This window comes from Lampris incognitus, chromosome 7, assembly GCF_029633865.1.
Source record: "Lampris incognitus isolate fLamInc1 chromosome 7, fLamInc1.hap2, whole genome shotgun sequence".
Lineage (NCBI taxonomy): Eukaryota > Metazoa > Chordata > Actinopteri > Lampriformes > Lampridae > Lampris > Lampris incognitus.
In genome coordinates, this window is record NC_079217.1 from 63,158,783 (window position 1) to 63,222,394 (window position 63,612).

Consider the following 63,612-nt stretch of genomic DNA (forward strand, 5'->3'; position numbering starts at 1 on the left):
TAGCGTGTAAGCCTTCCCTTGCCAGTACATAGCCTCTCCTTCACCAAGACTCCTGCCAGGCCTCCCCGTGGCCACACATGGTAACTGGGGTCTTGCGGCCCCAGGCTAACTTGGCAGGGGATCTCGGAGCAGCAGTGGGCCCCAGAGATATGGTGTGCAGGCCCACCCTGGTGGACACGCCCTGGCACCTATCAACCACTGCCCCGCTGCCTTGTGGGTGAGTCTGGAAGACATAAGGCTAAGGGAGCTTACCCCAACAGAAAAGCAAGCTGTGGTGGCACGCTTCGAGGCGGTTTCCGAAAAACTGGATTTCCGGCAGCTCCCTGCAGTTGTGTGGAGGTGCCGGTCGTCTAGGGATCCCCCTTGCCATCGGAACCATCTCCTCTACAATCAAGTCATGTGGCGTTGGGAGAAGCGAACCCCCCATGCCACTTTAAAAACCATCTCTGCGCAGGTATCTTCTGCTATCTGAGTCCTCAAAGGACCCACAAATAGAAGAAGATGGTCATCATCGGGCATGATGGACAACCAGCAAGCAAGTGTGTGTGTGAGTGTGTGTGTGTGTGTGGAGCAAATGCTACTTCTCCAGCCTGATGCGGCCCCTAAAGTATCGCCCCAGTGCCTCAGTCCGGCGGCCCCTAGCTCATATTCTCCGTGTCCTAGGCTGACGTCCACTCCCCTCGTGCCCGGGTGGCCTTCTTCCCCTCACTCCTTGCTTGTTCTCCTTTTGGAGCTTCCATGTTTCCGTGTGTCTTTGCCCGGTCCTTTTTGCTCCATGCATTTTGTGATCCCCAGCTTTCTCCAGTATTTTAGTCCCTCTGGTTCCTCTGTGCTTCTTTCTGTTCCTTGTTCCGCAATGCTGCAATCTTCCTGTGTGTGTAAGTCTGGTTTGTCTTATTGACAAGTCTTTGTTTGTTTCCTTTTGTTTGTTGGTTGTCCATTTGTCCTCTCCCCTAGTTCAGTATTCCCCATTGTGTTAGTTTGCTCCTTCATTGGTGTTCGGTATATTCTATTTCCTCCCCCCTGGACACTAGAAGCCTTTTGGCTCATTGTTTTGTTCTTTGTATTCTCCCCACGCCATCTAGTGTATGGTTGTTCAGTTGAGTTAGTTTCTTATGTTCAGCTGTTCCCCTTGTCTCTGTGTGTGTCTTTGTGACTCCTTGTTACAAACCCGAGTTTCATGACTGGGTGAAGTGTGCTTTAGATATTGAATTGTCAAATATCAGGTTCTTCAGACACATCTGGGGATACATTTTGACATTCTGCACAGCAAGTACAGAACTCTGTACAGGGAAGGCCAACAGAGAGGCACTGGCACTTTCCAGTCTGTCCACAATTTGCATCAGTGCAATATAAGTGTGTAATGTCTCTAACCTCTGTCGGTGCCGGGGGTTTCTTAAAGAGGGCTCCATCACTGACAGTCCATCCTCTGCCGATTGGACTCCATAGGATAGGTTTGGGGAGGTGACTGTGGCACCATATTGTGGTCTGGAACATCGCTCTCTGTACATGTTGTTGGAATGCATCCTCTGTTGGTGGGAGATTTCCAGAGGCTGCATCTGTTGTCGATGCAACGATGTAGCAAAGTTCATCCAGGTTAGTGCACATTCTTGCATTTTCTTTTTTCTTTTTCCCATACAGGAGAAGCACATACTCTCGCTTCTGGCAAAGACTCCTCCAAGCATCCAGAGAGTCCAAAATGAGCCATGTCTTTGAGCTCACTGAGATGTGTCTTGAGTTTGTAGAATGCTGTTGTCTTGCCTATTCTATACAAACTGCTTGTTGTGTCACAGCCAGACACAACAAGCTGAGGACAAGCTGGGGACATACCTCTCTCTCATTCCATGTCCTGCATGCATGTAGACTTGAGATGATCCAAACACGCCTTTGCTTGCATAATACACCAGCAGTACTTCTACATCTGTGTCATCACACCTCACAATGATGGAAGAATATGAATCGACAAGATGTATGGCATGTAAGACCATTCTCGTATCGGCCCCCTCCTGATCACTGTAAAGTGATGTGAGAGTGCTGACTCCTGCTCTGCTTATGCTCCTCACCTCCTCTCCTTTCTCAAATCCACCTGCCAGGATGATGGAGCCTTCTGACTGGATCCTCTGTGGGCCTGTAGAGATGATGTAACTGCTCACAAAGATACACAGTGCCGTCTTGTTTCCACTGCTCCTCAGGTAGCTTCTGTAGTTCGGAACATTTGCGTTACCTGTGATCACATGTGTGGGCCCATCAGTTGCTCCTCTCCTTTGTCTCTCCAGGATCTTTATTGACTGTGGGTTGTCATATCTGTCAAAGACTATGACGACACATTTTATCTCTTGATTCTTTAGAAGAGACAAGATCTTCTTGAGGATGCATTCAGCAAAGTCACTAAAAGTCATGAAAGCTGCATCAGGAAGACTTCGGAGCAGAGCCATGCCATCAATGATATAGGCCGATTTTGCTGTGATCTCAGGCAGCTCTTGCATCACCTCCACTACAGACTCCAGTTTCTTTGCTAGGTCAGCTTTTGTGGTTTTCCTCATCTCTCCATCATCATAGAAGAGAGAGAGGGTGGAACGGCAGCCAACTCGTGAGACATTACATTTTCCAATGACACGTCTCTTTGTTTTGATACGGCCAGGAGTCTCCTGAAGAGCACATCTGAATCCATTTGAAGCTTCGTAGATTTACTGGTTGCAATGCATGTTTTCATATCAGTGAATGTTGCCAATTTGTGTCTTTTCTCTGGGTTCCAGAAACTTGTTGGTTTTTCACTCTTTAGTCGTTGGTGGAGGCCCTGCAGAGAGACGCCGCCCTGAAGGGGGAGACCTCCTCCCCTGTTGAAGAAGAGACGGAGGCCAAGGAAGAACATAAGGTCAAGTCCAAGAAGGGCCGTGTCCGGCGCCTCTTTGGGAGGCTGAGGAGGAGGTTTTGATGCTGCTGGTCCCCCTTTGACAGACACCTTTGGTGAAACAGTCCTTGTCTCTTCACACCCGCTAACCAATGGCCAAGAACGGCTTAACAAAATAAAAGTACCAGTCTCTGTCATTGTGAGGCATCCTGAACAGGACTGCACACCTCCAGAGATCTCTCCAGGACAGATCTATTCATCAAAAGGAAACTCTCTGATAGAATGAGACCCTCCAGACCGAGTGTCTTCTCAAATCCGAAGAGGCACAGCCTCCTCATTCTGCCAAGGAGGCCATGGAGCGAGAAAAGGAGTCAATCCTTCCAGACAAAGACAAGCTCCTGCAGGAGGTGGAGGACCTGCAGAGATATGCTGTCCTGCAGAGAGACGCATACCTGAAGAGGGAAACATCCTCTCCTGAGGAGGAGACGGAGGCCAAGAGAGAACATCAGGTCAAGTCCAGGAAGGGCCGTGTCCGGTGCTTCTCTGGGAGGCTGAGGAGGAGGGTTTGATGCTGCTGGTCCCCCTTTGACAGACACCTTTGTTGAAAGAGTCCTCGTCTCTTCACACCCGCTAACCAATGGCCAACAACGATTTAACAAAATAAAAGTACCTGTCTCTGTCACGTGCTGGTTGTGTTGTCGTTACCAGTCATTTATGATCCTTCCAACTGAGGATACATTGACATTACAGGGAGATGAACATATCAAGTGTGTCTGTGTACTTGTGTGTAGCTTGTATGTAGTCTGTGTACCTTCCTATATACTTTGATTAAATATGTAGTACACATTTACAATGTTACCGATGGAAATACTCACAAAACAACTGCAGTGGGTGTGAGTATGTTCAGGAGTGTAGCTTGGATGTTGTGTTGTGGTGCTACTCAGCTGTTGTGTTGACTACTAAACGCCTCCGAGAGTATTGTAACACACTGACATCCACTACATGCTGAGCTGCTCTGGGCTTCGTGGTTGTGTATCACTGACGACTCACTTTATAAGCTGTGTCAGTACTGAATGACTGTGTGAGCTGAAACTATTTAATCATACAAGCTGCTACACAATCACACTCATGTTACACACCAAGAACAACATTAACACAGCTCATACCCCGACACACACACACACTAACAGACACAAATACAGAGTTTGAATGTTTGTGTGTGTGTGTGTGTGTGTGTGTGTGTGTGTGTGTGTGTGTGTGTGTGTAGAATCAGCTAGAAGAACCAACTGAAACTGCCGAATGTGTCCTAGCTAAATCTGTACAAAGACTTACTTTCTTGGAATCTGTTGAAAGGTGTGTTAATCCAGGTGTCTTGTGTGTAGTGTGAAATCACTGTGTAGCAGGACCCACAGAGGTGTCACTCAAGTGTTTGATCCAAACCACAGATACCAGAGAAGTGGTTTAACACTATAACGGCCGGTCTTTCACTCCTACTTAAAACCACCACAGCTGGTCACAATGACCGCCGGTTTTAAACTCTGTATTGTGTCAAGATAAATACCCACTTGAGATATCATGCACTGCATATGTTAGTATGTCTGCTAAGAAACCACCCACATAAAAATTAACATTTGAACAACGTTTAATACTATCTTTCAAACAATTTAAACCACAAAATTGAACCTGAATATTTACAATGAAAAACTGAGAATAAAACAATGAAAAAAGGCAAACCTGAAAAACAAAAACAGAAAACACATATTGCTAATCTAACAAAGGTAACAAGGCCTATAAAACGAGACATGCAAAAAACCTGAAAAGAAATATTGAAACCGTCCCAAACAACGACTGGAACTTACAAACTACTAGAACAACGGGGTTTTTAAACTGTCCAGAACATTGGTGCAGACTGGTGGATTGGTGCAGCATCAGCAGCACTGCGGACGCTGTACCGGATCGTCGTGGTGACAACTCGCTGAGGGGCTACATGTGCAATCTGGCCTGGGAACGTCTTGGGATCCCCAAGGAGGAGCTGGAGGGCATTGCTGGGGAGAGGGGCATCTGGAGTGCCCTACTTAGCGAGCCGATCCCGGGGAAGAAGCTGATGATGAGATTCTGTCAAGATAAACACCCAGTTGAGATATCAATGCATTGCATATGTTAGTGTGTCTGTTGAGAAACTACTGACACCACAATTAACACTTAAACAACTTAAATATTATTTTTCAAACAATTTACAATGGCCGCTGTCCAACGCCTGTAAATACTGCAACACATCGGCGGTAGTCATGGTGACTAGGATACCTCTTCCTAGGAAGGGAGAGGTGCGACATTCTGACTGTCGCACCTCTCCCTTCCCCATTGGACGTTGTGCATGTGATGTGCATGACGAGGCAGTAAATGGTATGTTCTTTCACAGCAGCTTTATTGACAGCTGATGATTGCTTATGGCATGAAACAGGCTTGTACTGACTCAAAGAATTTCCTTGACTCACTGGATTATGTCATGTGGCCTATAGGGAACTCTGTGTAGTCACTTTTCTAAAGACTATTCTATAAGGAATACAGTAAACATCTTCGGTCAAACGAAAAAATGAAATAGGCTGACTGTCCAGTTTGACTGTCCAGTATGGAACGTATTTCAGAATGTGGAAAATCTATATTTAAAAGCTCAGATTAACAGAACATGGCATGTCAGACTATACATAAGTAAATGATCCAATAACGTGATTGCGCTTTCTGCTTACTCACCATGGTTCCACCTCCTTAATACTGTGTGGATCATGACATGTTGAGATGTCATTTTGAGCAGAACCCATTTCCACAATCGCAGCTCCTGAATGCCTCTCCCCTTTATGAGTCCTTACATGCCTTACTAAATGTGACTGGTCGTTAAAAACTTTCCCACACGTGCTGCATCTGAACGGCTTCTCCCCTGTATGAGTCCTTATGTGCCTTAGTAAATGTGACTGGTCGTTAAAAACCTTCCCACATGTGGTGCATCCGAACGGCTTCTCCCCTGTATGAGTCCTTATGTGCCTTAGTAAATGTGACTTCTGGGTAAACATTTTCCCACATGTGGTGCATCTGAATGGCTTCTCCCCTGTATGAGTCCTTACGTGCCTTTGTAAATTTGACTTGTGGGTAAACATTTTCCCACATGTGGTGCACCTGAATGGCTTCTCCCCTGTATGAGTCCTTACGTGACTTTGTAAATGTGACTTTTTGGTAAACATTTTCCCACATGTGGTGCATCTGAATGGCTTCTTCCCTGTATGAGTCCTTGTATGCTTCTCCATGTTAAACCTCCTGGTAAAATCTCTCCCAGAAGTGGTGCATTTGGAAGGCTTTTCCCCCGTGTGAAACTTCATGTGAATTTTGAAAATTTCCAAATTATAAAACACTTTACCACACATCTTGCACTTGTTGTGGGGCTTTTTGTGAAGTATCAGCCTTGCTTTCTGAGTTGAACCTGCTTCCTCACAGTTTTGCCGACTGTAAGTACGGTCAGCTTCACTCTTAGTTACATGACAGCACTTAGAGAGGGTATGGTGGTCACTTGTTGGTTCTGATATTAAAAAGTTGTCTTCTTTGGCATTCAGTTGTATCAGTTCAACTGAGGTGACAGCTGTGTCTCCCTCTGTCTGGGTTTGGTAGAGTTGCGAGGGCAGAGGCTGATCTTTACCGTCATCATTTCCATCACAAAGAGGGGTAAATATGGACTCAGAGGTATCAGCTACCTCCTGCGATGGAAGTTGGTCTTCCTGTGGACTGATCCAGAATTCCTGTTGTTCCTCCTTGACCAGACTGGGGCTCCTCTCCTGCTCACGATGCTGCAGATCAGATAACTGTACAAAGTCTGGATCTAGTGAAAAACAAAACCAATGCTGTCATTTGCATCTACAGAGGTAGGTTAAATTTGATTCAGGATACCTATATAAGTTTGGCCATAGTGGCACATCCTGTTTACATACCTTAAGTAAACCTGGACTAGGTGTGGCTTCTTCCTATGGACAGAATTTTTACCACAGATTATACCCAGGGGAAGCTACACCTAGTCTGTGTGGTATACCTAAGATACATAAACAGGATGTACCATTGCGGCCTATTGTTAGTATGATTAACTCAGTGACCTATAACATCTCAAAGTTTCTGCCATCTGTTCTTAACCCGTTGGTAGGCAGTAATGAACGTCACATCCACAACACTATGGATTTTGCGGATAAGGTGAAGAACATCATTATGGAGGAGGGTGAAATAACGGTCTCTTATGATGTTAAGTCTCTCTTCATGTGCGTTCCTGTTGATTATACAGTGGAGGCAGTCCACATGAAATTACAAAACGACCCCACCAGGACCACCCTTAACACTGACCGAGTGTGTCTGCTCCTGAAGCTGTGTCTTCAGTCCCCGTACTTCACATACAGGGGGCAGTACTATAGGCAGAGGCATGGGTGTGCTATGGGTTCCCCAGTCTCACCTGTAGTGGCCAACTTGTACATGGAGTAAATGGAAAGGAGGGCTCTGATGTCCTATCCAGGGACACCACATTGTTGTAACCAATTCTTGGTAGTTACTCTTCTTAATGTATCTCATGTCCTATGTAAATCAGTGCCTTTCTGTATGTATAACCCGTATGTTGGTTTCCTTTCTAGAAGCACGAAGTAAAGAATGTTTAAGTAGCTTTTGCAGGATTAGCATGCAGCCTTGATACTGTGTTTCAGTGGGAGTCAGGTGCGGCGCTCTGAGTCCTGTCTAAAGGGCGCACAAAAGAAGGTTCACAGCTGTTCCATAAGAAATTAACAAACATTCCTTTACCCAAGGGAGGGGTGAACCACTGATAAAAGAGTAACCAGGGGTCTGTCTGTGGTCAGACTCTTGCTCCTCTCATGCATACTCTGTGTGTGCGGAAGTGATGAGGTCTGTCCTTTTCTAGCTGAAAAAAAAAATATCATAAATCAAACACAAAAGGACCATTTTTGTTGTCCTCACTGTTCATTAAAGTATTTTTCCTGCAACAGATACATGCAGTCAGTTTAGACTGAAGAGGTCACTTAGATGAGTGGTGAAACGTATCTGTCAATAAACATTGTGTCCACATGAACTGATTCAACCTTCTTTGATGGGGGCTAGTTGTTCCTCAGAGTGGACGAGCATTCAACTACCAACATTATCAGGGCAGGAACTTGTTCTGGTTCTACAATGTTTTAAAGTATTGATCTGAAGTGAACCCTTCCAGTGTCACTCTTCTTATTGTCCGTTAGCCCAAACATAGTCCCGATACCGTCAGGGCTACAGTGGGATGGGGGTGGGGGGGGGCATAAAATAGCCTCTCTCTCGCTTTTTCTTAATTAAACAGTGGTTTATTGAACAAACGAGGGTTTGGCTATGTCTGTCAATACTGCTACAACCAGCTGCAACCTACTAATAAAAAGTCAAACTTACTTAAATGTAAATCAACAAAAATATTGTCACAAATAAATAAAATAATAAAACAAACTAAACATATTAGGATGAAGCATTTAGGAAATTAACTGTACATGAACTTCACTATTGGCATTAGCAGCTTTCAGCTTCACATCAGTACTGTGCAACATAAATATTACCTCAAATAAATAAACCGGCACGAAACCGTCCCGACCCACGGCGTACGTGATGGAGCTTGTGAACGAAGTCTCCGCACAGTCTGAAACATTAGCTCAGAGGCGTTATTCTCGTTAGGCTTCTGAAGATATAAACTACAGTCGAAGACACCTGTGTTAGTTCCCGTAGCAAATAAACATCCATCCATTCCATTCATCATCCAAGCCACTTATCCAAATTCGGGTCACGGGAGGCTGGGGCCTACCCCAGCAGTCATTGGGCGGCAGGGGGGGTGGGGGTGGGGGGGGACACCCTGGACCTGGACAGGTCGCATCCCACATGTCTTGGTAAGCTAGCCTAGCAATCAGGCTATTCGGCTAATCGCCGTACGCTAGCAATAAGGCTGTTAATGTAGCATTGTGTTGTTAGCATGTGAATGTTATACATCCTGATGTGAAATGTTTGTAAATTGTTCATGTATATTAAATACATGCTGTAGAACTAAATAATTCCAGTATTTGGGATTAATTTAAAATGTTTTTAGACTCTATTATTTCACCAATGTAATACACTCAGTATTATTTTGAATGTCGATCGTTGAATGTTGTACAGCATAGATAAGATAAATTTAAGAAACTGAACCTGTGTTATATGTACAGGTCAGGTTTTTTGTTATGATCGGAATCCTGAGAAGTCATTTGAGAGCTGATAGATGGCGAGGCACCAGAGTAGCAGTAAGAAGCGGATCTGAACCTCTGCAGGACAACTCTACTTACCATCCAGTGTGGCAAGTTGTGCCAGTCACCCAGTCTGGTGTCCTTTGAACAAAACCCCAGAGTGCACTCTGACAATTAACTCTGACTAGTCCAAAGGAATTGAATCAAGTGCAACTGGACTTGGCATATATCCGTGAAGATGTTTTGCCTCTCATCCAAGAGGCTTCATCAGTTCGTACCTTTCTGACTAGACCAAGCTAGCCTGACTGGCTGAAAACGTAAAGAACAACAGTTTGCCCTTCTTGGGCTGTGACGTCCACACTGGGGAAGACAGGAGCCTCCACATTGGGGTTTACAGGAAACCTACACACACAGACCAATATCTACTTTTCGACACACACCACCCTCTGGAACACAAACTGAGCGTCATCAGAACTCTGCAACACAGAGCTGACAATGTGCCCAGCAGCACTCAGGCCCAACGGGAAGAACACAAACACCTGAGGGGAGCTATAAAATCCTGCGGCTACCCCAGTTGGACCTTTGTGAAAACTGCAACACGTTCCAAAAAGACCAACTACGTGAGCGACGAGGAGAAAATGAACTCAGGAGAATTTTTAACAAACACCGCATCCCGGTATACTTCAAACCCAGCAACACACTCTGGCAAAGACTGGTTCATTCCAAAGACCGTGTACCACACACCCGGAAAAGCAACCTGGTGTATGCTGTACAATGCAATGAGGATTGCACTGACCTATACATAAGAGAAACCAAACAACCACTACACAAACGGATGGCCCAACACAGAAGGCCAAACTCCTCAGGACAAGACTCAGCAGTCTATCTACACCTAAAGGAGAAGACACACTCCCTCGAGGACAGCAACGTACACATTTTGGACAGAGAAGATAGATGGTTTGAAAGAGGGGTGAAGGAAGCCATCTATGCGAAACTGGAAAACCATCCCTCAACAGAGGAGGAGGTCTGCGACACCACCTATCTCTCACTTACAATGCCGTCCTTTCATCTCTACCCAGGAGACTCAAGAAGCCTAGCCTCCAAGAACAACAGTCGCTCACTAACGGTTCCAACGACCCTCATGACCACTGAACAATGAAGTCGAAACTAATACCCCCAACGACCGTCGCTGCTTAACCTCGGATCACAAAGAGCCATGCACATCAATAGCTCTGATAACGACGGGCGTTGCTAAACATCGGAACACAAAGAGCCATGGACATCAATAGTTCTGACAACGACTCCAAAGAGGATAAATATCTGAGTCTCGTCACCAGCCAGTCAGACTAGCTTGGTCTAGTCAGAAAGGTACGAACTGAGGAAGCCTCTTGGATGAGAGGCGAAACGTCTTCACGGATATATACCAAGTCCAGTTGCACTTGATTCAACTACTTTGGATAACCCTGACCTGGATGAATGAGAACATTCACAGACAACTCTGACTAGTCATTGACTCATTGAAGTGTAGAAAATCACACTTCAGGACTATTTCTTTATTTTAAGGGCCCAGTTTATTATTTTCATTGTAGTTGTGAATTGTATTTGTATTTTCCAGCAAACTAAAGGTGCAGTTCAGATTAATTTGTGTGTGTGTGGTTATTACACTCTGCCCGTAGCTCCTCCCGAACCTAAAGCATTGCGCAACAGATGGCAGACACGAAAACTGGATTTTACCAACCTATTCTGTGCAAGGTGCTACTGTGCTTCAAGGCTAAGTCCAAAAGTCTCCTCTGCCGAGCGAGCTCCTCCTCTTGCGCCATTATCGTCCTCTCGAAAGCGTCTGCTATCTCCTGGGCTGCAGTAGTTAGTCGCTCGACGACAAAGGATCTAAAAACATTTATTTTGGACATCGCAACGTTGACACGAAACTATCCCAAGGCAGGAAGTAGCACGTGGCTTATGCTTGGTGTTTATTGGCGGTTGGCAAACAACGAATTGGTGCATTACCGCCACCTGCTGGTATGGAGTGTGGCTCAGACCGTTTATTATTTACGCTATTCCTCCTCAAAAAACAAAAACCAAAACAAACAAAAAAACCCTCAAATCTTCTTAATTAAATTAGTTACTCTAAGAAACTGAATCAAGATTTTATATCTCTCAGTTGAATTCTTCTGTGAAATACCTACTAAATCAAATTGCATTTTCATTTTTATGAGATTTTGAGTCAGACGCTTTCTTTCTGCCTCATATTTCTGACAATATATCTTAACATGCTCTATTGTTTCTTCTTGCCCACAGTAGTCTGTAATGTAGCGAAGAGGCTACCCTGTTAGAATTGTGCCCTCCTGTTTTACCTATCAGGCACTGCGTTCAGATTGTTAGTGATGTTATTAAATGTTGCAAGTGTTCTATGTGGTTTTATGTGTTTATGTGATTACTATTTGGTGTGGTGTAATTGTCGTTCTGTTGTGTAACTTTGGTATTGAAACCACAATCAACATTATTGTTCAGGTAGATGACCCCCATGTATTGTTTCGTATTTCTTTCAATTCTCGTCTCGCTGTGAGTTCAATATAGTAGACTGAAAAGTTACCTTTGTCATTACTTCTACGTTCGCCACACTGGTGTCAGAAGTGGGATCGCAGATAATACTCACAACTCGAAGATGGCAACGTCAAGAAGTACATTCGACGTGATGCTCCGCGAGATTGAGGAGTTCATTGGGCGTCTTGAAACAGAGCTTTCCTGGGGAAAGAGCATCGACGTTCGGAGGAGGATGTCCCGCCGAGAGAGGGCCGACGGAGCCAGCGCTCCCCATCCTGCAACGGCCGGGCGGCTCGGAGGCGGCGACCACCGCCCATCCACTGCCAACAGCCGCCATTACGTCACCGGTTACCGTCACCACTTCACTGACCAACGTCACGACAACCCCAGCACCCCCTGCTAATGCGATGCTGCCACCACCAGTGATCTTCAAGCTCCCACGGTATGCTGGCATCATGACCCTCGAGCCATACCTAGCTCAAGTAAAACTGGCAGCAAGGCACAACCAGTGGAGCACCCAAGACACTGCTGCTAATGTTGCCCTGGCGCTCGAAGGGAATGCGCTGCAGGTCCCACAGATGAGGGAGACGTCGAAAGAGGGGTCGTCTGCCAGGCTCGCCCCTCACCATGCCGAAAGCAACCAGGCTGATGCCAACCACCCTTCAGACCTTGGACGCCTCATGATCTATGCTACTGCTGTGGAGAAGCGGGGCACAGGGCCCGTGACTGCCCTGCCCCTGCACCGCGACACCATAGTGCTTCCCAGTCGGGAAACTAGAGTGGGGTGGCACCGCGGGGAGACTGTCACCCAGCCAACCGACCATATCCCCCATTGAGAACTCTTCCCAGATCGGCAGAGTGGGCCACGCACATGGTCTCTATCTTTGTTGCTCCATTGGTGGACACCGCTGCTGTGCCCTTGTGGACACAGGGTCCACCATCTCCATTGTGCGTCCAGGGGTGCTGCCAGAGACAGAGTGGAGGCCCACCACCTGTAAAATCAGAACTGTGACCGGGGAACTAACCGGCATGCTGGGGAAGAGAGCACTGCAGGTGCTGGCAGGGAAAGCCGCAGCCACCCACGAGTTTTGGTTGGCTGAAATACAAGACCCTTGCATCATCGGGCTGGATTTGCTGACTCGCTGGGGGGCTCTGGTCGATGTGTCCAGTAATGCCATTCACCTCGGCACAGAGACCCTGGCCCTCCGGCGCTGTCCGGAGAGCAAGGTGGGACGTATCCACATCCAGCCAACTCCACCTGTCACCACGCCGCCGCCCCCCACCCCCACTGTCACCACCATGCCACCCGAGGTGATGGTGACACTGCCTGGCCCACCAACAATGACGACGACCCTCATTGAGGCTACCATTCCTCAGACACCCTCACCGGACACTGTTGCCGCCATCCAGGGTCTGTATCAGCGGAGCAGTGAAGGGCATGACCCTCAGCAGAGCCAACAGCTGAAAGACCTGCCCCAACAGTTTACTGAGATTTTCGCTGCCCGTGAGGAGGAGTGCACCCAGACCAACCTGGTGCAGCAGACAATCGACACTGGCACAACCCCACCTATTAGACTGCGACCCTACCGGTTAGCGCTTGCCAAGCGTTAAGCTGCAGAGCGAATGATTCTAGAGATGGCTGCAGCCGGGGTGATAGAGCCATCCAACAGCCCTTGGGCAGCCCCTGCCACCCTGGTCAAAAAGAAGGATGACACCTGGAGGTTCTGTGTGGACTTTTGTCAGCTGAACAATGCAACTCGTAAGGACTCCTACCCCTTGCCCCGCATTGACGATGCTCTGGACCACATCTCAGGGTCACAGTGGTTCAGCTCACTTGACCTATGGAGCGGATATTGGCAGGTGGAGCTGGCACCAGAAGCCAGACCTAAGACGGCCTTCACCATTAGCCAGGGACTCTGGCAGTTTCGTATGATGCCCTTTGGTCTCTGCAATGCCCCCGCCACTTTCGAGAGACTAATGGAGAGAGTGTTGGCTAACATTCCCCGCAACCGGTGCGTGGTTTACCTTGATGACCTTCTGGTTCATGCCGCTGACTTCGAGCTGGCCTTAGAGAACCTCCGTCAGGTCTTCCAAGCCATTTGGGGGGCGGGCCTGCACCTGCACTCCAAGAAATGCAACCTCCTTCGACGTGAGACCACGTTTTTGGGCCATGTGGTGGGGGCAGAGGGCGTGGCCCCTGATCCTACTAAGGTGGAGGCGGTCGAGAAATGGCCAGTTCCACGAACTCTTTGCCCTGATGGTTTTGGAGATGAGGCCTCATCATCATCGTCATCATCATCAGGTGGAGTATCCTCGGATTAAGGATGAGGCCTACAGAACCATATGTAGGTTCAGACTGGAGATCATTAATTTACTAGCCTTGTTCTATGGCCAAGCCTGTTCTCTGGCTACAGGTTCAACAGGGAGCTTTGTTCTCATGCTACACAACTGATTATTCAATTACATTATAATTGTGTACTTTGTGTTTTGTCTTGACACCAGACACATTGCAGCCTTCATTGACCCGGGACCCTGGACTGAGAAAACAGGAAGAGACCTTCAAGTACGACTTAACTGATGGAACTGTGTAAAGCTATACAAGTAAATATGTGTACATGTTTAAACAAGCAAGCAGGTGTATTTCAAACTCATTTAATGGAGGATGCACGTTTCCTTTCCCAGTATTTTCCTCAACTACAGGAAACTGCTGCGGCGGCTTCATGCTGATGGTATGCATGTTTGAGTCCTCAAAGCTGTTGTATGCAAATGTCACCGTGTGTTACAGTTTTCCTAGTATTTCACAGTATGCCCCCTGCATCTGCACCACATCCCCATTAACATTCAGAGAGGGGGGCTGTTCTGTTCTGTAACTACACCATCACACTGCTGGAACATGTGCCAGTTTTTATTTTGCATGTGTGTGTGTGTGTGTGTGTGTGTGTGCGTGTGTGTGTGTGTGTGTTATAGTGGTAAATGCCATTAATTTGCCGGTGGTGGTGCATTCAGCTGATGGAGAGGTGTTACATAGAAGGGTGTGACTGATATGACAGATAAAGTGTCAGTATCTTGGCTGTATTGTCGCCATTGTCCAAGTGATACAATGGTGTTATTCAAAGGCATGGACACAGACTTGACTACTGGACAGAGGAAGCATCCCATCTCCTTCAGGGAACCCTTGAGCCTCTCTTCAGGGTGTCAAAAACCACCTTTGCCAAACTGTCGCCCAGCAGGAAAGTTGTGATTGACGAGGTTGAAGAGGAAAACGTTGAGGTAAATGTTGTTTAGTGGACACATATCCATCCATCCATCCATCCATTATAGCTGTATACTGTGTCCTCACAGTAGTTATGCTACAGATTACTGTGATTTAGCAGTATGCTGCTGTAGAAGTACTGTATTTAGCAACTCACCAACTGTTTTAACTGATTAATCATTTGGAGTCATGCTTTAAGAAATAGAGAATCCAAATTCTCTGGTACCAGCTTCTTAAATGTGAATATTTTCTGGTTGCTGAGGACTGTTGCTTGGGACCAAAGAAGACCTTTCAGGATGTTATCTTGGGCTTTCAGAAACACGGATCAACATTTTTCACCGTTTTCTAGACCAAACAATCGGTTATTTCATTCATTCGTTCCTTCATTATCCAACCCGCTTATCCATACTCAGGGTCGCGGGGATAATGGAGCCTATCCCAGCAGTCATTGGGTGGCAGGCAGGGAGACACCCTGGACAGGCCGCCAGGCCATCACAGGGCCGACACACAAATTCACACCTAGGGAACATTTAATACAGCCGATTCACCTGACCTACATGTCTTTGGACTGTGGGAGGAAACCGGAGCACCGGAGGAAACCCACGCAGACACGGAGAGAACTTGCAAACTCCACACAGAGGATGACCCAGGACGACCCCCAAGGTTGGACTACCCCGGGGCTCAAACCCAGGACATCCGTGCTGTGAGGCGACCGCACTAACCACTGTGCCACCGTGCTGCCATGTTCGGGACAAATCTGCCATAATAGTTTATTAATCCCAGAAAAGAGCAGGGCTGGCTCACATTCACTGGGCCAGTGCCCTCTGCAATAGCCCTGAGTTTTTCTGGGGATTTGTGGAGGCCTGTGGCATCGAGGATATGTCCCAGGTATTCCAGTGAGCTTTTGAAAAACAAATTTTTCACGCTGCACCTGAAGGTGAATTTCTCCAAGCAACTCAGCACTGCCTCCAAGTTTTCTAATCGATTAATCGAGAAAATAATTGACAGAATAGATGATGATTAAAATAATCGCCATGTACATGGCCGGATTAACCCACGAGGGGGCCCCGGGGCACGCACGTCCATTGGGCCCCCCGCCTCGTCAGATAGGCTACGCAAACAATACTAAACATTGTTAAATGTAAAACTAATGCAAATACCCAACGTGGTAGTCGACGCTATGTCAGTCTGCATGGGATTCGGATGGCGACTACAAAGTACAACACAATTTTGAATCAAAACAAACAGAGATGAGAATAGCAGCTCACAGCATCAATAGAGACTTTGTAGCTTGGGGCTCCCGCATCAATAGAGACTTGGTAGCTTGGGCCCTGCATCACAACACAGGGTTGGAACAAACTTCCCTTTTAGAGTATGATTGGGGATCCCTACTATATGTGAACACAATACCCCTGACGTTTTGGGGCCCTTCGTGGTCCAGGGCGCTGGTGCACTTGCCCAGCATGCCTGGACCGTAATCCAGCCTTGGTCACGTAGACTTTACCGTAAAGTAGGGGACACATTGTGTTCAGCAGTTAAACTTTTGAAATGAACGGAAAAATAGAGTCCGCACACTCGATAATGTTCCCATGAACATCTAATGGTATTATACCATTAATTCTATACCATTGAACATCTAATGGCATACGTGGATTTTTCAGTTGGTGAGAAGGAGTCGTGTGTTATTTTACAGTAATTGAACTTTTTGTGGAAAACAAATAAACAAATTAAGATAATAGATAAATACTTTATTAATCCCCGTGGGGAAATTCATCCTCTGCATTTAACCCATCCTAGCCATGTTTGCCTTATCGGTGTGTAAAGTGTTTCTACCATTATGAAGTGCTGAGCATTACTCATGAGTTTGTTGTCTTAAGCTGGCAGTGGAGGGAGGAACATTTCGATAACTCCGACAGACTCTGAGGGCTACGCAACCAAGGTCCTCCAAAATTACTCAAACAATGGCAAAAACTGCAAAGACATCGTGCCACATTAACAGGATCTCCGCACTGATCCTTTACCTCCTCGCGCCCCACAGTTTTCCAGAATGCCAAAGGCAAACTGCAGGAGATGTATCGTGTATTGGAGGAGGCATGTGGTAGTCTGCAGACCTCCCTGGATCGGCAGAGGGGGTGGAGCAGCGACCGGGACGGCTTGGAAGAGTGGGGTAATTGGCCGGGTACAATAGAGGAGAAAAAGGGGGAAATTAAAAAACAAAACAAAACAAAAAAGTATCACTAAAAAATGTGATGATCACTCAGTAAGACAGTAACTGTCATTTTTTGTTTTAGGATATAAATTGCTGTGAATACATTTGTACATCCCTTGATATTCTCTACTTTTGTGCTATAAAATGGTTTTAAAATGAAATTATTTGTATGAGACAATTGTGTTTACTTTTGAAATCAGAATATTCTTATGGATCAAATCGTGCATGGAAATCCAAACAATTTCTAAATGTGAATCTATTCTACAGTGTGAAAATCACAGTGGTGGACTCAAGGGCGTAGGGCAGAGTTCTATATTGGGGGGACAAACCCTTTAGGGGGGCCCGGGGGCATGCTCAAATTTTAAACTGCCATTTTACAACAGTTTTCAGCAAAGAAAAATGTGTTTCATGGCCATATGATAAGGCCTCCCCTGGAAGACTATTGATAATAAAGAGTACAGAACAGTGCAAGAAAGCAACATGCAACAAAGTGCAACACAATATGCATGTAACCTGCCTGTACTGCGTACTGTACATGCTGTACTGTATGCAACGTTTTCATTTCTCATATCAAGCTTAACTTAAAGTAAAAGAGAAACAATTGGTGTAGCATCTTTGTTTTATTTGTTGTGACTAGTTAATATCCAGTTGTTAACTCTAATTTCAAAACGCTGCAGACCTTTTGTTTAAGGTCACTTTGGCGTGTGTAAGAGCAAATACAGAATCTTATTTGTGTTTTCTTGGTTGCCTGTTGCTTCAACCAGCACCAACCCATCCAGACCCGCGCTCCAGCTGGAGCATTTAATAATACAGAAGCGTTTTAGTTAAATTATGATTACTCCGGGGAACTTCGAAAAGCATATGTAACGGGTGCAGATTAATGACCGAAGAGGTCATCTGATGCCACATATTTTAATTTCTAAACGTTCCAGTGTGTAACTGTAAATAACACAAAACATTTAGACGTGGCGTGATTGGTATCGGGATAATGGCAGCAGATACAAACAGGAAGTTGCTCACAACTCAAACAGAACAATAAACCCAAACTGTCTTCTAGCAGTGAATAAGGAAAAGAAGCAGAAAGGCCTTCAACAGTTCACATACCAGCCTGGCGAACAGATGAAGCTGCGATTCCCAGCTGTGATGCTGGCGTGTGTGCTGCCATCAGGGGCGAGGGGGTCAAAGAGGCCTAGCAGCGTGTCCGTCCTGACTACCTGTATTAACATAGGAACACACGCATTGGAACACTGTTTACTAAGCTGACCACAATAACATATTATCATGCTTCATCCACCATGCCGGCTTACCGCTAACCAACACAAGAAACACATTTAGACCAGTGGTGTAATCCTAAAAAAAGAAGTGGGGGGGGGTTCGGGGGCATGCCCCCCCCCGAGAAATTTTTGAAGACTATAGTATAAATCTAACATATTTTGAGATCAACAATAATCACTTATAACAACAATACATCACACTTATAAACAGGTCAAACTTGGTAGCCGAGGACAATTTTTGGTAGCCCAAAAATGGACACAAGACGAGTCAATTTTTATTTTATTTTCTTTACTAGTAATGTTATGAGAATCATTACATGACAGTGTAGAATTTTCTCTAAAAAACATAATACAATTAAATAATACATTTAGACATAGTCACTTTACTACATCAGCTCATTGTTAATTGTTTTGTTTATTAGTAACATTGAGTGTATTATTTTCTCCAAAAAACAAACAAATAACAATACAATTAAGTAATTTATACAGTCACATGCTAAATGAGCTCAGTAAATTTTGGTAACACTTTACCATGGGGAACATAAAAAAACTTAATTACTAGTGAATTAGTAATGATCAAGATGCCACTTTAGTATGGGGAACATATTCTAAGTAACAAAAACTTAATTTACAGTAATTTAACACTATGAACACTTGTAGTTTTGTGTTTTGTTATGGAAGAACAGACCATATTCATTAAGTGTTAGTAAGGGAGAATAACTCTTCTTGTGGTACTACCACCTTATAAAGTCCATATAAGCAAAGCATATTGAGATGGTACTACTAATAAGCAATACTTCTGAGTTTATAGAGGGAAAACTCATAGTTAATGGCTTACTGGTTGTATAATAAGGCCATGCAGAATAAGGCATTAATGAGTACGTAATAATGACCAATTAAGAGCCAATATGTTGCTAATTTGCATGCTAATAAGCACATAATTAATGGTGACTACGTTCCCCATACTAAAGTGTTACCTAAATTTTTTGTTTACATTTCCACAGTCATTTATGCTATATCAGCTCAGTCAAACAGCTAAAATATGAAGACATTTTGGCTCACCTGCCGATGGCGGGTAATCTGAAAAAAATTACCGGGCAAAAAACTGCATAAACCAAGGGAATTAAGCAGACAGTCCACTTTAGAGTTGGCTAGCAATGTTAGTTAGCCCTGCTCACCATCATTTAACACGGCAGCTAGCTAGCTAATATTAACTTAAGGTTAGAAAAATGGCAAACGGCAACCCGAGCTTTCGTATCTTCAGCGACGAACAGCGCGGATGGAGCCTCTTAGTTCTACCAGTATGGCAGTGATTAAGTAATTTTATCATGCTATAGCAAATATATCGATTATTTAGGTTCACTTGGGTGATATTCTTACCGTTATCTCCCGTCTGTGACGTGTGAATGCTTCCATGGCGGGGACAGATCTCAACGTCAGAGGCGGGTCCAACCAACTGATTGGCTCATTTGGCGGAAACCAGACTACTCAAAGGCTGCGATTGGCTCATAGTCACATCTGTTCCACGCGCTACTCAGTTTAACCCCTTGTGACCCGGGAGCGGCATGGAGAGCTAAAAAAGACAGTAGGTTACGGGCTTGTTAAGCACTTAGAAAGAGGGTATACCAAGGGTATACGCAAATATTGATCCTTAGACGTCAGTATACGGCGTATACGTGCGTATGGCCCCGACTACACCACTAATTTAGACGCCATGGGAGTCGTATCGGAATAATGGCGGACGACGAGACCAGGAAGTTGTTCGCACCCGAGGAAAACTCGCTCGCATTCTGCCGTTAGAGGGTCACTCTGCCATTTATGGGTCATTATCGCCATCTAGTGCCGGGGGGTGAAAATGAATTTACACCACGGGCTTGTCTTGGCTGTACAAATAAGCAACTATTGATAGACTAGCAGCAAGTCCTCCAAAAGGTCTTTAGTTTTGGAGATACCCCTACCCGAGTTAGAACAAAACACAACCATGTTTTTTCATATCCCATATGTGTCCCATGAATGAAATGGATGGTTGTGGAACTTTATGTTTGTGGGAAACAAGTTTTTTGGGCTATTCTTTAGACCAGTGTTTCTCAACCGGGGGTCCGCGGACCCCTAGTGGTCCGTGGTGTAATTGCAAGGGGTCCGTGAAAATAAAATATCTTTAAAAAAAGATCCTATGACATTTATAGAAATAGGATTATTTTACTCAAATGTGACTGAGACCTTTATCTACCTATACTACTATAAAGGGTAACAGGACTTTTTTCTCTAATTGCATCTGTTTCACAAGTGTAATTTATTGTATTTTAATAAGAGATCTCGCTCCCGTTTGCATTGTTAAAAGTTACTGCATAAAAATTCTGTTGTTACATATATCTGAAAGTTAGTGAATACATATTCTGTTGTGTTACATATATCTGAAAGTTACTGCATAAGAATTCTGTTTTGTTAACTATATCTAAGTTACAACTGAAAGCTCTTATTTTTGCCCCAAAGAGTGAATAAATGCTATAATGCAATTTAAAATGCAGTTTTTACTGTTTCTATCAAATTACAACCCCCCTCCCCCAAGATCAGGTGGAGGGGACCTCAGGGTAGATCAAAAATACGCAGGGGGTCCAGGACCCCAAAAAGGTTGAGAACCACTGCTTTAGACCTACCCTAATATCTGAAAAAGAGCCAAATTAGGGCAGTCCGGATAAGGGGCGAGGTGACAAAAAAGCCCATAATGTCATAATGCTCACTCAGAATTTCCTCAGATTTGCTGTGGTATGAAGTAGGTATCTGCCCAACATAACCAGAGAGTAATTTTTTTATTTATACATAAATAAATACTGATATAAGCTCATATAAACATAGCTTTAACTTAGGCGGAAATTGCATGTTTGTGGATAGGACAAGAGCACTCCTTAACCTTCCTCTTATTCACTGGGAAAACATAGATTCCCATGGGATATACTGGTACTGGTTGGCCTCGGGTGCTATTGAACTAAAACCAAATGGTTGTGTGGGTTTATATTTTGTTTTTTATTGCAAACAAGGTGAATTAAGACCTACTACTTCTCTGGAACCAAACAAATTAGATGATTACAAAATGCCCATATTTGGAGAGGGAAAGGCCGGGTGCTGTAGGCCGCACCAAACAGTCAGGATGTGAGCAACCCAATAAAGCTTAACTAAATTACAAACATAAAGATCTAAGGTGTAGGTAGAATAACTTTTATTGAAATAATCCATTTAAATCAGAACCAAGAACAAGAACATACCATACAAAAATAGAACAGATAAAATGAAGTGTGTGTGTGGTGTGTGTGTGTGTACATACACACAGGGTGTTGTGATGCGTCTAGTGCAGCAGTGTGTAGTTGGAGGGAAGGTGCATGTGTTCTTCCAACCCGCTTGTGTCCTTCCTGCCCTTAGCTTGCTGCCGCTGGCTAGCCTTTGTGGCGAATAGGGAAGCGTCCTAGCGTGTAAGCCTTCCCTTGCCAGTACATAGCCTCTCCTTCACCAAGACTCCTGCCAGGCCTCCCCGTGGCCACACATGGTAACTGGGGTCTTGCGGCCCCAGGCTAACTTGGCAGGGGATCTCGGAGCAGCAGTGGGCCCCAGAGATATGGTGTGCAGGCCCACCCTGGTGGACACGCCCTGGCACCTATCAACCACTGCCCCGCTGCCTTGTGGGTGAGTCTGGAAGACATAAGGCTAAGGGAGCTTACCCCAACAGAAAAGCAAGCTGTGGTGGCACGCTTCGAGGCGGTTTCCGAAAAACTGGATTTCCGGCAGCTCCCTGCAGTTGTGTGGAGGTGCCGGTCGTCTAGGGATCCCCCTTGCCATCGGAACCATCTCCTCTAAAATCAAGTCATGTGGCGTTGGGAGAAGCGAACCCCCCATGCCACTTTAAAAACCATCTCTGCGCAGGTATCTTCTGCTATCTGAGTCCTCAAAGGACCCACAAATAGAAGAAGATGGTCATCATCGGGCATGATGGACAACCAGCAAGCAAGTGTGTGTGTGAGTGTGTGTGTGTGTGTGGAGCAAATGCTACTTCTCCAGCCTGATGCGGCCCCTAAAGTATCGCCCCAGTGCCTCAGTCCGGCGGCCCCTAGCTCATATTCTCCGTGTCCTAGGCTGACGTCCACTCCCCTCGTGCCCGGGTGGCCTTCTTCCCCTCACTCCTTGCTTGTTCTCCTTTTGGAGCTTCCATGTTTCCGTGTGTCTTTGCCCGGTCCTTTTTGCTCCATGCATTTTGTGATCCCCAGCTTTCTCCAGTATTTTAGTCCCTCTGGTTCCTCTGTGCTTCTTTCTGTTCCTTGTTCCGCAATGCTGCAATCTTCCTGTGTGTGTAAGTCTGGTTTGTCTTATTGACAAGTCTTTGTTTGTTTCCTTTTGTTTGTTGGTTGTCCATTTGTCCTCTCCCCTAGTTCAGTATTCCCCATTGTGTTAGTTTGCTCCTTCATTGGTGTTCGGTATATTCTATTTCCTCCCCCCTGGACACTAGAAGCCTTTTGGCTCATTGTTTTGTTCTTTGTATTCTCCCCACGCCATCTAGTGTATGGTTGTTCAGTTGAGTTAGTTTCTTATGTTCAGCTGTTCCCCTTGTCTCTGTGTGTGTCTTTGTGACTCCTTGTTACAAACCCGAGTTTCATGACTGGGTGAAGTGTGCTTTAGATATTGAATTGTCAAATATCAGGTTCTTCAGACACATCTGGGGATACATTTTGACATTCTGCACAGCAAGTACAGAACTCTGTACAGGGAAGGCCAACAGAGAGGCACTGGCACTTTCCAGTCTGTCCACAATTTGCATCAGTGCAATATAAGTGTGTAATGTCTCTAACCTCTGTCGGTGCCGGGGGTTTCTTAAAGAGGGCTCCATCACTGACAGTCCATCCTCTGCCGATTGGACTCCATAGGATAGGTTTGGGGAGGTGACTGTGGCACCATATTGTGGTCTGGAACATCGCTCTCTGTACATGTTGTTGGAATGCATCCTCTGTTGGTGGGAGATTTCCAGAGGCTGCATCTGTTGTCGACGCAACGATGTAGCGAAGTTCATCCAGGTTAGTGCACATTCTTGCATTTTCTTTTTTCTTTTTCCCATACAGGAGAAGCACATACTCTCGCTTCTGGCAAAGACTCCTCCAAGCATCCAGAGAGTCCAAAATGAGCCATGTCTTTGAGCTCACTGAGATGTGTCTTGAGTTTGTAGAATGCTGTTGTCTTGCCTATTCTATACAAACTGCTTGTTGTGTCACAGCCAGACACAACAAGCTGAGGACAAGCTGGGGACATACCTCTCTCTCATTCCATGTCCTGCATGCATGTAGACTTGAGATGATCCAAACACGCCTTTGCTTGCATAATACACCAGCAGTACTTCTACATCTGTGTCATCACACCTCACAATGATGGAAGAATATGAATCGACAAGATGTATGGCATGTAAGACCATTCTCGTATCGGCCCCCTCCTGATCACTGTAAAGTGATGTGAGAGTGCTGACTCCTGCTCTGCTTATGCTCCTCACCTCCTCTCCTTTCTCAAATCCACCTGCCAGGATGATGGAGCCTTCTGACTGGATCCTCTGTGGGCCTGTAGAGATGATGTAACTGCTCACAAAGATACACAGTGCCGTCTTGTTTCCACTGCTCCTCAGGTAGCTTCTGTAGTTCGGAACATTTGCGTTACCTGTGATCACATGTGTGGGCCCATCAGTTGCTCCTCTCCTTTGTCTCTCCAGGATCTTTATTGACTGTGGGTTGTCATATCTGTCAAAGACTATGACGACACATTTTATCTCTTGATTCTTTAGAAGAGACAAGATCTTCTTGAGGATGCATTCAGCAAAGTCACTAAAAGTCATGAAAGCTGCATCAGGAAGACTTCGGAGCAGAGCCATGCCATCAATGATATAGGCCGATTTTGCTGTGATCTCAGGCAGCTCTTGCATCACCTCCACTACAGACTCCAGTTTCTTTGCTAGGTCAGCTTTTGTGGTTTTCCTCATCTCTCCATCATCATAGAAGAGAGAGAGGGTGGAACGGCAGCCAACTCGTGAGACATTACATTTTCCAATGACACGTCTCTTTGTTTTGATACGGCCAGGAGTCTCCTGAAGAGCACATCTGAATCCATTTGAAGCTTCGTAGATTTACTGGTTGCAATGCATGTTTTCATATCAGTGAATGTTGCCAATTTGTGTCTTTTCTCTGGGTTCCAGAAACTTGTTGGTTTTTCACTCTTTAGTCGTTGGTGGAGGCCCTGCAGAGAGACGCCGCCCTGAAGGGGGAGACCTCCTCCCCTGTTGAAGAAGAGACGGAGGCCAAGGAAGAACATAAGGTCAAGTCCAAGAAGGGCCGTGTCCGGCGCCTCTTTGGGAGGCTGAGGAGGAGGTTTTGATGCTGCTGGTCCCCCTTTGACAGACACCTTTGGTGAAACAGTCCTTGTCTCTTCACACCCGCTAACCAATGGCCAAGAACGGCTTAACAAAATAAAAGTACCAGTCTCTGTCATTGTGAGGCATCCTGAACAGGACTGCACACCTCCAGAGATCTCTCCAGGACAGATCTATTCATCAAAAGGAAACTCTCTGATAGAATGAGACCCTCCAGACCGAGTGTCTTCTCAAATCCGAAGAGGCACAGCCTCCTCATTCTGCCAAGGAGGCCATGGAGCGAGAAAAGGAGTCAATCCTTCCAGACAAAGACAAGCTCCTGCAGGAGGTGGAGGACCTGCAGAGATATGCTGTCCTGCAGAGAGACGCATACCTGAAGGGGGAAACATCCTCTCCTGAGGAAGAGGAGACGGAGGCCAAGAGAGAACATCAGGTCAAGTCCAGGAAGGGCCGTGTCCGGTGCTTCTCTGGGAGGCTGAGGAGGAGGGTTTGATGCTGCTGGTCCCCCTTTGACAGACACCTTTGTTGAAAGAGTACTTGTCTTTTCACACCCGCTAACCAATGGCAAAAACGATTTAACAAAATAAAAGTACCTGTCTCTGTCACGTGTTGGTTGTGTTGTCGTTACCAGTCATTTATGATCCTTCCAACTGAGGATACATTGACATTACAGGGAGATGAACATATCAAGTGTGTCTGTGTACTTGTGTGTAGCTTGTATGTAGTCTGTGTACCTTCCTATATACTTTGATTAAATATGTAGTACACATTTACAATGTTACCGATGGAAATACTCACAAAACAACTGCAGTGGGTGTGAGTATGTTCAGGAGTGTAGCTTGGATGTTGTGTTGTGGTGCTACTCAGCTGTTGTGTTGACTACTAAACGCCTCCGAGAGTATTGTAACACACTGACATCCACTACATGCTGAGCTGCTCTGGGCTTCGTGGTTGTGTATCACTGACGACTCACTTTATAAGCTGTGTCAGTACTGAATGACTGTGTGAGCTGAAACTATTTAATCATACAAGCTGCTACACAATCACACTCATGTTACACACCAAGAACAACATTAACACAGCTCATACCCCGACACACACACACACTAACAGACACAAATACAGAGTTTGAATGTTTGTGTGTGTGTCTGTGTGTGTGTGTGTGTGTGTGTGTGTGTGTGTGTAGAATCAGCTAGAAGAACCAACTGAAACTGCCGAATGTGTCCTAGCTAAATCTGTACAAAGACTTACTTTCTTGGAATCTGTTGAAAGGTGTGTTAATCCAGGTGTCTTGTGTGTAGTGTGAAATCACTGTGTAGCAGGACCCACAGACGTGTCACTCAAGTGTTTGATCCAAACCACAGATACCAGAGAAGTGGTTTAACACTATAACGGCCGGTCTTTCACTCCTACTTAAAACCACCACAGCTGGTCACAATGACCGCCGGTTTTAAACTCTGTATTGTGTCAAGATAAATACCCACTTGAGATATCATGCACTGCATATGTTAGTATGTCTGCTAAGAAACCACCCACACAAAAATTAACATTTGAACAACGTTTAATACTATCTTTCAAACAATTTAAACCACAAAATTGAACCTGAATATTTACAATGAAAAACTGAGAATAAAACAATGAAAAAAGGCAAACCTGAAAAACAAAAACAGAAAACACATATTGCTAATCTAACAAAGGTAACAAGGCCTATAAAACGAGACATGCAAAAAACCTGAAAAGAAATATTGAAACCGTCCCAAACAACGACTGGAACTTACAAACTACTAGAACAACGGGGTTTTTAAACTGTCCAGAACATTGGTGCAGACTGGTGGATTGGTGCAGCATCAGCAGCACTGCGGACGCTGTACCGGATCGTCGTGGTGACAACTCGCTGAGGGGCTACATGTGCAATCTGGCCTGGGAACGTCTTGGGATCCCCAAGGAGGAGCTGGAGGGCATTGCTGGGGAGAGGGGCATCTGGAGTGCCCTACTTAGCGAGCCGATCCCGGGGAAGAAGCTGATGATGAGATTCTGTCAAGATAAACACCCAGTTGAGATATCAATGCATTGCATATGTTAGTGTGTCTGTTGAGAAACTACTGACACCACAATTAACACTTAAACAACTTAAATATTATTTTTCAAACAATTTAAAACGGCCGCTGTCCAACGCCTGTAAATACTGCAACACATCGGCGGTAGTCATGGTGACTAGGATACCTCTCCCTTCCCCATTGGACGTTGTGCATGTGATGTGCATGACGAGGCAGTAAATGGTATGTTCTTTCACAGCAGCTTTATTGACAGCTGATGATTGCTTATGGCATGAAACAGGCTTGTACTGACTCATAAAGAATTTCCTTGACTCACTGGATTATGTCATGTGGCCTATAGGGAACTCTGTGTAGTCACTTTTCTAAAGACTATTCTATAAGGAATACAGTAAACATCTTCGGTCAAACGAAAAAATGAAATAGGCTGACTGTCCAGTTTGACTGTCCAGTATGGAACGTATTTCAGAATGTGGAAAATCTATATTTAAAAGCTCAGATTAACAGAACATGGCATGTCAGACTATACATAAGTAAATGATCCAATAACGTGATTGCGCTTTCTGCTTACTCACCATGGTTCCACCTCCTTAATACTGTGTGGATCATGACATGTTGAGATGTCATTTTGAGCAGAACACATTTCCACAATCGCAGCTCCTGAATGCCTCTCCCCTTTATGAGTCCTTACATGCCTTACTAAATATGACTGGTCGTTAAAAACTTTTCCACACGTGCTGCATCTGAACGGCTTCTCCCCTGTATGAGTCCTTATGTGCCTTAGTAAATGTGACTTCAGGGTAAACATTTTCCCACATTTGGTGCACCTGAATGGCTTCTCCCCTGTATGAGTCCTTACGTGCCTTTGTAAATTTGACTTGTGGGTAAACATTTTCCCACATGTGGTGCACCTGAATGGCTTCTCCCCTGTATGAGTCCTTACGTGACTTTGCAAAAGTGACTTCTGGGTAAACATTTTCCCACATGTGGTGCATCTGAATGGCTTCTCCCCTGTATGAGTCCTTACGTGCCTTTGTAAATTTGACTTTTTGGTAAACATTTTCCCACATGTGGTGCATCTGAATGGCTTCTTCCCTGTATGAGTCCTTGTATGCTTCTCCATGTTATACCTCCTGGTAAAATCTCTCCCAGAAGTGGTGCATTTGGAAGGCTTTTCCCCCGTGTGAAACTTCATGTGAATTTTGAACATTTCCAAATTATAAAACACTTCATCACACATCTTGCACTTGTTGTGGGGCTTTTTGTGAAGTATCAGCCTTGCTTTCTGAGTTGAACCTGCTTCCTCACAGTTTTGCTGACTGTAAGTGTGGTCAGCGTCACTCTTAGTTACGTGACAGCACTTAGAGAGGGTATGGTGGTCACTTGTTGGTTCTGATATTAAAGAGTTGTCTTCTTTGGCATTCAGTTGTATCAGTTCAACTGAGGTGACAGCTGTGTCTCCCTCTGTCTGGGTTTGGTAGAGTTGCGAGGGCAGAGGCTGATCTTTACCGTCATCATTTCCATCACAAAGAGGGGTAAATATGGACTCAGAGGTATCAGCTACCTCCTGTGATGGAAGTTGGTCTTCCTGTGGACTGATCCAGAATTCCTGTTGTTCCTCCTTGACCAGACTGGGGCTCCTCTCCTGCTCACGATGCTGCAGATCAGATAACTGTACAAAGTCTGGATCTAGTGAAAAACAAAACCAATGCTGTCATTTGCATCTACAGAGGTAGGTTAAATTTGATTCAGGATACCTATATAAGTTTGGCCATAGTGGCACATCCTGTTTACATACCTTAAGTAAACCTGGACTAGGTGTGGCTTCTTCCTATGGACAGAATTTTTACCACAGATTATACCCAGGGGAAGCTACACCTAGTCTGTGTGGTATACCTAAGATACATAAACAGGATGTACCATTGCGGCCTATTGTTAGTATGATTAACTCAGTGACCTATAACATCTCAAAGTTTCTGGCATCTGTTCTTAACCCGTTGGTAGGCAGTAATGAACATCACATCCACAACACTATGGATTTTGCGGATAAGGTGAAGAACATCATTATGGAGGAGGGTGAAATAATGGTCTCTTATGATGTTAAGTCTCTCTTCATGTGCGTTCCTGTTGATTATACAGTGGAGGCAGTCCACATGAAATTACCAAACGACCCCACCAGGACCACCCTTAACACTGACCGAGTGTGTCTGCTCCTGAAGCTGTGTCTTCAGTCTCCGTACTTCACATACAGGGGGCAGTACTATAGGCAGAGACATGGGTGTGCTATGGGTTCCACAGTCTCACCTGTAGTGGCCAACTTGTACATGGAGTAAATGGAAAGGAGGGCTCTGATGTCCTATCCAGGGACACCACATTGTTGTAACCATTTCTTGGTAGTTACTCTTCTTAATGTATCTCATGTCCTATGTAAATCAGTGCCTTTCTGTATGTATAACCCGTCTTTTGGTTTCCTTTCTAGAAGCACGAAGTAAAGAATGTTTAAGTAGCTTTTGCAGGATTAGCATGCAGCCTTGATACTGTGTTTCAGTGGGAGTCAGGTGCGGCACTCTGAGTCCTGTCTCTAAGATAAAGGGCGCACAAAAGAAGGTTCACAGCTGTTCCATAAGAAATTAACAAACATTCCTTTACCCAAGGGAGGGGTGCACCACTGATAAAAGAGTAACCGGGGCTCTGTCTGGGGTCAGACTCTTGCTACTCTCATGCATACTCTGTGTGTGTGGAAGTGATGAGGTCTGTCCTTTTCCAGCTGAAAAAAAATATATCATAAAACAAACACAAAAGGACCATTTTTGTTGTCCTCACTGTTCATTAAAGTATTTTTCCTGCAACAGATACATGCAGTCAGTTTAGACTGAAGAGGTCACTTAGATGAGTGGTGAAACGTATCTGTCAATAAACATTGTGTCCACATGAACTGATTCAACCTTCTTTGATAGGGGCTAGTTGTTCCTCAGACTGGACGAGCATTCGACTACCAACATTATCAGGGCAGGAACTTGTTCTGGTTCTACAATGTTTTAAAGTATTCATGGCAGTATGGACATTAAAAGGAGTGGCCAGGTGACCAGGTTTCAATAACAGTAGTTTTTAAAATACGTGATGGAGCTTGTGAACGAAGTCTCCGCACAGTCTGAAACATTAGCTCAGAGGCGTTATTCTCGTTAGGCTTCTGAAGATATAAACTACAGTCGAAGACACCTGTGTTAGTTCTCGTAGCAAATAAACATCCATCCATTCCATTCATCATCCAAGCCGCTTATCCAAATTCGGGTCACGGGAGGCTGGGGCCTACCCCGGCAGTCATTGGGCGGCAGGGGGGGTGGGGGGTGGGGGGGACACCCTGGACCTGGACAGGTCACATCCCACAGGTCTTGGTAAGCTAGCCTAGCAATCGGGCTATTCGGCTAATCGCCGTACACTAGCAATAAGGCTGTTAATGTAGCATTGTGTTGTTAGCATGTGAATGTTATACATCCTGATGTGAAATGTTTGTAAGTTGTTCATGTATATTAAATACATGCTGTAGAACTAAATAATTCCAGTATTTGGGATTAATTTAAAATGTTTTTAGACTCTATTATTTCACCAATGTAATACACTCGGTATTATTTTGAATGTCGATTGTTGAATGTTGTACAGCATAGATAAGATAAATTTAAGAAACTGAACCTGTGTTATATGTACAGGTCAGCTTTTTTGTTATGATCGGAATCCTGAGAAGTCATTTGAGAGCTGATAGATGGTGAGCCACCAGAGTAGCAGTAAGAAGCGGATCTGAACCTCTGCAGGACAACTCTACTTACCATCCAGTGTGGCAAGTTGTGCCAGTCACCCAGACTGGTGTCCTTTGAACAAAACCCCAGAGTGCACTGTGACAATTAACTCTGACTAGTCCAAAGGAATTGAATCAAGTGCAACTGGACTTGGTATATATCCGTGAAGACGTTTCGCCTCTCATCCAAGAGGCTTCATCAGTTCGTACCTTTCTGACTAGACCAAGCTAGCCTGACTGGCTGAAAACGTAAAGAACAACAGTTTGCCCTTCTTGGACTGTGACGTCCACATTGGGGAAGACAGGAGCCTCCACATTGGGGTTTACAGGAAACCTACACACACAGACCAATATCTACTTTTCGACACACACCACCCTCTGGAACACAAACTGAGTGTCATCAGAACTCTGCAACACAGAGCTGACAATGTGCCCAGCAGCACTCAGGCCCAACGGGAAGAACACAAACACCTGAGGGGAGCTATAAGGGGAACTTGCGGCTACCCCAGTTGGACCTTTGTGAAAACTGCAACACGTTCCAAAAAGACCAACTAGGTGAGCGACGAGGAGAAAAGGAACTCAGGAGAATTTTTAACAAACACCGCATCCCGGTATACTTCAAACCCAGCAACACACTCCGGCAAAGACTGGTTCATCCCAAAGACCGTGTACCACACACCCGGAAAAGCAATCTGGTGTATGCTGTACAATGCAATGAGGATTGCACTGACCTATACATAGGAGAAACCAAACAACCACTACACAAGCGGATGGCCCAACACAGAAGGCCAAACTCCTCAGGACAAGACTCAGCAGTCTATCTACACCTAAAGGAGCAGACACACTCCTTCGAGGACAGCAACGTACACATTTTGGACAGGGAAGATAGATGGTTTTAAAGAGGGGTGAAGGAAGCCATCTATGCGAAACTGGAAAACCATCCCTCAACAGAGGAGGAGGTCTGCGACACCACCTATCTCCCACTTACAATGCCGTCCTTTCATCTCTACCCAGGAGACTCAAGAAGCCTAGCCTCCTAGAACAACAGTCGCTCACTAACGGCTCCAACGACTCTCATGTCCACTGAATGGAGCACTAACGAAGTCGAAACTAACACCCCCAACGACCGTCGCTGCTTAACATCGGATAACAAAGAGCCATGCACATCAATAGCTCTGATAACGACGGGCGTTGCTAAACATCGGAACACAAAGAGCCATGGACATCAATAGCTCTGACAACGACTCCAAAGAGAATATATATCTGAGTCTCGTCACCAGCCAGTCAGACTAGCTTGGTCTAGTCAGAAAGGTACGAACGGAGGAAGCCTCTTGGATGAGAGGCGAAACGTCTTCACGGATATATACCAAGTCCAGTTGCACTTGATTCAACTACTTTGGATAACCCTGACCTGGATGAAGGAGAACATTCACAGACAACTCTGACTAGTCATTGACTCATTGAAGTGTAGAAAATCACACTTCAGGACTATTTCTTTATTTTAAGGGCCCAGTTTATTATTTTCATTGTAGTTGTGAATTGTATTTGTATTTTCCAGCAAACTAAAGGTGCAGTTCAGATTAATTTGTGTGTGTGTGGTTATTACACTCTGCCCTTAGCTCCTCCCGAACCTAAAGCACTGCGCAACAGATGGCAGACACGAAAACTGGATTTTACCAACCTATTCTGTGCAAGGTGCTACGGCGCTTCAAGGCTAAGTCCAAAAGTCTCCTCTGCCGAGCGAGCTCCTCCTCTTGATCCATTATCGTCCTCTCGAAAGCGTCTGCTATCTCCTGGGCTGCAGTAGTGAGTCGCTCGACGACAAACGATCTAAAAACATTTATTTTGGACATCGCAACGTTGACGCGAAACTATCCCAAGGCAGGAAGTAGCACGTGGCTTCTGCTTGGTGTTTATTGGCGGTTGGCAAACAACGAATTGGTGCATTACCGCCACCTGCTGGTATGGAGTGTGGCTCAGACCGTTTATTATTTACGCTATTCCTCCTCAAAAAACAAAAAACAAAAACAAACAAAAAACCCTCAAATCCTCTTAATTAAATTAGTTACTCTAAGAAACTGAATCAAGATTTTATATCTCTCAGTTGAATTCTTCTGTGAAATACCTACTAAATCAAATTGCATTTTCATTTTTATGAGATTTTGAGTCAGACGCTTTCTTTCTGCCTCATGTTTCTGACAATATATCTTAACATGCTCTATTGTTTCTTCTTGCCCACAGTAGTCTGTAATGTAGCGAAGAGGCTACCCTGTTAGAATTGTGCCCTCCTGTTTTACCTATCAGGCACTGCGTTCAGATTGTTAGTGATGTTATTAAATGTTGCAAGTGTTTTATTTGGTTTTATGTGTTTATGTGATTACTATTTGGTGTGGTGTAATTGTCGTTCTGTTGTGTAACTTTGGTAACCATAATCAACATTATTGTTCAGGTAGATGACCCCCATGTATTGTTTCGTATTTCTTTCAATTCTCGTCTCGCTGTGAGTTCAATATAGTAGACTGAAAAGTTACCTTTGTCATTACTTCTACATTCGCCACACTGGTGTCAGAAGTGGGATCGCAGATAATACTCACAACTCGAAGATGGCAACGTCAAGAAGTACATTCGACGTGATGCTCCGCGAGATTGAGGAGTTCATTGGGCGTCTTGAAACAGAGCTTTCCCGGGGGAAGAGCATCGACGTTCGGAGGAGGATGTCCCGCCGAGAGAGGGCCGACGGAGCCAGCGCTCCCCATCCTGCAACGGCCGGGCGGCTCGGAGGCGGCGACCACCGTCCATCCACTGCCAACAGCCGCCATTACGTCACCGGTTACCGTCACCACTTCACTGACCAACGTCACGACAACCCCAGCACCCCCTGCTAATGCGATGCTGCCACCACCAGTGATCTTCAAGCTCCCACGGTATGCTGGCATCACGGCCCTGGAGCCATACCTAGCTCAAGTAAAACTGGCAGCAAGGCACAACCAGTGGAGCACCCAAGACACTGCTGCTAATGTTGCCCTGGCGCTCGAAGGGAATGCGCTGCAGGTATTGCTCGACCTTATGCCATCAGAACAGCAGGATTACGAGACACTGGCCGCTGCTTTAACGACGCTTTGGCCAACGGGTCTCTACTGACAGCATTCGAGACCGACTGGCCCGCCGGCGCCGCCAAGAGGGCAAGACCCTGGGAACCTATGCAGCGCTTAGGACATGCGCTTCTTTGCACATCGTGGCTACCCCACTTTTGATCCAGCAGCTTGTGACGAGTTAGCCCTGAGTGCCTTCATCCAGGGGCTCACCCCAGGGAGGTTGAAGGAGCACCTCCGCATCACATCAACTACGACCTTCAAGACTGCGTTGGAAGAGGCAGAGAGGGTGGAGGCTGTGATGGCCCCACACAACCAACCAAGACCCCGAGTGCGTCAGGCTGAGGTCCCACAGATGAGGGAGACGTCGAAAGAGGGGTCGTCTGCCAGGCTCGCCCGTCACCATGCCAAAAGCAACCAGGCTGATGCCAACCACCCTTTAGACCTTGGACGCCTCATGATCTATGCTACCGCTGTGGAGAAGCGGGGCACAGGGCCCGTGACTGCCCTGCCCCTGCACCACGACACCATAGTGCTCCCCAGTCGGGAAACTAGAGTGGGGTGGCACCGCGGGGAGACTGTCACCCAGCCAACCGACCATATCCCCTATTGAGAAGTCTTCCCAGATCGGCAGAGTGGGCCACGCACATGGTCTCTATCTTTGTTGCTTCATTGGTGGACACCGCTGCTGTGCCCTTGTGGACACAGGGTCCACCATCTCCACTGTGCGTCCAGGGGTGCTGCCAGAGACAGAGTGGAGGCCCACCACCTGTAAAATCAGAACTGTGACCGGGGAACTAACCGGCATGCTGGGGAAGAGAGCACTGCAGGTGCAGGCAGGGAAAGCCGCAGCCACCCACGAGTTTTGGTTGGCTGAAATACAAGACCCTTGCATCATCGGGCTGGATTTGCTGACTCGCTGGGGGGCTCTGGTCGATGTGTCCAGTAATGCCATTCACCTCGGCACAGAGACCCTGGCCCTCCGGCGCTGTCCAGAGAGCAAGGTTGGACGTATCCACATCCAGCCAACTCCACCTGTCACCACGCCGCCGCCCCCCCACCCCCACTGTCACCACCACTGCCACCCGAGGTGATGGCGACACTGCCTGGCCCACCAACAATGACGACGACCCTCATTGAGGCTACCATTCCTCAGACACCCTCACCGGACACTGTTGCCGCCATCCAGGGTCTGTATCAGTGGAGCAGTGAAGGGCTGGACCCTCAGCAGAGCCAACAGCTGAAAGACCTGCTCAAACAGTTTGCTGAGATTTTCGCTGCCCGTGAGGAGCAGTGCACCCAGACCAACCTGGTGCAGCAGACAATCGACATTGGCACAACCTCACCTATTAGACTGCGACCCTACCGGTTAGCGCTTGCCAAGCGTGAAGCTGCAGAGCGGATGATTCTAGAGATGGCTGCAGCCGGGGTGATAGAGCCATCCAACAGCCCTTGGGCAGCCCCTGCCACCCTGGTCAAAAAGAAGGATGACACCTGGAGGTTCTGTGTGGACTTTCGTCAGCTGAACAATGCAACTCGTAAGGACTCCTACCCCTTGCCCCGATTGACGACGCTCTGGACCACATCGCAGGGCCACAGTGGTTCAGCTCACTTGACCTACGGAGCGGTTACTGGCAGGTGGAGCTGGCAGCAGAAGCCAGACCCAAGATGGCCTTCACCATCAGCCAGGGACTCTGGCAGTTTCGTGTGATGCCCTTTGGTCTCTGCAATGCACCCGCCACGTTCAAGAGACTAATGGAGAGGGTGCTGGCTAACATTCCCCGCAACCGGTGCGTGGTTTACCTTGATGACCTTCTGGTTCATGCCGCTGACTTCGAGCTGGCCTTAGAGAACCTCCGTCAGGTCTTCCAAGCCATTTGGGGGACGGGCCTGCGCCTGCACTCCAAGAAATGCAACCTCCTTCGACGTGAGACCATGTTTTTGGGCCATGTGGTGGGGGCAGAGGGTGTGGCCCCTGATCCTACTAAGGTGGAGGCGGTTGAGAAATGGCCAGTTCCGCGAACTCTTTGCCCTGATGGTTTTGGAGATGAGGCCTCATCATCATCGTCATCATCATCAGGTGGAGTATCCTCGGATTAAGGATGAGGCCTACAGAACCATATGTAGGTTCAGACTGGAGATCATTAATTTACTGGCCTTGTTCTATGGCCAAGCCTGTTCTCTGGCTACAGGTTCAACAGGGAGCTTTGTTCTCATGCTACACAACTGATTATTCAATTACATTATAATTGTGTACTTTGTGTTTTGTCTTGACACCAGACACATTGCAGCCTTCATTGACCCGGGACCCTGTACTGAGACAACAGGAAGAGACCTTCAAGTACGACTTAACTGATGGAACTGTGTAAAGCTATACAAGTAAATATGTGTACATGTTTAAACAAGCTAGCAGGTGTATTTCAAACTCATTTAATTCAATTCAATTCAATTTTATTGTCATTAAAAACAATGTGCAGGCACAAGTTAAAAATGAAATGAGGGATGTGGCTTCACCAATCAGTGCAAGACAGACACAGACAAACACAGCAAACACAATATAAGATATACACACATGAAGACCAAAGCTAAAAATAAGTTATAAGAGAGCTGGAGTACAAAATATTTAAAAATATCTACAGACATTCAGTGGGTGGCCAGGTTCAGGTGGGCAACAGCTTGGGGGAAAGAAGCTGTTTTTGAGCCTGGTAGTGCGGGCTCTGAGGCTCCCAGAGCGCAGGGGGGAGAACAGTCCATGGTTGGGGTGGGTGGGATCTCTGTTGATGCTCAGACCCCTTCGACGGCAGCGTTTGTGATAAATGTCTTTTATGGCTGGGAGCTGGGTACCGGTGATATGCTGGGTCGCCGTGACGACCCGCTGCAGAGCTTTCTGGTCTACTGAGGTGCAGTTGCCGTACCACACTGAGATGCAGATGGTCAGGATGCTCTCTATGGTGCAGTGGTAGAAGTTGGTGAGAATTTTGGGGGGTAGACGGGTGCTCCTCAGCCTCCTCAGGAAATGCAGGCATTGTTGGGCCTTTTTCATAAGGGCCTGGGTGTTTAATGTCCAGGAAAGGTCCTTGCCGATGTGGACTCCAAGGAATTTAAAGCTGGAGACACGCTCCACTTCCACCCCATTGATGTGTATGGGGGATTGGCTGCAGCTTCTAGACCTCCTGACGTCCACAATCAGCTCCTTCGTCTTCTGCACATTGAGGACAAGATTGTTCGTAGTGCACCATGATGTGAGGTGCTGAATCTCGTCCCTGTAGGCTGTCTCGTCATTGTTGGTGATACGGCCAATGACTGTGGTGTCGTCTGCAAACTTAACTATAACATTTGAGGGGTGAGTTGGCAGGCAGTCGTGGGTAAAGCGGGAGAAAAGGAGGGGGCTCAGAACACAGCCTTGAGGGGCACCTGTGCTGAGGGTCAGGGTGGAGGAGGAGTGGTCACCCAACCTAACAGACTGAGGTCTGTTGGTCAGGAAGTCCAGGGTCCAGTTACAGAGGGAGGGGTTGAGGCCAAGGGAGAGGAGTTTGGTGGTTAGTTTGGCGGGGATGATGGTGTTGAAGGCAGAGCTGTAATCTATAAACAGCACCCGGATGTATGTGTTGTTAAGTTCAAGCTGGGTCAGAGCAAAGTGCAGGACAGTGGCAATGGCGTCCTCAGTAGACCTTTTGGGACGGTAGGAGAACCGATTTGGGTCGAATGTGGGGGGGGGGGGATAGTGTTTTTGATGTGAGCCAGAACCAGTCTCTCAAAGCACTTCATGGCAATGGGGGTGAGTGCTATGGGTTGGTAGTCATTCAGACATGTGGGTGTTGGTTTCTTGGAGACAGGAATGATAGAGGTGGTCTTAAAGCACATACATGCAAACACTCAAATGTACACACAAACACACACACACAAAACAAAACACACACACTCACAAACACACACAAACACATGCACATACACAAACACAAACACATGCAAACACACAAAAACACTCACAAACAGACACACGAACACACAGAAAGACACACATACAAATACAAAAACACACAAACAATCAAACACAAACATGCACACACACACACACACAAACACAAACACACACATACATGCAAACACTCAAATGTACACACAAACACACACACACACACAAACACACACATACAAAGCAAAACAAAACATACACACTCACAAACACACAAACACATGCACATACACACACAAACAAACACAAACACACATACGCAAACACATACACACACAAACGCAAAAAAACACACTCAAACTCACACACAAACACAAACACACACACACAAAAAACAAAAACACACAAACGCGCACACAAGCACACATACACTCGCAAACACACACAGAGAAACACATGCACACACAAACACACTCACAAACACACGCGAACACACACATACAAACACACATACAAACACACAAACAAACACAAAAACCCACAAACACACACAAAAAAACACACAAAAACTCGAACACAAACTCGAACACACATATACACACAAACACACACAACACACAAAGACAAAAAAACACACACACAAACACACTAACGGACACAAATACAGACACAAAAACACGCAAACACAAACAGACATTAAGGAAGAACATGGAAAGAGGCTGCTACAGGGTGGAGTGGGCAGTTGTCCTGCTGCTGATGGGGGCAGGTGGAGGTGATGGGGTTTGGTGTCGAACACTGAAATTGTTGCAGACCAGTGTGCAGGTCATCATCACTGACGCCCTGACGTCAGTTTCTATCCCACGTGCCGCTGGGTGCAGCTTGCTACGGGCGGGGTGCCGAGGGCCCGTGGGGGACAATTGGTTTTGGGAACTACGTCACCGGGGCGTAGGTCCAGCACTTCATCAGGTGCTGGAAAGTCTCTCCAGCTGCTCTGCAAACACCCCACAGCCACCTTGACCTTTGACCGCCACACTCTAACCAGTTCCTCCTTGTTGATGGCAGATGTGATGAAATTCCCTCCAGGGGTTGCTGGGACACCGCGCTCACGAGAACGGCGTGGACGGACGACCCAAAAGCAGGACGTCTCCGGCCACAGCGTCACTGCGCGTCTTTCACAGCGTTGTACCGAGTTTCACAACGACGCGTCACTTCAGATCGCACATAGAGAGATGTGACAGCACTACTACTTCACTGTGTAGTTCACATCTCTGGCCACCAGATGGCAGGCGCAGCATCGTGACAGGGCCGATACTGCAACAGCAGGCGTTGCCAGCGCTAGACGAGCCATGGCTCTGATTACTCTGATGTTAGGCATACCGAGGTGTTTTATTTATGGCGTTTTTCTAAAGATTTTACAAAATATTGCAACATATCAAACTTTATATATATAAAGTTTGCTTGAATTAAAAAATAAAACTCATCACAACATAGTGAATCGTGGCTCTTGTGTACTGATATCAGTCAAATCCCCCAATTCTTGTCAACTACACAGCACGAGTACGCAACCAGGACGGCGCAGTGGTTAGCGCGGTCGCCTCACAGCAAGAAGGTCCTGGGTTCGAGCCCCGGGGTAGTCCAACCTTGGGGGTCGTCCCGGGTCGTCCTCTGTGTGGAGTCTGCATGTTCTCCCCGTGTCTGCGTGGGTTTCCTCCCACAGTCCAAAGACATGTAGTCAGGTGACTCGGCCGTGCTAAATCGTCCCTAGGTATGAATGTGTGTGTGTGTGGGGGGGGGCCCTGTGTGATGGCCTGGCAGCCTGTCCAGGGTGTCTCCCCGCCTGCTGCCCAGTGACTGCTGGGATAAAGGCTCCAGGATCCCCGTGACCCCGAGAGCAGGATAAGCGGTTGGGATAACGGGTGGATGGATAGTATGCAACCATAAGTACCAGCCAGCAACCATTTGTAAGGAGAGCAAGGGTCATGACCTTTGTGACCTCACATCGTCAGTAAACAGTGGAGGCAATTATGAAATCCATTGTCATGTATCTCAGCGTGCAACATTTTACTCTGGGAGCCAAAGTAACACATTTCAAATTTAAGGCCAAAGTAGCCTCGCGATCCGGGAAGCTCCGGTGAGGCGTCTACAACCAATAGGCTTGTTTTACACAATGTGTGATTATTTTTATCAATCAAGAATAAAAAGCTGGATTTTATAGGACATCGGTTATTTTTTAGTAACTATATGAGAATTGTGGGAATAACGGTGTAAAGAGCAGCAGGATAAGAACTGTAGTATACGGACACGACCACTAGATGGCAGTCTGGGTCATTGGCCACATTTGACCACAGTGCCTGGGAAGCTTGAGACGCCAGTAGATTTTGGAAACCCAGAACAACGTCTTAACAAGAAAATAATGGTGTATGGTGGGCTATTATGAAAGGTGTGGTCTGGGGTTGAGCTCCACAATAGGTGGGGTGAAGACAGGATAAGAGAGGGCTTTGGACAGGCTGTTTCTGTTGCTCCACACACCCGCTTGCTATATTGTTGTATCCTTTTTTGGGGGGGGGGTCCCATACATTGGATCATTTCAGGGGCCCAGACATTTCTGTGGGCGGGCCTGCATCCATGTCCCGGAGTCCGGTGAAGTGTGCTCGGACTAAAGCGCCCTTAGCTCCCTCTTGCAGGAAGGAGTTCATCTGCTGTCGTTTACAGTGTAGGAGATCATTATTCTGCTGATCAGTTTCCATCCTTCCATCCATCCACTATCCAAACCGCTTATCCTGCTCTCAGGGTCGCGGGGATGCTGCAGCCTATCCCAGCAGTTACTGGGCGGCAGGCGGGGAGACACCCTGGACAGGCCGCCAGGCCATCACAGCCCCCCCCCACACACACACACACTCCTAGGGACAATTTGGTATGGCCGAGTCACCTGACCTACATGTCTTTGGACTGTGGGAGGAAACCGGAGCCCGCGGAGGAAACCCACGCAGACACGGGGAGAACCCGGGACGACCCCCAAGGTTGGACTACCCCGGGGACTCGAACCCAGAACCTTCTTGCTAAAACCTCAAAACTGTATGATGGGCTGTAAAAGCAACAGGGCGGCTCTGACAATCGGCTCTGCGCACAACTGTAGTCCGCTGACTTCCGGTTTCTACTGCAGCGGTCGTACCAGTTTCCTGTTTGTTAGCACGCGCTATTGACAGTGGCACGTCCGTCCGCTCTTCCTCGTAACTGTGGACGTAACTTGACATGTACAACTTGAACCTTCTGACCCGTGTGCTGGTAGGTGCAGGTGAAGGTGCGTGGACAGGTGTGTGCATGTGGTTGACATTTATCCCTGGTAAATCTCGCAGGCATCGCGAAAAATATGCCACGCGCCAACAAACAGGAAACTGGTGTAACCGCTGCAGTAGAAACCGGAAGCCGGTGGACTGCAGTTATGCGCGGAGTCGATTAACAACTCAAGCAGTAAAAGAACCAGGTAAGAAAAGCCTGTCTCAGCGAGCTGCACTAGCTCCGCCATCTGATACGTTGACCCGAGCGTGCTGTCCAACTGAGGGGGGTTCCACCCTCCACACATCCACCACATCAGCTTTCTGTAAGACGTGGGACAGGACAGAGGACGACTGAAGGTGTGGGTCCTCTGCAGTGCCATGTAAAGTAAAGTCAGTGTAACGATTCCAGTCTCCACCCAAGACAATACACCCTCCTGGATCAATGCCACTTCATTTTCCTTCCAATATTCGAAGAAGCCCTTCACGCCCAGAGCCTTAGTTTGGTCCACAAACTGTTGTGGTTCAGCCCCCTGCTCGGCCCTCTGGCTCCACCGTGAGGTCACGAAGCACATCTCCATCACATGTCGCTGAAACACCAGGCACGTCTGTGCGCGCTCATAGAGCGTCATGTAGACAACAATCAACAACAACAACACACCTGTCTACAGTCTACAACAACTACACCTGCGAGTGATCAGCTCATCACCACAACAACAACACACCTGTCTAGTCTACAACCACCACACCTGCGAGTGATCAGCTGATCACCACAACATCAACACACCTGTCTACAGTCTACAACCACCACACCTGCGAGTGATCAGCTCATCACAACAACAACAACACACCTGTCTAGTCTACAACCACCACACCTGCGAGTGATCAGCTCATCACCACAACATCAACGCACCTGTCTACAGTCTACAACCACCACACCTGCGAGTGATCAGCTCATCACCACAACAACAACACACCTGTCTACAATCTACAACCACTACACCTGCAAGTGATCAGCTCATCGCCACAACAACAACACACCGGTCTACAATCTACAACCACCACACCTGCAAGTGATCAGCTCATCGCCACAACAACAACACACCTGTCTACAGTCTACAACCACCACACCTGCGAGTGATCAGCTCAACACCACAACAACACACCTGTCTACAATCTACAACCACCACACCTGCGAGTGATCAGCTCATCACCACAACAACAACACACCTGTCTACAGTCTACAACCACCACACCTGCAAGTGATCAGCTCATCACCACAACAACAACACACCTGTCTACAGTCGACAACCACCACACCTGCGAGTGATCAGCTTATCACCACAACATCAACACACCTGTCTACAGTCTACAACCACCACACCTGCGAGTGATCAGCTCATCGCCACAACAACACACCTGTCTACAGTCTACAACCACCACACCTGCGAGTGATCAGCTTATCACCACAACAACACACCTGTCTACAGTCTACAACCACCACACCTGCGAGTGATCAGCTCATCACCAAAACAACAACACACCTGTCTAGTCTACAACCACCACACCTGCGAGTGATCAGCTCATCACCACAACAACACACCTGTCTAGTCTACAACCACCACACCTGCGAGTGATCAGCTCATCACCACAACAACACACCTGTCTAGTCTACAACCACCGCACCTGCGAGTGATCAGCTCATCACCACCACAACAACACACCTGTCTAGTCTACAACCACCACACCTGCGAGTGATCAGCTCATCACCACAACAACACACCTGTCTAGTCTACAACCACCACACCTGCGAGTGATCAGCTGATCACCAAAACAACAACACACCTGTCTACAGTCGACAACCACCACACCTGCGAGTGATCAGCTCATCACCACAACAACAACACACCTGTCTACAGTCTACAACCACCACACCTGCGAGTGATCAGCTCATCACCACAACAACAACACACCTGTCTACAGTCTACAACCACCACACCTGCGAGTGATCAGCTTATCATCACAACAACAACACATCTGTATACAGTCTACAACCACCACACCTGCGAGTGATCAGCTCATCACCACAACAACAACACACCTGTCTACAGTCTGCAACCACCACACCTGCGAGTGATCAGCTTATCACCACAACATCAACACACCTGTCTACAGTCTACAACCATCACACCTGCGAGTGATCAGCTCATCACCAAAACAACAACAACACCCCTGTCTAGGGTCTACAACCACCACACCTGCGAGTGATCAGCTCATCACCACAACAACAACACACTTGTCTACTCTACAACCACCACACCTGCGAGTGATCAGCTTATCACCACAACAACACACACCTGTCTACAGTCTACAACCACCACACCTGCGAGTGATCAGCTCATCACCACAACAACAACACACCTGTCTACAGTCGACAACCACCACACCTGCGAGTGATCAGCTCATCACCACAACAACACACCTGTCTACAGTCTACAACCACCACACCTGCGAGTGATCAGCTCATCACCACAACAACAACACACCTGTCTACAGTCTACAACCACCACACCTGCGAGTGATCAGCTCATCACCACAACAACAACACACCTGTCTACAGTCTACATTACAACCGCCACACCTGCGAGTGATCAGCTCATCACCACAACAACAACACACCTGTCTACAGTCTACAACCACCACATCTGCGAGTGATCAGCTCATCACCACAACAACACACCTGTCTACAATCTACAACCACCACACCTGCGAGTGATCAGCTTATCACCACAACAACAACACACATGTCTACAGTCTACAACCACCACACCTGCAAGTGATCAGCTCATCACCACAACAACAACACACCTGTCTACAGTCTGCAACCACCACACCTGCGAGTGATCAGTTTATCGCCACAACATCAACACACCTGTCTACAGTCTACAACCATCACACCTGCGAGTGATCAGCTCATCACCACAACAACAACACCCCTGTCTACAGTCTACAACCACCACACCTGCGAGTGATCAGCTCATCACCACAACAACAACACACTTGTCTACTCTACAACCACCACACCTGCGAGCGATCAGCTTATCACCACAACAACACACACCTGTCTACAGTCTACAACCACCACACCTGCGAGTGATCAGCTCATCACCACAACAACAACACACCTGTCTACAGTCGACAACCACCACACCTGCGAGTGATCAGCTCATCACCACAACAACACACCTGTCTACAGTCTACAACCACCACACCTGCGAGTGATCAGCTCATCACCACAACAACAACACACCTGTCTACAGTCTACAACCACCACACCTGCGAGTGATCAGCTCATCACCACAACAACAACACACCTGTCTACAGTCTACAACCACCACACCTGCGAGTGATCAGCTCATCACCACAACATCAACACACCTGTCTACAGTCTACAACCACCACACCTGCGAGTGATCAGCTCATCACCACAACAACAGCACACCTGTCTACAATCTACAACCACCACACCTGCGAGTGATCAGCTCATCACCACAACAACACACCTGTCTACAATCTACAACCACCACACCTGCGAGTGATCAGCTCATCACCACAACAACAACACACCTGTCTACAGTCTACAACCACCACACCTGCAAGTGATCAGCTCATCACCACAACAACAACACACCTGTCTACAGTCTACAACCACCACAACTGCGAGTGATCAGCTTATCATCACCACAACAACAGCACACCTGTCTACAGTCTACAACCAACACACCTGCGAGTGATCAGCTCATCACCAATCTACAAGACTCCAGCCAACCCATTGTGTCATGGCCAGAACGTGCCTAAGCGTCAGTCGGTAACGTTGTCTAGCCTACCTAGTTCACTCATGCCTTCTGGTCACATTGTCCACCCAAGTTTTCCTTCGTGTTTCCCTCGTGTCTTCTGGAGCCCTGGCCCTGTTTAATCCTGTTTTCCCTGCCTCCTCAAGAACCCCTCGAGCTCTGCCCTCTCCCACGGACCCGAACCTCTCACTTGGCGGCTTTTTTTTTGGATTTGGGCCTCTAAAGGACTCAGTTTCTGTCTCACAGATTGCGGACCTCCACGCTTGGACTTCTCTTGGGTCACAGACCACGACACCTTTGCCTGCACGCACATTTCATAGATTGGACATGCCATTTACACACCACACGTAGAGTCAATACTTACACAAAGCCTAGACACACAACCCGCTGGTCATCACACATAGCCTAGACACACAACCCGCTGGTCATCACACACAGCCTAGACACACAACCCGCTGGTCATCACACATAGTTTAGACACACAACCCGCTGGTCATCACACATAGTTTAGACACACAACCCGCTGGTCATCACACATAGTTTAGACATGCATCCCACAAACGAACAACGCACAATACACTTTTTATTCTTGTGTGTAATTTTGTTAATGTATCCTCCCTCCCGGCGGCTAAAAGATTCCTTCTCCTCTGAACTGCCTCCTCTGGTTCAGCTCCGACCGCTGCCATGACACAAACATTAACAAAACTAAACTGAAACTCCTGTTTCAGCTGTCACCATAAGGACTCTGGCCTTCACAGTCTCTGAGAGAGAGAGAGAGAGAGAGAGAGAGAGAGAGAGAGAGAGAGAGAGAGAGAGAGAGAGAGAGAGAGAGAGAGAGAGAGAGAGAGAGAGAGAGAGAGAGAGAGAGACAGACAGACAGACAGACAGACAGACAGACAGACAGACAGAGAGAGAGAGACACACACGCACAGTCAGAGACTTTTCAACAATACTTTAATAAAAAACACAATAAAATTACAACACAAAGATCAACATGGTTAGTAACATCAGATTCACAGAATCTAAATCATCTCAGGACACTCCCCAAGATCAGCTCATCATCCACAACACAGCAAAGCACATTTTTATAACACCACACACTGCAAAAACTTCCCAGATCATCCACTGATTTAAAGTAGCAAAAATCTACTTTCAAATGAGCCCTTAACATTTTTATGAACACAAAAACAGCAGCATCATCCCCAGCGTCCTCCAGTCTGTTTCTTCTGCTCAGGTACACGGCCATCTTTGCACTCCCCAGAACTAAATTAAGAAGCTGGCCTTTGGCCTTGTTTTTCTGAGAGTACCTGTAGCCCAGAATGAACATGGGTTTGGAAAAGACCTCCCCAAACAATCTGAAAACATTTTCCAGTAGTGTAAACAGTCAACAACATTCCATGAAACAATGAAAGACGGTTTCACGATAAGAGCAAAATGGGCAATCATGGCTAACATCACAATTAATAACAGAGACAAAAACAGCCACGATACCATGTAAGACCCTCCACTGCAGCTCTGCAGCTCTTTTGACCAATGGTGGTTTGTACAGCGCTCTCCACTCAGGACCAACACCGTCCCTCAGACCTAGGTGAGCCCTCCATGGGGTGTCAGGTTTACCATTCAATTTGTCCCTGTGCAGAACTTTACCATACATTTTGTACACTGACCTTCCATTTTGACCCCGAAAAGAAAACACAGAGGGATTCTCACTTTTTAAAAGAGGTCCTGTACAGTCCTTAAAATCTGTGGAAATGTTCATTGAAGGGAAAACATCCTTCTCATCGGGTCTAACAGAACCATTGTAATGCTGGACCAACAGCTTCTCTCCATTTGGTAAGCAGCAGAGTGATGACGCGAGTTGATCTCAGCTCTAAGCGGGAGGCAAGAGGATCTGGATTGTCCAAGTCTGGGCCTGCAAGCTGAACCACATGTCCCAGAGTCACCACGTTCAACACACAGAACCGCCTCAGCAGAGTTGGCCCCACTTGACAGACTGCACTGAAACGGAAGCCATGTATGATTGGTTCCTGGAGCAGCCAAAACAAAGAGCTGTGTTGTCTTAGTCTCTCTTTGTTTAACACCTTGAGCAGCCCACAGTAGAAGTCAGGTAGGTCCTTGATGTTAAGCTGTTTCAAGTCCATCAAAACCAGAGATCTGTCCAGTCCCAGGCCACCTAGCTGGCTCAGAATGGTGCAAGCCAGCGACCTCCACACTAACTCAACAGGACCGTACAGAAACCTTTGCAGGAACTGGAAACGGAAGGTAGCCCCCCTGCTGCTCAGGTAGATCAGGCCCTGCCCTCCTTCAACCCTCGGCAGGTACAGCATACACTGAGGCACCCAGTGCAGTTTGTCCCAGAAGAAGTCGACAAGAAGAGCCTGGATCTTGGACAGCAGGCCTGGTGGGGGATCAACAACTGACAGGCGATGCCATAACATTGATGATATCAGGTTGTTGACGATCAGGACTCGACCTCTGTAGGACATCTCGGTTATGATCCACTTCCACTTTACCAACCAACCTTTGACCTTTTCAAGAACATTTTCCCAGTTTTTAACAACAACGGACTGATCACCCATAAACACCCCTAGATATTTCAGCCCCCCCCCACCTTCCAATTCAACCCCCTAGGCAAATTGAGCTTTTTCTCCAGTACACCCCCAACACTGACAGCCTCGTTTTTGATCCAGTTAACCCTGGCCGAAGATATTAAGCCAAACTGGACGATGTCCCTCTCCAACATGTCAATATCCTGCTGACTGTTTACCAGAATTACTAGATCATCCGCATAGGCAGACAGTTTTAAGGGTGCAGTGCAACCTGGGATAGTTATACCCCGAAGGTCAGATTTGAGTTTGTGTAACGATGGCTCAAATGCTAGGGAGTATAACATGCCCAAGAGGGTGCAGCCTTGTTTAATCCCCCTTTGCATTTGAAAAGGAGCACTCAAACCACCATTAATTTTCAGTGCACTCTGAATGTCACAATACAGAACCTTAAATTTGCTAATAAAGCCAGGACCAAAACCAAAGGCCCTCAATGGAGTCGACTCCAAGAGGATAAATTCTGAGTCTCATCACCAGCCACTCAGACTAGCATCATCTAGTCAGAAAGGCATGAACTGAGGAAGCCTCTTGGATGAGGGGCGAAACGTCTTCACGGAAAAATACCAAGTCCAGTTGCACTTGATTCAACTCCTTTGGATAACCATGACCTGGATGAATGAGAACATTCACAAACACCTTTGAGAGGAGCTTATAATCAGTGCAAAGCAGTGACACAGGCCTCCAGTTTGTAATGGACTGTGGGTCACCTTTCTTGGGCAGCAAGGTGAGAACCGCCCGCCTGCAGCTCAATGGCAGATGCCCTCTGGCGAGACTGTCATTTAGCACCGCCAGCAGATCCCCCCCCCAATCACTGACCAGAAAGACTTGTAAAAGTCAACAGGTAGACCATCAATACCAGGAGCTTTCCCACTCTGCATACTCTGCAGAGCAGCATAGAGTTCACCAGAGGAAAGAGCTGCTTCCAACTCTACATTGCTCTGCCAGTCCACCTGATGGAGATCGGTATAAAAACTCTGAGCCACTGCCTGCTCCTCTCTCTGCTCATAGCTTAACAGGTTAATGTAGAAGCTGACAGCACACTTGTGAATCGTAGTATGATCAGTCAGCACCTGCCCAGTGTCAGATCTTAGGCTGTGAACGAACCACTTCTGCCCATTCTTACGCTCCAGGCAAAAGAAAAAGTGTGATGGGACATCCGTCTGGGCTACATGTTGAAAGCGGGACCTGACCAAAGCGCCCTGAGCTGAAACACCCAGCAGGTTGGTCAAACGAGACTTTTTCACTGCAAGTGCCTCAGTATGGTGTTGGTCCCCTGTGGCCTCAGCCAAGCCCTGGAGTTCCTCTACTTCAGACTCCAGAGCTTTAACTGAAGTCATTAAGGTTCGTGTGACATTCTGAGTGTACTGTTGACACAGTTGTCTTATTTGGACTTTTCCAGTATCCCACCACTGTTGTACAGACACAAAATCCGATATTGTACTTTGGTGGTTTCTCCAAAAACAGACAAAAGTGTTCTTGAAGTTTCTATCCTCCAGTAAGGCTGTGTTAAAATGCCAATAGGCACTATTGGATTTCACACATCTTATAAAGACAGAAACCATTACTAGTGAGTGGTCAGAAAAACCGACAGGGCTGATGATGCAACTTTTGAACACATTAAACTGAAGTTTCAAGCAATGGAAACGATCAAGCCTGGCCATAGACATCAAGTTGTCCATAACATGTGTCCAGGTGTATTGTCTCTGTTATGAAACCCTCTCCACACATCACACAGTTCATGAGCCTCAATAAGACGAACCAGACGACTGTGAGAGGCAGCATGAGGCTCTGCATGGTTTCTGTCCAACCTGCTGTCCTCAGTACAGCTGAAATCTCCACAAATTAAATAGTCCTCACTGGTACAATTCTCAACAAGCTCATCCAAAACATCCAGGAAGACTAACCTCTCCACTCCCACAACTGGAGCGTAAACATTAATAAACACCAGTTTTACCTGTTCATACACTGCTGTTAATTTTAACAGGTGGCCTTTAATAACTTCCTCAGACTCGACAGACTGAGGAATAAAATTCCTGGAAAAAAATAATACCAACTCCACCACTGTTACTGGTTTTGTGACTTAAAAAGGTCTCACCAGTCCATTCTGTCCACCAGTCAGCCTCGTTATCAGAGGTACTGTGTGCCTCTTGTACAAAAAGCACATCTAACTTTTTAAGAGCACACAGCTTGAAAAGAGAGGCCCTTTTCCCACCAGTCCTTGCCTCATTTAAGTTTAAGCTCCCTATTCTTATGTCCTCCATAATACAGAAAGGAAGTTGCAAAACAGATATAAGTGGACAGAAAAACAGTAAATTGAAAAACTTATTCATCATTCCTTAACTGCTTTCTGACCTTTTGAACTATTTTTTTCAAACAAAGAGTTTCCTGTTCAGTGAAAGCTTTCTCCCCCAGACCACCAGGACTTCTCAGAAAAGTCTTCACTGAATCAAGGAAGAGTTGCAAGTCAGGAAACACTTTGTCAACTTTTACATTTCTGGCCCCCTTAGTGTCCTGCAAGAACTTCTTAATACTCACTACAGAGTATCCAGTCTGTTGTTGAGTCCCCGTCTGCGAGGCAGCCAGAGACTCCACATCACTGGCTTCATCGACTTCACTCTCATCCGACTGCAGACTCCTACTCTGACGAGAAACCTTTGTCGCTTTACTAGAAGGCGGAGACACCTCATCAGTTTTCCTCTTTTTATCCTTGACCTTAGAAGGGCCTTCCTTTACCAACATCCCACATTACTCCTCCAGAGAACATTCTGCTTCATTAGCTTCAGTCTGTGTGTCCATTACATCACAGGTAGCAGTATCCGTGGGACGCTTTCCAACAACCTCCACAACAGTATTGTCCTGTGTAGGGCCCGGATCAGCAGCATCTGAACCCACAGCCCCTGAACTCGCTGAACCCGCATCGTCAGCAACTGAGCCAGCAGCCCCTGCTTTAGCAGAACCCGGATCAGCAACATCCGAACCAGCAGTCTCTGGGTTAGCCGAACCAGGAACAGCAGCACCTGAACCCACAGCCCCTGAACTCGCCGAACCCGCATCGTCAGCAACTGAGCCAGCAGCCCCTGCTTTAGCAGAACCCTGATCAGCAACATCCGAACCATCAGTTTCTGGGTTGGCCGAACCAGGAACAGCAGCACCTGAACCAGCAGCCAGAAACTCAGCTTCACTCTGGTTTCCTCCCTGCTGCCTTTCTCCCTGCTTTGAGCTCGGCGCCGCAGTCCCAGCTTGCTCGGGGCCCTGTGCCGCCGTCTCACCCTCATCTGGCTCAGCAGTTGGTTTCTCTGGACAGGAACGGATGAGATGACCCTCCATTCAGCAGCCAAGACATTTCATTGTCTCTGATGATACAGACACAGCGTAGTCAAAACCATCAACTCTGAACTTCAACATCAGATTCAACTCCGCTTTGTTCCTCAGAACCATAAAGACCTGCTGCCTTCTGAAGGTAACGACATGCTTTAAAAGTGGAGACTCGCAGCTCAGATTGATCAGTTTTATAGGGGACATTATATTCCGTGTCTCGCCAGTTCTCTCCGCAGCACGTGGTTGCTAATGAACGGAGGGACTTTGGACAAAATGACCTTCTTTGGCCGGATTGACCAGCGGCACCACCTGAACGAAGGTGTCCTGGAGAGAGAGACAGACAGAGAGAGAGACAGACAGACAGACAGACAGACAGACAGAGAGAGAGACAGAGAGAGACAGAGAGACAGACAGACAGACAGAGAGTGAGAGAGAGAGACAGACAGACAGACAGACAGACAGACAGACAGACAGACAGACAGACAGACAGACAGACAGAGAGAGACCCAGAGAAAGAGAGAGACAGACAGACAGACAGACACAGACAGAGAGAGAGAGATAGACAGAGAGAGAGAGAGAGAGACAGAGACAGACAGACAGACAGACAGACAGACAGACAGACAGACAGACAGACAGACAGACAGACACAGACACAGAGAGAGAGAGAGACAGAGAGAGAGAGAGAGACAGACAGACAGACAGACAGACCCAGAGAGAGAGAGAGAGAGACAGACAGACAGACAGACAGACAGACAGACAGACAGACAGACAGACAGACAGAGAGACTCAGAGAGAGAGAGAGAGAGAGAGAGCGAGCGAGAGAAAGCAAGAGAGAGAGAGAGAGAGCGAGCGAGAGAGAGCGAGGGGGTGGGGTGGGGGGAGGGAGACGCATCCTTACGTACAGAGCATCGCTTCCTCTCAGCATCGTCGTTCCGTCGTAGCTGCACCGCGCTCCCTTCACCACAACGAGAGACGTGTTTACCGTCGACCGGAGGCTTGTTTTCAGGTAAAACCGCTCTCTCCTCATTCTCTCTCTCCGTTATTCCCACTGTGCCTTATTCCCACTGTTCCCACCGCTGCCGTGTTTCATTCAGATGGTCGCTTCGGTGCCTGCGTTTTGCCTCCTGGGTAAGATGGAGATGCTGAGGAGAGAGAGAGAGGCGTCATTCGCAGGAAAAACCCAGGCTCTTTCTTCTTCTCCTTCTTCTAGATCGATCTTTCTAATCTGTCGACCGTCACCCGGGTATTTAGCGCTCCGCTCTGTCACTCGGACGGGTTCTATCTGGACGCCGTCGCCGTCGGTCTCCGCCAGCATCTCCATCATTGTTTTGTCAGCGGGGCGTTTCTCTCCGCGCCCGCTACGCACGTCCATCCAGCAGCAGCAGGCCGAGCAGCACGCCGAGCAGCACGCCGAGCAGCAGGCCGTGCGCTGCGACGCACCACACAGGCACCGCACACACGTCTTCATTCTGACGTCGCGCCTTTATTTATCTCTATTTTGTGACAAAATACCGATTGTCGCCGTCGTGAACTGTTTCCGTGTTTATAAAATGGAGGACCCCCATGAAGGAGGACCCCCCCTTCTCCCCCGCCCCCCTCGTCTGTTCCAACACGGGAAACGCGTTCATCCCCTTCCAAACTGGAATACGGCTAATCCTGACATGTGGGACGACAACAACGATTACACAAATTATAATGGGCATTAATGGGCAGTTTGTTAGCTTGCAAGACTGCCCCTACGTCCTGGCCATGTAGTCTGTGAAAGAGGAGGAGTTGCATCACCTTTGTCCATCTAGAGTCTCTTGGTTTGTTTTCGGGGGGGGGTTTGGCGCTAGCGTGTTCGCGTCGCTCGTCTGCACTCAAAAACTCTCCACGTTCACTAACACCAGCGGTGCCCAGCCCTGCTCCCGGAGAGCTACCCGCCCCCCCTCGCCGGTTTTCACCCCAACCAGGTCATTAGTAGACTCAGCTGTGCTGAATCAGGGTTGGAGTGGAACACGGCAGGACGGTAGCTCTCCAGGAGCAGGGTTGGGCACCACTGACTTACACAAGGTAGTAATGTGCATGGGAGCATCGATGCCGTGCAGTTTATGCAGACAGCCCTTCAACCGCCAGCCCATGCGTCATGCAGAAATAACCCAGTAACATACTAGTAAACCAGATGGTAGTGAACTATGACGCGTAGTATTTACTGAGTAATGGATGAGTAAAATAGGATCTTTTCTACATCTCCGGTTTACTTCCTTGTCGTTATAATGTGATGCTAATAATCCGCATCCAACGCTGTAGGGACAAAGTCACACATCACGTTGTACCAAACACGTGTTATGAATCCTTGAGACTGACCTCCACCAAAAAAGAAACGACCCCAGAGGTCGTTTGTACAAGCAGCTTATTATGACCTACAGTGGCGTTTTAAAGATAAGCGACCTCTAGCGGCCGTGCTGCCAATAGCAACCTAGGCGACCTATGTGGTCGTATGGGCTGGAGGACTTGTTGGAATCCTTTGTGTCACAGGGATCAATAGTAACTACCTGAATAAAACTAAAATTACCTGAATTAAACCTGAATATAGGGTGAATATTGAATGTCCTGCCGGGTAACATAATCACAGTAAAGACAGCACCACATTCAATAGTCACCTCATATTAAAGATCCTGTTCTACTCACATATGACTCAGTAACTCAGCCTAGTTCACTCCCATCTGGTCTGCTAGATGGTGCTGGGTTATTTCTGCATAATGAGCAGCCTGTCATGTGAAGGGTTACTGAACATTACGCCGGAGATGGAAACGTGTTTCATTCTTCTTCTCTACCATGTGCTCTGCTATGATACGCCCAACCTTACACCTGCAACTAGTTCCTCTATTATTAACCAACACATAGTCACTGGCAGATCATGTAAATAGAATAGAATAGAATAGAATAGAATGGAATAGAGCCGTTTTTGTAGTGACGTATTGACAGAACCATCAACAGCGTATGTGAACTGAAGGAGTCGTGTCTTTAGAAGGAACAGAAGGTCTGATTACAGAGGTTGCATCCACTGGTGACGAAGTTGTCTGTTGGATGGGCCTGTTTGTGTGTGCAGGTCTGTGTGTGTGGACAAACACTCTGCACTCACGCATGAGCCTGGACCGTGTTCATGAACGTGTGCATGCATGCATGTTCTTCACGTGTGTTCCAAACGCGTGTTCCTCATGCGTGTTCCTCGTGCATGTTCTCCATGCGTGTTCCTCATGCGTGTTCCTCATGCATGTTCTCCATGCATGTTCCTGATGCATATTACTCATGTGTGTTCTTGATGCATGGTCCTCATGCGTGTTCCTCATGCGTGTTCCTCATGCATGTTCTTCATATATGTTCTTCATACGCATTCCTCATGCATGTTCTCCATGCGTGTTCCTCATGCGTGTTCCTCAAGCATGTTCTCCATGCGTGTTCCTCATGCATGTTCCTCAAGCATGTTCTCCATGCATGTTCCTCATGCGTGTTCCTCATGCATGTTCTTCATATATGTTCTCCATGCGTGTTCCTCATACATGTTCTCCATGCGTGTTCCTCATGTGTGTTCCTCATGCATGTTCTTCATATATGTTCTCCATGCGTGTTCCTCATGTGTGTTCCTCATGCATGTTCTTCATATATGTTCTCCATGCGTGTTCCTCATGTGTGTTCCTCATGCATGTTCTTCATATATGTTCTCCATGCGTGTTCCTCATGCATGTTCTCTATGCGTGTTCCTGATGCATATTACTCATGTGTGTTCTTGATGCATGGTCCTCATGCATGTTCTCCATGCGTGTTCCTCATGCATGTTCTCCATGCGTGTTCCTCATGCGTGTTCCTCGTCTGTGTTCCTCATGCGTGTTCCTCAAACGTGTTTGTCATGTGTGTTCCTCACGTGTGTTCCTCATGTGTGTTCCTGATGCGTGTTCGTCATGTGTGTTCGTCACGTGTGTTGCTCATACGTGTTGCTCATGCGTGTAAAACCTGCCCCCCCCCCCGTGTGTGTGGGCATCTGGGGTCCCTACTGTTACATTGCTTTTCGTTGGATGTGTTCTCCTTACTGCACGTTGCGTTTATTTGAATATTTGCTTTATGTGTTCAGTGGCGTGTTTGTGTGACCCCTCTGGGGTCAAATAAAGCCTGCTTGACTTGACTTGACTTGCTACTGACTCGTATGGTGGCCTTGCATAAGCTCCCTCTTTGATCCCAGCTGAGACTAGAGGACATTATGGAAACACACGGAGACGGACAAGCAAACACGGACCAGAGAAAGAAGGCTTCACACAACAGACAGCAATAATAAAATGGAGTCTGGGTGCCAGAAACCTTACCCGAGACTAAAATCTGACACCGGAAGTCACGAGTAACACGTGATAAATAAAAGCAGAGTAATTTGATTTGCACGTGGGCAGATGGAAGCCTGGGTCTCTTTAACGGGGGACCGAAACCGGTTCTGTCTCAGTTAGTTTGTCAATCCGCTCCGTTCAGTAGAACTACAGGGTCGGCAGCCAGCCTCAGCACCGCCGTCGCCATTGAAACAAAGACGTCAGCGCCTCCCTGATAATAACAATACTAATTATAATATTAATAATAATGAATGTAAACTACTAATAAGACACGTTAGCCACTAGCTAGCGGGTCTGACCCTTTAGCCAAGCGGTTAGTGATGTCGCCTTGTGGTGCAGTACACCTCGTATCGAATCCCGCACCGGGCGAAAAAATGACCGGTTACATGAATTTTGTTTATTTATATAGAACTTTAAAAAAATGTATAAAGTGCCTTGCAAAACCCAAACAAGTAAGCATCTCTAAAACAAGAAGAGAACAGGCAGCAGAACATGGCGGACATAACAAGAATTAAAAGACGAACAAGACATAAATAATAGAGGAACAGACGATAAAAGACAAAAAAAACCAGGCATGTCTATGTAAGGAAAGACAGACATGTACATCTGGGGGGCATCCGGGTGGCGTGGCGGTCTGTTCCGTTGCCTACCATCACGGGGATCGCCGGTTCGAATCCCAGTGTTACATCCGGCTTGGTCGGGCGTCCCCACAGACATAATCTGCCGTGTCTGCGGGTGGGAAGCCGGATGTGGGTATGTGTCCTGGTCGCTGCACTAGCGCCTCCTCTGGTCGGTCGGGGTACCTGTTGGTGGGTGGGGATAGTGTGATCCTCCCACGCGCTACATCCCCCTGGTGAAACTCCTCACTGTCAGGTGAAAAGAAGCGGCTGGTGACTCCACATGTATCGGAGGAGACATGTGGTAGTCTGCAGCCCTCCCCGGATCACCAGAGGGGGTGGAGCAGAGACCTGGACGGCCCGGAAGAGTGGGGTAATTGGCCGAATACAATTGGGGAGAAAAAAGAAGGGGGGAAAAAAGGTGCATCTGGCATCCTCCACTAAGATAGCGAGCGAGCTAGCTAGCTAGCTAGCTCGATAGATAGATAGAGATGGAGGGAATGGGAGCTGAAAGGATAACAGCATTCCAGCCATTTGCTAATGCAGTGTAACGATTTAATGCTGTTAGCTTTGTGGACAGCTGATGACTGACAGCAGAGTCTGGTATTAGCATTTTTAGCCTCTTCTGTTGTACGTTTAGTCGATAACCCCCCTCCCTCTCCTTCTCTCTCGCTCCCTCCTGTCTGTCTCTATCTCTGTTTCTGTCTTTCTTCTGGGTCCTTCTAAGCTACCAAATGTCTACCCATTAATGCTTCACTTCTTTTCTTCCTCAATCTGTCTTTTTCTTCTCTCTTTTCATCTCTGTCTGTGTTTTTACTGGTAGTTGATCCTGTTTTCTGAGCAACAGAGGAGGGATCTCTCTCCCAAGACAGACAGCATGCAGTGGATGTTTTGTTTACACAATTTACACAATACAACATTGAAAGATGATAACAGAATAATGAAATTATAAAGTATATGAAGTCTATGATGGGGAGGATGCCAAGTAGTGTCCAGTTGCCACTGGGACAGCCTAGGACCTGAGCCACGTGACCACCATCACCATGTAGACCTGGCAGGACAGACTACACATGCACACAGGGAGACTCACATCACACCATTCACATACACAGGAGAAGAGAAAGGAGAAGACATCATTCAGAGAGAGAGAGAGAGAGAGAGAGAGAGAGAGAGAGAGAGAGAAAAGACATGTGAGAGAATAGAACAGTTTACAATAGTCAATAATCTATACTCTATAATCTCATCAGCAGAACAGTGCTTGGTGAATTCATCTGAGACAGAAATCGACCCGCCATGCAGTACAGCTCGTGAAGAACTAAATTTAAAGGCAACTAATTGTAAGCTAAGGAAAAAAGATGAGTTTTAAGATTGGATATAATGGACTCAACAGCCTCTGATTGTCTGATGGCAGCAGGCAGGTTATTCCACAAGAACGGGCCCGATAGGAAAAGGCCCTGCTGCCACCAGCTGACTTCTTTTTAACTTTGGGTACACACAGGAGCCCTGTATTTTGAGAGGGAAGAGCTCGAGATGGAATGTACGGTTTGAAGAGATCAGTCAGGTAAGATGGGGCGAGCCCATTTAGGAATATAAAAGTCAGCAGAAGCACCTTGAAGTCTGATCTAACATGGATAGGAAGTCAATGAAGGGAGGCATGAATTGGTGTAATGTGGTCAAGTTTTCTGGTTTTAATTAGACTTCTAGCTGCAGCATTCTGAACCATCTGAAGACTTTTAGCACTAGCATGTGGCAGACCTGAGAACACAACATTACAGTAACCAGGTCTGGATGAAACAAATACATGTATTAGAGTCTCTGCCTCAGCCATGGAGAGAAAAGACCGAATTTTAGTGATGTTACATAAGTGAAAGAAAGGCAGTCTTGGTGATTTCTTTAATATTCTTATTAAAGGAAAGGCTGGGATCAAATGTAACACCAAGATTTTTTGGCTGTGACACTTTGTGAAATCACAAGAGTGTTTGGGTGTAACTGTTACTTGATCGGCATCCTAGGTTTATCTGAATTTAAAAGCAGGAAATTGACATCTAATTTTTCTCAGCAGCCAAGCAGGCCTCTAAATTAGTGATTTGAGTATGATTATCAGCCCTTATAGGCACATACAGCTGAGTATCATCAGCATAGCAATGGAAACTTATTCCATGACTGTGTATAATTTGGCCAAGAGGTGAAATATAAAGAGGGAAAAGTAGAAGTCCAAGAACCAAGCCCTGAGGTACCTTATTTAATATCAGAGAATTTCGAAGTAATATTATTATAGCAGACACAATGTGTTCTTCCAGATAAGTAGAACTTCAGCCAAGAGACAGCTAGGCAAAAGACACCAAAATTTACAATTTATTCTGTCTAATAGTATACAGTGATCAATGGTGTCAAATGCTGCACTGAGGTCCAGTAATAGAAGCATGGAGCTGGAGTCAGAGTCCATAGCAAGAAGAAGATCATTTACCACTCTGGTCAGAGCAGTTTCTGTGGAGTGACAGGCCCTGAAAGCTGATTGAAAAGGTTCCTATATATTATTTTCTTCTGTATGGGTCGAAATATGTTGATACACAACTCTCTCTAGTACTTTAGAAAAGAAGGGAATCTCATCAGAGAGGGATCAATAGTTATTAAGAGACCCTGGACTGAGGTCCGGTTTCTTAAGTAGAGGTTTGACCACAGCTGTCTTAAAAATGCAGGGACCAGTTGAAGTAGTAAGTGATAAATTAACAATGTCTAGCATTGTAGGTCCCAGGAAAGGCCAGAGGTCTTTAAAACGTTTCGCTGGTAAAGGGTCAAGTAGGCAAGTAGTTGGTATAGAAGCTGACAAAAGCTTAGTCAACGTATCAAGAGAGATAGTATCAAAAGCTGTAATAACAAGGACTCATTGTATAGATATGAATTTGGTAATACAGGATATGTAGGAGTAGCTGGAGTTGAAGAACAAATTATGTGTATGATGTCATCAAACGTATTGCAGAAGAAGTCTACAAACTCATGGGCCGTGAACGGTGAGCAGCTAATAAACGGCTGCTTTTTAGTAAATTTAGCTACAGTGTCAAAGAGAAATCGAGGATTGTGTTTATTAATATTGATTAAGCAAGAGAGATTCACTGCTTTCGCAGCAGATAAAGCATGGTTGTATTCCAGCAAACACTCATGCCAGTATAGGTAAACAAAATCTTCCAATTTTGATATTCATCACTTACGTTCCCGTCTCCTGCAGGCCCACTTAAGAGCACGTGTCTCATCGTTAAACCAGGGTGTCGGCCTTTTCGGTCACTTAGCTCTGGTAGTGAGAGGTGCAAAAGAATCGAGGAGACTAGAGAGGGCCACATTTAAGTCACTAGTGAGATTTTCAACAGACTCTGTCTCTGCAGTGATAGGAGCCAACACCTCAGGCAGCTGGTGGCCAAATGCAGCTACAGTGGAGAGACCAATGTGGCAAGTGGCAATTATATCTGTGCCGACATTAACTGGACAGGAAAATTATGCTTCAAATTTAATGAGCGAATGATCTGACCCAGCACATATGGTAGGCGAGATAGTCAGTTCAGAAACAGCTATCCTTTAGATAAAGCTAAATCAAGGGGATTACCACTGCAGTGAGTTGACTCTTGAACGAACTGAGCGATCCCAAAAGTATCAACATCTGCCAGAAAGGCTTTACTGAGAGGATCTCCAGCCTTATTCGGATGAATACTGAAATCACCAAGAATTAGAAGCTCATCGGAATGAGTAAATTCTTCAAAAAAATTGTGCGCTAGACCCAGGAGGTCAATAGAGTATCACAGTATTGACTGAGCGGTCTGTTCGGTGCTGACGGACATGGACTTACAATAAGAGCCTGAACATATTTGAATTTAGTTTCAAGTTAAGAAGCTAACTTGAAAATAGACTTAAATATTAAGGCAACAACCCCGTCTTGTTTATTTGCCTGAGCTACATGGACATAAGTATAGTCAGGTGGGAAGCTTCGCCTAAGGGACGGAAAACATTTGGCTTCAGCCATCTTTCGCATAACTCAATCATATCAAAACTATGTTCAAGAATCACATCATTTATTAGTAAGGCTTTGGTAAATGGTGATCTGATATTTATGAAACCAAATTTGAGCATCTTGTTGCAGTGATCAGTAAGGCGGAGTTACCACTAGATGAAATATTATTTGGAATTAGCCACCTTGTATTATTTGTTGGCAAACTTGAAGACCTATGCTTTGGACCATGTGTGGTCGCACTTCTTATAACAGAAGATGTCTGGTTCTGAAGATTACCAGGCGCTTCATTGCACATTTCGCCAAAACCAGTGGTAGGAATGATTATCAGAGTACTGTGATTCACACATTTAGGAGAGGCTTGGGAGCAATGCAGCAGAGAAGGAAGATGGTCTCAATGTTGTAGACCAAGCTGTCACTCTACTATACTATGAGAAATTCCCTGACGAGACACATTAACTAAACGAGCTGACTCCACATCCGCACTAGATTTAAACCCAGCAGGCTCTCTAATCACCTGCGACCTGCTCAATTATAAGTCCCTAGTGTCAAACTGAACATAGACAGCTATCTACTATCTATATTACTAGACGAAAGAGCGGCGCCGTCCCCAGTGGGGTGAATGCAGTCTGCTTTCAGCAGGTAAGGGCGGCCCCAGAAAGAAGGCCGGTTAACCACGAAACCGAATCCCTGCTCATTACAGTAACGAGCCAGCCAGCGGTTCATTAAGGTGGGCGTACTGTACATCTCATCATTACCCTTCATTTGGTTTGGCATATTTGGGCCATATTTGCTATCGTACATGTAGGCCATGTCAGGCCCCACCATTTTGTCAGGGCCAGAAGAAGGCCATCAGTGCCGCATCACTGCATGAAGTGGCCCACATCCGGATGCTGTCTGGGACGAAGCCGAATCCCATGAAGGCGGAAGCCAGAAGCCGATCTTGTCTTTTTGATAAAAAAGTTTTACATAAAATTGTTTTTGGATCCCTACAGTGTCATGAGGATTTTCTCTTGTTTTTTTTGTCAAGAATGCATCGTGCTAGCTTACATAGCTTACATATTCCCTCACCATGTTATTCCCCTGACCTTCTAAGAAGTCGTTCAGTACATTTTGACTTCATTCTAATCTCATTCTTTCAAATGCTTCTAACTGGATTTTACTGTGTTGTGTTGTGTGTTGTTTATATGTAACTTGTTTGTGTTGATGCTGCAATCTTTAGCTGATCTCGCAGAATATTTTGTCTCTGCTGCAAAAACAGACTAGATCGATAGACAGACAGACAGACAGACACATAGATAGATAGACAGACAGACAGACAGACAGATAGATAGATAGATAGATAGATAGATAGATAGATAGATAGATAGATAGATAGATAGATAGATAGAGATAGATAGATAGATAGATAGATAGATAGATAGATAGATAGATAGATAGATAGATAGATAGATAGATAGATAGATAGATAGATAGATAGATAGATAGATAGATAGATAGATAGATAGATAGATAGATAGATAGATAGATAGATAGATAGATAGATAGACGAAGAGATGGGAACTGTACTTTTGTTTCCATGACAACAGTACTAAAGTGTCGTCTTCCCTCACAGGCCCAGTGCACGTGTCCCTCGTCATGACCAAAGAGGAGAACCTGGAGGCTCAGGAGAAGGAGAGACAAGACCGGGAAGAGCAGGAGGAGGGGCGGGTCCAGAGGGATGAAGAGGAGGCGCTGACAGAGGAGGAAGTGGAAGAGGAAGAGGAAGGAGAGGAATATGAGTTAGAGGAAGAGAGAGAGGAGGATGATGATGAGGATAAAGCAGATGTAGAGGAGGAGGAAGAGGAGGACAAGGAAGAAAGGCAGGATGAAGAGGAGGAAGAAGCGGGAGCTCCAGAAGCCGGTCTGGACCAGGATGCTGAGGTGGATCAGGAGCCTGTGTCTGTTTCTGAGTACCAGAGTCCAATCCACGAGCCTCGCCGGAGACCTATGGTGCACCCGTCTGCCCAGGCACCCCTACCCAAAGACTACGGTAACTCAGACCACCTTAAATCAATCAAGCACATGTCATTTAACGTCGAGGCTATCTGGTGATTTCCGCTTATGATGTATCCATGATACTGAATAGCGCCACCCATCAAAACCACACTTTTTAAAGACTATGATAAGTCATGCCATCTTAATTAAATCGAATACTACCTTAAAGTTAACTGAAGATGGCCAAGGGGCTCTAAATCTGTCAAATCAACACTATGTAAAGGCGATGATAAGTTACGCCACCTGAATAAATCTAAAACCACCTTAAAGTTTACTGACGATGGCTCATACGCCCTACCTGTCTGTCAGAATGACAAATTTAAGGTTACACCACCTTAAATAATCATTAAACCACCTCACTATAAGACCCGTGGTCAAGCCTTTGGTCCAACCATCACTCCCATAAAAAGAAACACCAAACGACCTTTGACCTATGACCCTGCTACTTATTCATCTTTTGGGTTGTACCAGTGTGTGTCCTGTGTAGGTGGTGGTGAGGTGAGTGTGGGCTGAGCTTCATTCCAGATGAATGAGAGTCAGCAGGGCTGTTGTGTCAGAAATACACATAAAACCTGGTGGAACCTCAGTTTTACTTATTGATGTAGTACTATGTGTTGTACTTTCTGATGAAGTACTATCCGTTGGTAAAGGTCTTCTACCAGCTTGCTCTGTCATATCTACTGGTTAGACACAACGCCTTCACTTCTTCTTCACACTCAACACTACCTGCCTTCTTCTTCCTCATTTGGCTGCTATGATGAAGATGGACCCTCTCATTTTTCCTGGCAAAGTCCTACCAGACACCAGACTCCCGCACCCCGCACCACATACTGCTACAGTCTGCAGGATGTGGAGATTCGTGGATTAAGTGTTGTTTTAGGTACAATAGCAAAATAAAGTACCATATATATATATATATATATATATATATATATATATATATATATGTAGTTTCCATGTAGACCATAAGGATGCTTGCTTGCCTGCTGGTTGTCCATCGTATCCAATGGTGACCATCTTCTCCTATTTGTGAGTCCTTTGGTGGTTGAACAGTCCGATCCTGGATGCGCAGTTGCGGTTGCAGACCGGGCATGTAAAAGTGGTGCTGGGGGGGGGGGGCAGGGGTAGCTTTGTGAGCATGCCTCTTCGCACGCTTTGCTACACGGTGTTGTGTGCGCTGGTTTTCCTCAAACTTGACTCCCCGTGAGACGTGAGAGCGCCAGATGGTGAAGCAGGAGGCAAGTACCTCCTCCGAAGAAGAGGGGTTGATCCAGCGTCTTTTCAGTGTGGTCTTCATTTGGTCTTTGAACCGCATCTGCTGGCCTAAATATATATTCGTTTCCATGCAGACCTTGAGGATGAAACACACACACACGCACACACAGCACAAGGACAATGGAGCTGGCGAGCTCCGGTGTGTGTCTGATGAATACTAATGAGTCAGTCAGTTTAAGCAGGGAGACCGCAGGCCTGTTGCCAACACAGTCCATAAAGACCTGCACACTATATTGATTTACCTACTGTGAGTTATCCGGAGACCCATGAACCACACTGATTTAACTACATGACGTCACACACAGGTCATAAGCACCGAGGGGGATGAAATGTGCGTCCATCTTTAAAGGATTCAGGGAGGCGAGCGATGAATTAATCGAAGGTTCTTTGCCAGTTCTGCCCTCGTGTGTCTCATTAGTAAAGTAAGTAGATATGATACTGATGACTAGAGGACAACATGTTTGGTAATTATTCTGGTCAGGTCCGGTCAGTCAGATGGAGGACGTGGGAATCAGCAGTGCGGGGGTTTGCAGAGCGGCTCCGATCTGATGAGGCAGGAACATCTAGAATGATTCACCTTTTATACCTCCTCGCCTTGTTCCGTTCCTCTCGTTTTCTCACGTCTTCTCCTTTTCTTTTCC

At 46.5% G+C, this 63,612-nt stretch overlaps 3 protein-coding genes across 4 annotated transcripts in view; 1 reads left to right on the forward strand and 2 right to left on the reverse strand.

The window, feature by feature from the left end:
• Positions 1-5,598: 5,598 nt before the first annotated feature.
• On the reverse strand, positions 5,599-6,222 carry LOC130115312 (gastrula zinc finger protein XlCGF71.1-like). Its single transcript, XM_056282918.1, has one exon. It carries the CDS (start codon positions 6,220-6,222, stop codon positions 5,599-5,601), a length of 624 nt encoding a protein of 207 aa, XP_056138893.1.
• Positions 6,223-27,407: 21,185 nt separating this feature from the next.
• Positions 27,408-28,076, reverse strand: LOC130115313 (gastrula zinc finger protein XlCGF49.1-like). The gene has a single exon (XM_056282920.1). It carries the CDS (start codon positions 28,074-28,076, stop codon positions 27,408-27,410), a length of 669 nt encoding a protein of 222 aa, XP_056138895.1.
• Positions 28,077-51,629: 23,553 nt separating this feature from the next.
• The window catches only part of clip3 (CAP-GLY domain containing linker protein 3), a 37,338-nt gene continuing 25,355 nt past the window's right edge, over positions 51,630-63,612 (forward strand). For both annotated transcript variants that reach the window (XM_056283969.1, XM_056283970.1), the window contains exons 1-2: positions 51,630-51,696; positions 61,275-61,691. In XM_056283969.1, coding sequence (XP_056139944.1) covers positions 61,298-61,691 — 394 coding nt within the window. In that variant the 5' untranslated portion in view covers positions 51,630-51,696; positions 61,275-61,297. The remainder of the gene's footprint in view (positions 51,697-61,274; positions 61,692-63,612) is intronic.

Excerpts from the sequence above, each read along its gene's own strand:
- LOC130115312 (XM_056282918.1), bottom strand. The coding sequence starts at position 6,222 with ATGAAGTTTCACACGGGGGAAAAGCCTTCCAAATGCACCACTTCTGGG.
- LOC130115313 (XM_056282920.1), bottom strand. The coding sequence starts at position 28,076 with ATGTGTGATGAAGTGTTTTATAATTTGGAAATGTTCAAAATTCACATG.